Source organism: Equus quagga, chromosome 5, assembly GCF_021613505.1.
Source record: "Equus quagga isolate Etosha38 chromosome 5, UCLA_HA_Equagga_1.0, whole genome shotgun sequence".
Classification (NCBI taxonomy): Eukaryota; Metazoa; Chordata; class Mammalia; order Perissodactyla; family Equidae; genus Equus; species Equus quagga.
Genome location: NC_060271.1, coordinates 24,430,072 through 24,501,245, shown reverse-complemented (window position 1 = coordinate 24,501,245; position 71,174 = coordinate 24,430,072). Strand labels below are relative to the sequence as shown.

The following is a 71,174-nucleotide window of genomic DNA, read 5'->3' as shown; positions in this document are numbered from 1 at the left end:
TCTTAAAGAATGTGTCTGCCTAAGGGGTGGTCTGCTGCTCCGATCACGGCAGTCTCAAAGGAAATGCTTCCACCAACCAACACTGGACGCTACAAGGGGATGCCTTACTACAGGAACCAAGTCAGTCAATCCCTTCAGGAGAGCCTGTCTCCTGCTGAGCAGGCAAGAACATGGTTCTGAGGCAGAGGACTTGAGAGCAGCGCAGTGATCAGAAGCAAGTGTGGCACTGAATTGCAGGTGCTCACAGCATCTTCACTAAGGGCTCCAGCACCATAACCCCCAGGGTCTCCCCAGGGAACTTTCTCTTGGCCTGCTGTCAGCTGATCCCTGATATCAAGGGTTATAGAATAACTCTTTTTGGGTATACTGTATGTCAGGTTTTCAAGAGGGCCACAAAGACAAAAAAGCCATCATGTCCCTATGGCATGATACGATGCTATGGGCCTTCTCTGCCCTGGGTATCGTGAGTTCACATGTGCAAAATACTCTTGCATAGGTCTCCAGTTCCCCTCAGGCTTCAGTTTCCCAGTATGAAAAACGAGGCCCTTCCTGTCTCTTATCTGTTCACCTCTTTATAGCAGGTTCATGAGCTACATGATGGAAGGAATCATGGGGCTCTTGTGTGACAGTGGAGGTAACCCTGATTTGATTCAGATGTCTGGGCTGAAGCCTCAGTCCTGTCACTTATTAGCTGTGAGAGTGTGTTTTCCAGTCTCTCATTCAAAATGACCCATTCTTGATTCTGAGAGGTAGTGAAGAAGAAGAGTCAGAAGGCCTCTGAGCTTACAACTAGACTGGGTTCTGTGGTGGTTTCAGTAACACCTATCAGTGCTCCGAGCCCCAGGCACTATGCCTGACGTGTCTCCATGCACTGTCCATCACAGCTTAGAATGAGCAATGTCATGTTTTAGATGGTGAAACAGAAGCTCAGGTTAAGTGACTTGCCCTAGATCACATGTCTTTTGTCTCCAAGGCCAGGAATCTGCTCAGATCACACAGCTGAGGACCATGAGTCAGAAGATCTGGGGAAGGGTGTGGTGTCTACATTTTTTAGTAGTTCCTCAGGTGATTTTGACACGGAGCTAATGTCAAGAACTCTCCCATCCATCCACCCTGCAACTGAGGGGAAGCAGAGCCTGCTGATGACAACTGTTCCGGGCCTGAGTGGGAAGCCCCAGCTCCCTTCTGCAGCCTGCCACCTTAGACAGGAGCAGAGATGCACTCGGATGGGACACTGGGCTTGGTGGAGAGAGTCCTAAGACCCTGGGATCACTGGGCTTGCTTCCCTGTGGCCACTAGGCCTGCTCACCTCACCGGAGGCGTCCACTTTGGAAAGTGCCATCTGCACTTCTTCTTCAGTCATGTCCAAGTCGAAGTCCTTCTCCCAGTCCTCGCTGATGTCCGTGCTTGAGCCTGGAACCATGATCCACAGTGTGAAAGGCACGAAGGGGTACGTAAAGAGGTTGTAGCTGGGGAGGATGACACTTTTTTTTTTGGTGAGGCAGATTGGCCCTGAGCTAACATCTGTTGCCAGTCTTCCTCTATTTTGTATGTGGGACACCGCCACAGCATAGCTTGATGAGAGGTATGTAGGTCCGTGCCTGGGATCCAAACCTGCGAACCCCAGACTGCCAAGGCATGAACTTAACCACTGTGCCACTGGGCCGGCCCTGAGATAACACTCTTTAAAAGGGCCTGACAAATACACATCAAAAGTCTTTACATTATGCTTTCACTCTGGCTCAACAATCCCACTTTTAAGAATCCATTCTAAGGAAAAGTCCTGGCTTCAGTGAAAAATTCAGCCAAAAGGATGTTCACTATAGTGCTGCTATAGTGATGAAAACTTAAAAAACCACCTGAAAGTCCACTGATAGGGAATTACAAAAATAACTAACTGGTGTAGTCAGATGATGGAACATTATGTGGCTTTTAAAGGTTAGGCTGTAGAACATCTACGTATGTGACAAAATAGTCTTAAACTATTAAATGAAAAAAAGCAAGTTACTGAATAGTGGAGGAGCCCTTCGGCCCAGAGGCTCCCTGGGAGCCACAGACATCTTCTAGAAGGAATAAACAATGGACCTCTTCCTCCTCACTCATCCCATTCTACCTACAGTGATCTTGCTACTCCTGAAACACACCAGGCACATCCCCACCTTAGGGCCTTTGCACGGGCTGTCCCCTGTACCTGGAACTCTCTTCCTCAGATATCCACAGGCCACCTTCCTCACTTCCTTCACGCCTTTGCTCAAATCTCACCACCTAAATGTGGCCTACCCTGACCATCCTATTTTAAATTGCAGCCCCTCCCCCTCACTCTGCTCTAGCTATTCTTTTTTCCATTGTAGTTATCGCTTTCTAGCATATTACATAATCAGGTTTAATATACTTACTGTCTAATAATAGAGGAGCTAGAATGTGAGCTCCCCAGGGGCAGGGATTTTTGTTCAGTTTTCTTATGTATTCCAAGTGACTAGAACACGCAGTTTGTACTCAGTAAATATTCATGGCCCCTTTCTCTAAACCAGGATGGCAAACTATGGCCTGTGGACCAAATCCGGCCTACTGCCTGTTTTTGGAAATAAAATTTTGGAACACAGCCATGGCCATTTTTCTGCAGATTGTCTGTGGCTGCTTTCATGCTACAACAGCAGAGCTGAGTAGTTGGGACAGAGACTGTATGCTCCAAAAAGCCTAAAATATCTGTGATCTGGCCCTCTAGAGAAAATGTTCACCAGTCCCTGCTCAAGGTGATTCTAAGGCCTGCTAAAGTTTGACAACCCCCTCTCTAGGGCAAAATGTACATGTGAAAGTTATTACTAAGAAGAAAACTACAAAAATAGTTCCTTTTAAAAAAAGTTTACGCAGTATGATTCCATTTTAAAAATATGCTCACAGATGCATGCACACACAAAGGAAAGATGAGCAAAATACTAACAATAGTTATCTCTAGGTGATGAGGTCACAGGGTAATTTTTCTTGGTGTTTTTTTCCTAAAATGAACACATATTACTTTGTAATCATTTTTTTTTTTTTTTTCTCAGGAAGAGATGCCCTGAGCTAACATCTGTGCCAATCTTCCTCCACTTTATACGTGGGTGGCCATCACAGCATGGCTGACAAGTGGTGTAGGTCCATGTCCGGGATCCAAACCTGCGAACCTGGGCCACTGAAGCAGAGCGCACAAACTTGACCACTACACCATGGGGCCGGTCCTGTAATCCTGTTTCAAAGCACTTTTAAAAAGAGTAGGCCCCTGATCCCCAGTGGCATGACCTGTAACCACCTCCTTGTTTCTTCTTCTCCAGCTTGCTCCTCACCAGGGCCCAGGCTCTAAGATCTACCCCCAAGCTCCGGCCCTATGTTCCTTATAGGGGGTCTTGCACTATTCTCTCTTCCTAGCCACCTAGCTGGCCACAAGCAGTGTGGTAAGAGCATGTCTCTGGAGCCAAGCCAACCTGGGTAGAACCGCTACTCTTTTATCTATTGTGTAGTCTTGGGCAGGTTACTCTGGGCTTCAGTCTATGGGAGGAGCTTATTAGAATGCAGGTTCCTGCTTCCCCAATCCCCTCATTCAGATTCAGCAGGTCTAGGTGGTGGCCCAGAACTCTGCATTATAAACAGTACCTGGGTGATTCTGTGTAGCTGGCCTGCAGTTTGAGAGACACACAATGTTAAGATTAGAGGTATCAATGTCAAGTGCCTGTAATATATATACATAGTGGACATTTAATAAATGGAGCAGTTAAAGGCCTCATCTCAGAGTTAAGCATTTTGCACATTCTCCCACAGCTAGTCAGGGGCAGACCTGAAACCAAGACCCAGTTCTTCTCACTCCACATCTAAATCTCCCTGTGCCTTCAGGACACTTGGGTGGCATGCACCTGGCCATCAGTGCAGGCTTCCTGTGGGTTAGAAGCCAGACTCCTGGCTGATTCCTCACTTCAGAGCTGTGGCCATGGCCATGACAGCTTCCCCTAACCTCAGGTTGCCCTCTAGGGATTTGAAGCTCACGTCTTTAGGCTTAAACACTAGAACAGACCCTTTCGGGGTAGAAAACAGAGTATCAGCTAACATTTTTGGAGCATTTCACATCCACCCTCTGGGGTGGGTATTAAAAGTCCCAATTTACTGATGAGGAAATAAAGGTTTCAAGTGGCAGAGATGTGAATCTGGGCTTTCTCCGCTGTCTGCCTCCTCCCACCATCTTGTCACACAACGAGTGTATTAAGATCTCCATTATACTGTGCACGTGGCAGAGAACTGACCTACACAACAATTTAAGACTTCATGATGGAGTTTTACTGTTTTTCTTTCTAAAGAAAGGAGGGTTTTTAGGTGATTACTAACCTCACACTGTTGTCACTCACAGCTCATTTTCTGTTTAATTGGATCTCTCCTTCCCCAGAGAAGATATGGAGGCATAAGCCACTCCCAGTCAGTCAGTGGTGAAGTGGGGCCTTAAGCTCAGGGCTCCTTCCAGGCCACAGGCCATAGGCTCATGCCAATCACCCCTCCCCACTCCCTGCTGAGGGAACCAGAGCAAGGTAAGTCCAGTCCCTTAGATCAAATGGACCTAGGGACAAAATGCAGGTGGGAAGCAGCTCTACATTGACACGGACCCTGGGACCTGGGAAACCCTGTGGCTAGGCCACCCCAAGAGACTCTGCTGTACCCAGAGACCAAGCCTCCCTCCTGTCATCCTAGGATGTGGACATAAGAAGAAAAAGGAGTCACTCTATCCCCAAGCCTCCATTCTTCCTTTTAGGATTTATTCCCTCTACTCAGTCCCCACTTTCCCTCCCTAGTCCCAAACCCTGGCTTCCCCCTGCCTAAGTGACTACAGCTACTTCTGGCAGATCTTCTGCATTGAATCCCCAGCCCCTCCTCCTGCATACCAGCCAGTAGCAGAGTGGTTAAGAGCTTATGCTGCATCTCCCCATAATCTCTTCATCCAGTCTCCACCCACCATTCATGTTTTTGGATCATGCTCTTTAGTAGCCCAATTCCAAATGGAACTTATAATTCTATAATTCCCTCCAACAGTTTCACTGTCATTTCCTCCCTTACCCAGCTCAGAGTCCATGAGTCATCATTCTGATCACTTCTTGCATATACTTGGACTCTCTTCTTTTCTTCCACTGATTCCACCTGGCTAAACTTGAACCCTGGTTAAATCCAACTCCCCACCTGCTCTGTGCCTGCGACTGAGCAGCTGAATGTGGCAGGACAAAAGTACAACAGCGCTGACTGGTCTCAAGATCCATGACCACTTCTTCAAACGGGCCCTTAGGCAACCCCACACCACCTGTCGGGTCCATCACATACTCTTCCGCTCTCCTAAGGGACCATTTCATACTTTTCTAAATACTCATTGGGTGAGTCAGTTTCCTACCATAAAAAAATGGGGAAAATCACATAGATTTCATAGGGCTTTGGTAAGGATTGAGTGATATGCATATCAGGTGCTTAGCACAGAGCTATATAGATATAAAGTGCTCAAGAGAATGGTACTTCTTATCATCATCATTTCCCCAAAGCGGGGCTCTACTCAAATCCCTTCCCTGATTGAGGATCTATCATGAAACAATTATGCTCAATTTATAGAGGAGTCAATGGAGGCTTAGAGAAGATCGGTAACTTTACATGGCTTATGAACAAAGTTGAGATTTGAACCCAGAAGTGACCAAACTCCAGAGCCTGAGCCCTTCACCTCCATGCTCTGCTGCTTATGGCACCAAGTCCAACCTTCTGAATCCAGCTGAAGACTTTAAGTTCTTAAGTTCTATTTCTGAGCCAACCTGTCCACCCTTCTTATTCTTCCCTCTCCTGGGAGACAGTACAGAAAAGTGGGCTTTAGTCCTCCCCCCTTGAATGTGCCCCATGCCCTCTGCTATCTGGACTTTGTAGGCCTCCTCAGCCTGAACTATTACTTCCCCACATCTGCCCCAAACTTTCCAGCTCTCCTACACAACGCCTGTCTCCTCCAGCGGTGAAATACCCGCTGATGCCCAGAGATCCCTTCTTTCTCTGAACAACTCTGTACCAGGCCTGTCTCATACTGCTTCATGCTTCATCATAAAGACTGCAGCTTTTGCCCCTCCCTCCTCAGTGTCTCATAAAGAGTAGGTAGGAGCTCAATGGATGACCTCACTGAATCAGAGTCAGAAGGAAAGCACTGTGTTGGAAACTGGAAACCCTGCAGTTTCCATCAGGGAGCAGGGCAGAGGTGGGGTGGGGCCTGATTCCCACCCACTGCAGCAAACCAGTCCCTCACTGTACCAGCAGGCCAGGGCTCACCAGCTGGGCAAGCTTTGTGGCTAACTGGTACCAAGTGTTAGCAAAGACAGGATACATGTGTGTGTGAGGGGTTGAGGGTGACACTTGGCTATCTCTGGAGGGGTATTCTGAATGTGGCAAAAAAGCTGACACCAGAGCTATCATTGTCCTTTAATTCCAGGAGTTAGAGAGGTTTCCCTTTGACATAAAGTCAAAGAATCTCCAGTCTAAAATTTCATTGTACAGATCGGAAACTAAAGCTCTATTACTTAAGCTGGGTCACAGCAAGTTCATGAGTGTTCACTTTATTCTTCTCTAAACTGTACACATTTTGTTTATGTATTTCATAATAATAATTACTGAAGGCTTAGGGAAGCTAAATGACTTTCCTGAGATCACCTAGGGAAGAAGACCCTTCACATCAATCAATATCAGGGATTCCCAACCCAGGATAAGGTTGAATTGTCCAAAAGGATAGAAATTGGCAGTGTGGTAGTTAAGAGCATGGGCTTCGAGTCAGACAGAACGGGGTCTGAATCTAGGCCTGCTACTTCCTGGCTGTGTGAATTTGAGCAAGTTACTTAACATTTCTGAGCCTCACTTTCTTCATCTGTAAAATGAGGACAGTAATACCGACCTCACTGGGTTGTGAGATGTAAGTGAGAAATTAAATGCAATATAGCATACTTAGTTAAGGACCTCATGTAAACCTTATTTTGTTGAATTTAAGACCCCAACAATTGTAAGATGCATCCTTATTTCAGAGAATATGTGCATCTTAGAATTGATGAAATATAGTAATAAATACTCAATATACAGCAACTGTTAGCATCACCACCAGTATCACAAATGAAGGCTACCGGCTCCTAGGATCCCCACAAGGGACAAGCAGAGAAGTGCGCCTTGTGAGGTGGCAACGCTCACCTGCCCTACCCCCACACACTCCCCGGCTTTGGCCTCGACTTACCTTTCTTTCCATTGTTGGAGGGTGTAGACTTCCCACTGTCCGAGTTCAGCTCAAAAACCCGTAAGTCTGTGAGTACCTCCTCCCTCAGAGTCTCTACTCTGGCTGGAGGGCGGGGCTCTGGGCCGGTGGGGCGGCTAGCAGGGGTGTGGGGTTTGGACTGAGCTAGGGGTGGGGGTCCAGTCTCGCCCACATCCACGGCCAGGCCCTGTTCCTCCAAAGATGCCTCTAGCAGCTTTTGGGACAGGTCCTTGGGCAGCACTGGTGCCTCAGGTGCAGTGGCAGGTTTGGCAATCTGTGTCACGAGGGAGATGCTCTCACTGCTCTCCGATGGAGTCACTTCTGTTGGAGGCTCAGCTGGGGTCACCAGATTATTTTCACAAGGACTCCAGGGGCCAGGTCCTCCTTCAAGGGATGTGGAAGTTTTGGCCACAGGGACCTTTGCCTCTTTTGGAGATGTGGGTGAAATGCCCACAAGCTCCTCTGTAAAGACAGAAAGGCAGGGAAAGAGGGCAGTGTACCTGGTCAGCCCCAAGACAACCCTGGAGCTCTCTGAAGACAAACCTCAGGTTCCTGCCCAAGTTTAGTCTGATCCAGACTAAAGGGTGCCAGTTGCCCCACCCCCACCCCATCATGGTTCTTCTGCAGATACTCCCTGTTGGTTAAAGTCTCTCCTACCTGTGGGGCCTAGCACACGTCTGGTGGGCATTAGGCTTGTAGCAACACAGCTCAAGACGGTTCAGGTCAGGCTCTGCTACATTCTAGGTGTATGATCTTGGGCAAGGTACTTAACTTTTCTTTAACTCACCTGCTTCAATTTGTAATGAGGGATAATGGAGTTGTGGTAAGGACTATACATGTAAAGCTTTTCGTACAGGTTGGGCATATAATACAAGGATTTAATAACTGTGTTAATATTCTATCATGCAGGCTCCAACACACAGTCCTAAGCTGAGGCAGAACAGCTGAGGATCCCGGTAGGGGATGCTCAGCTCCCTCCCTACGCCAGTGGTTCTCAAACCTGGCTAAGCATTAACATTATGAGGGTAGCTTGTTAAAAATACAAGTTCGGCCACATCCCCAAAGTCTTATTGGGAAGTAGGGGAAGGGAATCTGGCATTTCAATAAGCGTCCTGGGTGAGTGTGAAGTAGCTGGTCCATGGGCTGGTAGGGAAATCTGCTGCAACTGACACATGTGATTTCTGTACCTAAACCTGGGATTCCACCAGCCTTGGGAAACATCTCATTGTTAGCTCAGCCCATCCTCAGCATGCACAAACACTGTCCTCATTCCCTACTCTTCCCTGGGGTGCCTAGTCTCGCCAGGCTCAGAGAGAGTGGCCCAGATAGTTCCCCCACAAGCAGGACCTGTTACTTGCCCATCACCTCTCAATACCTCTTACCTTCCTCCTCCTCCCAGCCAGGCTCTTCAGAGATGCTCTGTTCTGCCCGCTGCTTCAGGGCATCCCTCCGGGCCTGCTCCTAAGTGTAGGGGAGCAGAGGCCAGGAGCAGTCAAGGCACCCTCTTCCAAGACCCTTGTCCTGACCCCAGAACTCGTAGTACTCTGTGCCCCTTCTTCCCTCAACAAAATCCAGCCTTCCTTACTTCCCCCAGGGCTGAGTGGAGTACCTCCGTGGGCTAGGCCAGCATACCTGCTCTAGTTGATGGACTTTATAGAAATATCGATGCCAGAATTCTGAATGGGAAACAGCTGCAGGGACCTGGAGGGAGGGGACAGCGGAGATGAGACTTTGGGAGTGGTTGTACGGGGTCTGCGTCCCCAGCCTTATCAGCCTGCTCCCAGCTGCTCTGGATTTCAGATGTGGTAAGTGGCCAAGCAGTGATTTTCGGAGCACTTCCATCCCCCTAAACCCACCTTCCTGGCCCAGCTTGGCCAAGGAAGGAGAAAAGAACTCCCATCAGGCTTTGCTGGCCCTTCTATTTCTGCCATGACTGCCAGAAGCCTGGGGAATCAGCATCCCCCCAAGTGGATTCTTGGCTCAGGACCTGGCTGGTCTGGCTCTACAGGGTCCCTCACTGCTCTCTAGGACCAGCTGACTACTAAGTGACTCTGGACATGTCCCTCCCACTTCCCGACACCTCAAGGCAGGAGCTGGCTGAGGTCCTGCCAGCTGAGCCCTCACCATCTTGGTGTAGAGGGCCCGGATGGAGGGGCTGCCTACAAGGAGCTCTGAGATCTCCCCCTTCTTCTCCTCCAAGCAGAACTGGGAAAGCCAGGCATCAAACAGTTCCGGGGGCCCTGCAGAGGGACAGACATCAATGGTCAGTTCCCTGGGTCCAGGGAAAGAACTGGGCCTACAGAAAACACACCTAATCCTGGACATGGACAATAAGGAAAGCTTAAGGTTTTTTTCAAAACCATTTGGCCTAAGGTGGGAGGTCAGGCAGGGTGAAGGGGTGGGTTGGCCTCACTGATACCAGGGAACAGCATGTAAGTGATCTCCAGAAGGCGCTGCAGTCTCCATTCTTTCTTGTGCCTGCCTGCTTTTCAGCCCACTGCACCTGGCTTCTGAATGCCCTCCTCTCTGAAACAGCTGTTCACAGGCCATCAGTGACACCATGTTGCCAGATCTGATGGCTACTTCTCTGTCCTCTGTCATGTAACCATTCTCCAGTTTCTGACCCTTGGGAGCCACTGCCGAGCTCTGAAGCCATCTTCTCTCCTGGCTTCTCACTCTTTTGTGATTTTCCTCCCACTTCCCTAGTTGTTCCATCTGAGTCTTCAATGGGGTCCTCTTTTTGCTTTCCTTTACTTCTCTCTTCTCATTCTCTGTTTTCTCCCAGGATAACTTCCACTAAACCACGAGTCTCAACCTCTCCGTCCCACTGACGATTCCTCAGTCTGTCTTTGCAGTTCAGGCTCCCTTTCTGGGCTCTAGATCCAGAGGTCCAGGTGTCCCCTGGACATGTCCACCTGCACAGGTGCTGGAAACCCAATGTGTGCCCATTTTCTTCTCTCCCCAACCTGTCCCACCCAGTTATCCACTGGAAACCTGGGGGCCATCCTAGACTCCTCCTTTATCCAATCACTCTGGATTCCACTTCCTCAGTTTCTCTTCCATGCACACCTTTCTCGTCATTCCACCCGCCACTTCCTAGGTGTTGGCCTTACCTCTGACACGCAGATTCCTATCAAGCCTCCTAACTGGTCTTCTTGTCTTCTGTCTCTCCCTCTCTATTTCACCCTTCACAACAATACCAGAGGCTCTTTCAATAGTTCTCTATGGGAAGGCTTTTTAAGCTAGGGTCCAAAGATGGGCTGCAAAGGGTCAAAGAATTCCCATACTGCACATAAAACTTTTTGGAGAAAGGGCTCGTCATTTTTAAAGGCCTTTGTGACTAAAAAAACTGTTAACCACTACTTTGAGCCTTTTAGGACACAATTCAAACTGCTTAATCTGGCTCCCACCAGCAGCTCTCACTGCCTTCAGCCCCCACACGCACCTTTCAATCCAGCCTTCTCAAGTGCCAGGTGTTCCCTGTCCCCTCTGGACCTTCAAATGCCCTGTTGCCATGCTTGAACACCATTCCCCTACTTCTAAAAGTAGAACGAGTTTACTTCTAATTCATCTTTAAAACCTCAATTCAAGTGTCCCAGCCTAGGTTTCCCAGGCTGGGGGCTCTCTCTCTGGGTTCCCACTGCTCCCATCTTTCTGTGGAAGCAGTCGCTCCATCTCTACTAGCTTTGCTTTATTCACTGTTTCCTGTTTCTCTCTCCTAATAGCAGGTTCTTGGAGGTTTGGACCAGGTTGAGGGTTTGACTAATTTCTGATCTCCAGTTCCCAGACCAGGGCTTGATGCATGGCAGACACATAGCAAAGAGGTGCTGAAGGGAAGGGAGGCAGGGCAACAGGGCTGAGAGGGAGCCCGAGCTGAGGCTGACGGGTGGGGATGGAGCAAAGCCTCTGCAGACGGGGATGAAGACACTCTGGGTTCAGGGAGCAAAAGGGACCATCAAGCTATCCCACCAGATGTAAGGTACACACTAGCCCCACTTTGGTCCCTCTACACGGGGTACCTGGCCACTGCTGCCAGAGACAAACAGGGTGCACAGCCCAGACCCCCTTGGTCTCCCTGCCCTATAGTCCACCCCCTCACTGCTACCCCCTCACCATCTGGTTCATTGCAGTAGGTTGCTGGGTCTGACTGCAGGCTGTAGAGGCGAGCCTATAAGAAATAGAGAAGGGAACAGAAATTCTGGGGTGCTGGGCATAGAAAGCACCCCCTGTCTGCCAGAGTACCCAATCAACCACAACCGAGCTTCTTTCCTGTTGGCTACCACAGCCACAGAGCACTTGCCAATTAACACTGTGGCTAGGGAGTAGAGCACTGGGCTAGGAGTCCAAAACTGCAGCTCCCAGAAAAATGGTCTTTCACCCAGTATTCCATCTCTGGGAACTGTGTAAGCAGGCTAAAAAATTAAATGTATAAAATGCTTTTGAATTATGTGAAATGTGAAACATGTTAGTGTAAGGATATTAGTAAAGCCCAAATTTATGGTCAAATTTTGAAATAATGTAACTCCCCCAAATTAAAACCATTCATCAAGAATTTCTTAATTTCAGGACCCACAACTAAAAATATACAACTATGTACCAGGGGGCTTTGGGGGGAAAAAGGAAAAATAAAATCTTTAAAAAAAAAAAAATTTCTTAATTTCATACTCAATCTGCCAAGTGAACTGTAAGCTGTGTTCCCATTAGGGCCACAGGAGGCAAACTTCAGCCGGTAAACAGAAAGGCCCACCTTTCCGCCTCAGCATTACGTGAAGTAGCGGCGGGTGTCTGCATCAGGACTTCAGCAAGTGGTTGTGGTGACTGACTATTATAATTTAAAATTCTATAATTTAAAAATGTTCACAATTCCACTCAAATGTTCATTAAATGGTAGTGCTAACACTAGTGCTGAAAAACAGGCTTGAAAAATCAGTACACTTGGAATGGAAATTCAGTATGGTAAAATGCTACGAAGAAGGCCCAACTGTGAATTTAGGAGAAAACACTCCATGAAATACGAGAAGTAACGATGGGAAAATAAAACGCGGTAGAAATATACTACCATTGTTGTTGATTTCAGTGCTTTGAAGACATTCTCCCTCCACACATTTATTTTTATTGGAAATTAGTCTTAAATAACCCAAATGTGGAGAAGATCATGCCGGTAAGATGCTCCCTGCAGCATTCCCTATTATGGTTAAAAGCTGAAAGGAAGCCAAATGTGCGACCCTAGGGAAATGACTGAATAAATTATGCTGTATTCACTTGTAAGAATCTAAAGACATTAAAAAGCGTGATGCCTAGGAAAGATGGTAATAGTTTATGGCTAAATTTTTTTTAAAGCAGGTACAAACTCCCATGTATAAAGTGCCTTTTTTGTTAAAAAGAAAAAACCCAAACTCTCTCTACCAATGTTTGCAAACAAAAAGAAATGGAAGGTTATACACCAAGAAATCAGTGGTTCTCTTTGAGTGATGGGATTATGAGCCTAGAAATACTTATCTTCCTGCTTATTGGTATTCTCCAATTGAGTTATGTACCTATATTTACTTTTTAGCCTGAACATGTCTTGCTTTTGTGAGTACAGGTTAGAAGCTAGAGCCCAGTGCTGTTAAGCATGTAGTGAATTGCTGGTGCATACCTTGGTGCCATCATAGGGCTCAGCTGTGCCAGAAGGCGTGCCCATCAGGGTGATGACATCACAGTCGATGGTTTTGTCCGGTGAGGGAGCAAAGGCATCGGAGATCACCCCTAGGAAGTCAGACAACCCCTTCTTCATTTTCTCTGTTGCTCCTGAGGAGCCTTCAGTCTGCAGAGAGAAGCCAGCAGAGGAAGCAAGCAGCCCAGAAGCGGGCTGCAATCTAGGGGTGTGGGGGATGGATGGGTGAAGTATCATCAGAGGCAAAAATGTACTGTGCTTGTGGGGACCGGAGAAGTGCTCACGACCTCTCACCCCATCTCTCGGGCCAGAGAAGGCGAGGGAGGCAGCCAGGGTCCCCATCCCCAAGATGGGGTGCAGAACAGGGCCAAAGCAGGCCTGTGTGTCAGAGCAGAGCTCCCTAACTCGCTGTTGCATCAAAATTTCAAGGCCAGTCAGGTTGATCGAAAATTGACAGGAGAGGATCCATGTCATAGACATTCAGTGAGGAAGAGGACCCATGGGTAGAATGATGGGAAAGGTACTAGCTTTGGAGTCAAACTTGGATTTGAATGCCAACTCTTCTACTTGTTGGTTATGAGACCTAAACCTTGAGTCTCAGTCTCCTTATCTGTAAAATGTGGATAAATCTACTTCCTTCAGAGGGCTGCTGTGAAGATTAAAAGAGATAAGGCATGTACAATGCCTGGGATGTAGCAAACATTTAATAAACAGCAGTCTTATATTATTATAATTTCATCATCATCGCTCAGGAAGTAGAGTATTTTGTACGAAACAGTGGAGAAATATGGGCAGGATGAGAAAAGCTGGCCCTGCCTAGAGGCAAACCTGGGACCAGCTGAGGGCCAATGCATGGACCCCCTAGAAGGGGCAAGTGGGACATCAAGCTTGAGCCACACTGGTCAGAATGCCCTCAAGCAAGCTGGGATGGGATGCTGAGAGACAGGGCTAGGTTCTAAAAGCCTCATGGAAAACTGTAATATTTACTCCTGATTAGGCTGCCCAGGCATTTTAAACCTAGAACCTGTCATATCGCCTGGCACATGCTGGCACAGGTATATAATCATATTTGTTGAATGAAAAAAAGGAACAAACAAATGAAAGAGACAAGTGGTGTCTGTGCTACTGGCTGGACTTAAGCAGTTCAGCAGGATTGCTATTTGTCATTCATACTCATCAGTAGCTGTCGTTAGCAGGCAGACAGCATTTAATATGAAGATTCAACCAAAGAAGCTTGGCTAAAAAAACTCCAAAACATGTCTTTTATATCATGACCTCTAATCACAAGGCAATTGATTTAGCTGGTGATCAAATGAAGAAACTGCAATCTGTTCCCATTCTAAAGCAGAAGCTGTAATACACAATCAGTAAACTGCACTTCATCGGAAACTGGAGACCTCCAGGGCTATCTCTGACCACACACAATTTTCACTCTCCACACTGACTTTAGAATCGAACTCCTCTCTCACGAGCAGATTCCATTATCCAGCTCTGATTAATAAAAACAGGGCCATAACAATCTAAGTTGACACAACCTTTCTGGAGGGTAGTTTTGCAATAGATATTAAAAGGCCTAAAACTGCACTCACCCTATCATCCCTCTCAATATTTTATTATTAAAAAAAAAAATTAAGGGCGAAGATTTAGTAATCAGAATGTTCACTGTAGTTCTGTTTACAATACTGGAAAAAACCAAAATAGGAAACTAGGAACTGGTTAAATCCACATAACAGAATACCATGCTATTTATGATGCTGGAGAACGAGGTTGGCAATGATTAAGTCAAAAAGTAGGTTACAAAGTAGGTATTCAGTTGATTCCAGTTTTGAAAAAGAAAGTGTACATATGGGATATACTCTCCAAACATTAACAGTAGTTATCTGTGGGAGATGGAATTACGGGTGTCTCTAGGTCTGTCTTTCTTTCTTTTACTTATCTGTACTTTCTAAACTGTCTACATTGAATGACTTTGCTAATAGGAAAACATCTGCTAAAACAATATAGAAGTGGGAAAGCTCATTATTACTAAATATATGTAGTTTGTTTGCTTGACAAACACAATTCTTTCAAAACGGGAGCCTATGGGGAAAACAATCACCTAACTGAAGAATGGTTGGGAGCACCCCCCACGGTTCCAGGGCAGGTCAGGTTGCAAGGGACAGTCACTTGGAGGGTGTGGGAGTACTCACAGCTAGCTTCTCCTTGACCACACTGGCCGTAGCTGCAATGGTGCAGGCTGTGTCATGCTGCACCACCTGGGTAAACTCTGTCAGGTCCCGCTTCATGAACTCCAAGGCTTCGGAGGACTACGGGAAGACAGAGGGATGACAGCGCCAGCTGGCTCCACCACCCTTTGTTCCCGTTCCCTGTGCTTCTTCAGTACCAGACAGACACATGGAAAACTCAAGTGACAGAAGCCTCGGCTCAGAAGACAGTGCTTACTTGTCTCCATTCTACAACCTGGGGTTACCTGACAGCAGAGAGCACAGAACTTCCTGCCGCAGAAGCACAGGGACTGAGTCTCAGCCCAGACACTTAGGGACAAGCTATGTGGCCATGAGTAGCTCTGGTGAAGGCCCTGGCTTTCTTCTACACAATGAGGGAGGTGGACTAGCTCAGCGGTTCTCAAGAGCAGACCAGGGAAGAGGGCACATACAGTCTGAAAATAAAGCAGGCTTTGATATACTGCTTTGATATGCTTTAAGTCATGATACTGGTTTCAAACTTCAAATAACATGAAAAAAAATGTGTGATTTTTTATCTAAAGAAAGCACTTCTATTTTTACTTTTTTTGCTTCAAGGAAATTCCGTTGAAATATGAGGCAGTATATGAAATTATTTGTCTCAAGGTTTTAATGAACATGTTACATCAGTAACAGCAATAGTTTAGAATGCTTTTATGAGTAATTCTTCAGAATTGAATACCAATAAAAAGGTATGTGATTTTGACATTCCACAAAGGGGGTGTTAAGACAAATACTGGACCGGATTCTCTGAGGGCTTCCTGGTTCCATCATTCCAGGGTTCTATTCATCCACAGAGCTCCTCTGGACAGAACCGATATTTGCTTCTTTTGGACCAATCTCTTCTCACTCTGCACTCAGACCAAGATTGAGAGAGCAGGCCCTCAGCTCTTGTCTAAGTCTGGCCCTATCTTCACCCACTCTAGGACACCTTCCTGGACTATCTCTCTGTTCACCCCTGCAAGCCCTCTCATTTTACAAAGGGATAATCACCTGCATTTTTTTAAAACATGTTTTTGGGTTTTCTGGTGGTTTTCTTCTTTGGGGAAGGGCCTGCCTAGTTTTTATCAGCCTGGGAAGTCTCTGAATGGGACAGTCTCATCAATCAGCCAGAGGCTTCTCTCGGGGTGGGACTCATGCCTCCATTTCAGACTCAGGACTCCTTAACTGGGCTGGAGGGGTCATTTATTAATTTGCTTTCTCCATCCACACTGCCATCACCTTAGTTCAGGCCAAGCTACTCTTTCCTCTGGACTCCTCCAAGGTTGCATCAGATACCTCTACTACGTTCTCCTCTTGACACCAGTGGAAGCTTTGTAAGTCAGGGCAGACCATGTTAGCCCTGCTTTACACTCTTCTGTGGTTATACAGTATCCTATGAGCAAGCATAAAATCTCTACCAGGCACTTACAGGGCCTATGTAATCTCACGTCTGGGAGTGTCTCATCCCCTAACACTGCACCCCTCGCTGAGCTCCAGCTGGCCTTTCTCAAGTTCCTCAAATGCTCTAGCATCTTCCCAACCGAAGGTTGTCTTTATACATCATTTCTTCTCCTTGACATACAGTTCAAACTCTTCCAAACAAACAAGCGAGCAAACACAATGAATGAACCCTTTCATCTCGTTAACTCCTGTTCTGCCTTCGGATCTACACTTAACTGTCACTTCCCTGGAGAAGCTTCCCTGATGTCACCAACAGGCTCCCTTGCTTCATGTTCTCAGGGCACCTGCGCGTTCTCCCTTAACATTTACCATACTTCGGACTCACGATTACCCGTTCTATGTCTATCCTCCTGGACGATCTGTGAGTTCCATGAACACAGAGCCCATGTGTTTGTTCACTGATGCTTTCCCAGTGTCTGACAGAGCACCTGGCATAAAGTAGGTGCTCAGAAAATGTTTGTTAAATTTACATGTACCAGGGCAATTTTAATTACATACCATTTGCATGATTATTTGATGAATGGTTGTCTCCCTCACTAGACTGTGAGCTCTGGGGGGACAAATATGAACAGCCATGGTGCTTGCCCTCAAGAAAGTCACAGTCTACTGGGGAAAATGCTCACATAATAGCGCTGATGTTCAAGGGCAGAGTGGGGACCGGTGTATTATGGGGAGGACGGAAAGACTTGGTGAGGGGGGGCCTGGACTGCATTCTAAAGAATGAGCAGGAGTCAGCTAAGGAAGCTGGGCATGATGAGGCATGGGGTTTACAGAGGCCTACAAGCATTTCAGTCCTATGGAATATAAAAGGTGAGGCACAAGTGCTGGAGGATAAAGCTGGAGAGGTTGCAGAGGGTGGCTCCACAACCATGAGGAGCCACCAAAGGCCTGAAGAAGGTGGGGCATGATGAAATTTGCATTTCTGATAGGTCACTCCAGTGACTGCCAGGGAGGATGGAGTGACAAGAATGACAAGATTACAAGTGGGAGGAAGACTGGTCCAGAGGCTCTTGCAATAGCACAGGAAAGAAAACAAAATGTGAATAAGGGCAGTGCTGATAAGGATGAAAGGAAGGCGCTGGTTCAAGAAAGATTAGGCAAAAAAGGTGGATGTGAGTAGATGTGAGTCAGAGGGCAAGAAAAGAGTCAAGGAAGAGCCACTGGCTACTAAAACAGGTGACTGGGCAGATGCAGTGCTGCCAGCTGAGAGAAAATGCTGAAGTGGGTTGAGAGAAAAGATGACAAGAACCTTGGTCACGTTGAATCTGTGGTAACTGTGGGATATCCGGGACAGTTGTCCAGCAGGAGCTATTCTCAAAGACTAAAGCTCAGAGAAAAGGATTAAGTCATCCTAACATAAAAGTGGAGAAGGTCCTCCAGGAAGTTTGCAAAGTGAACAGAGTGGTGGGCTGAAGGCAAGGCCCCTCAAATGTCACCCTTAAGGGGCAGAAAGAGGAAGAGGAACTCATGAAACAGTCAGGGAAGGAGAAGTACATGGAGAACTGAGAGAGACTCATGTCACAGAAACCAAGGGAGTAGAGTTTCAAGAAAGAGGGAGTGATCACTAGTGTCAAATGCAGCCGAAAGGTCCAGGAAGATAAGGGCTGAGAACCACCCACTGGATCTGGCAAGTGGTAGGTGAAGCTGACTGTGCATAGAGATAAGTTTAGATGTGGTGGCTTCAGGGATGGGGAAGAAGAGAGATCATGCTGTTGACTTCAAATTTTAAAAAGCAGGAGGTGAATTTGTCTCCTGGAAGTAAAACAGGAAGTGGCCGAACAGGGGACTGGAGGGAAAAGTTAGGGTTGGGGAGTTTCTGAAGGCAAGGGGAAGAGAAGCAAATTAGAGACAAAAAGCTTGTTGGGGGATGCTCAGGCCCAGACAAGGCTGGGGAGGCTGTAGTGGGGCCAAAGAGCAATGTGACTTTCTCCACCAGTGTCTGTGAACAAACACAAACACACACACACACACACACACACACACAGACACACTATAGGAGGGGGTAAGGAGCACAGGAAGGCAGACTCTAGCACCGTCTCAGAGCTGTAGTTTCTGGGGCACTGTATGCTAAGGGTGCAGGGGAATCGAAGGTGCTGGGAACTGACTGGCCCAAACGGAGCCAGGATGGGAAGGGAAGGAGGCAAGGCCAGGGAAGCACTGAAAGACCAAGAAAAAAATGGAAAGAAAAGTGGACTGGTGGTGCTTATAAGGTTTCTCCATCATCTTCAGCACTTAATAAAAATAGCTAATGCTTATATACTACTTACTGTGTGCTAGGTATTGTTCTTGGTGCTTTACATATGTTATCATTTAATCCTCACAACGATACCATCAGGCAGGTGTTATTAGTATTCCCATTTTACAGACGAGGAACTGAGGCCTAGAGAGGTTATATAACAAGCCTGGATTCAGGTAAGAGTAAGAAGCTAAGAGAGGGAAATTAAGCCTTCTCTTTCTGAATGGGGAATTGTCAAAAGCAGAAACAACACCTGTACCCCTGCTTCACAATGGGAGTTCCCCCAAGAACAAAGACGGAAGGCTAACCAACTATCTATTTTTCATGAGTTATGGTAAATCCAACCTTGAGGGAAACACACAGCAGGCCCTCACACAACGCTTGCTGAATGAATGTCAGACTCTCCTTCTAGGAGATTGTTCAACAGGCAGCAAGCTACTGTGGAGTCTTTTCTATTAAACCTCAGTGTGAGATTCTCTCTCTTAGTCCTCATCAACCACATAAACAGCTCGGGACAGTCTCAGATTTGCTGGGCTGGAGCTGAGGCTGTTCAGGAGCATGCAGGTGGGAGGAGGAATAAAAACGCTCCCAGAATAGAGGACTGATTTAACTGAGGTCAGAAGCCTGGTGGCGTCCGCCCTGAAGCAGAACTCACCCCAGTTGCTTGAGGTAAACAGTAATTGACTTTTTTCCAGAATTCCGCTGGGCTGGTTTTCACAAACTAGCATGGAATGAAAGAGAGACAGACAATGGCATTGTGCACTGGAAGAGCCAAGCCTCACTCATCCCACAGGGACTGCTGTCTCCCTCCTAGACTGTGAGCTTTGTGAGTCCCAGGATGGCATCTGTCTGGCTAATTTCTGTATCCTCAGGACCTGGCAGAGAGCGCTGGCTGTGACACACACTCTAATATTTGAATGACTATAGGAGTAAGTTTCTATTGCTAGAATTCTTTTTCTTCAAGGCCTAGGTCAAATGTTCTCTCTTCTATGAAGCTGTGCTCTTTCCTACGGATTCCTAAGAAAGGGTCGCTCCGGCCTTTAAAACAATCTTTATTTCACTGTGGCTAGTGTCACACCGGTCTGAGTCGGGGTCTGTCCTCCTGTAGACGGATAGGGGCGGCCTCATCCCTGAGGCCCGGCGCCCACACAGGTCGGGCGGGGCAGCACACACCAGGCTGCAGTGAGGCGGCGCGGGGCCCTGCGGAGGAAGGGCGCCGGCCCGGCTTACCTTCTCCTTGACTGCCTGGTAGCTCTGCTGCAGCCAGCTCCGCCACCATCCCACGTCCTCCCTGTGGAAGACAGACACATCTGGCGGCTCTGCGGTGTGACTCCTGCCCGCGCAACGATCGGGTCTCAGTTTCCCCCTCTGATGTGGCCCGCGGGGCCGAGGTTTCCCAGACCGCTTCCCCACCCGCTCACACTGCGGCCCCACCCCGCCTTTTCAGCTCCGTCCACGCCCGCGCTGGCCCCCTGTGTCCCACGGGGACCCTGGCCCAACACCCCAACCCTTGGAGAATTCAGGCCTCAACGCCCGAGAGCTAGATGACGGGCTCACCCTTCCGCCATCTTGCCTGCATGACATCACCACTATTTACTGAACTTTGACTTCCGACACGGCACCTCCCCCTCAAGCACCGCCCCGGAGCGCTCGGCCCAATCCTGGCGCCGACACCGCCCTCAGCCCAATCCCCGCCCCGCTCCATCATTAGGCCCCGCCTCCCAGAGCTCGGTCCGGTCTTCCAGAGTTTGCCCTTAAGCTCCGCCCCTGAACGCTCTGTCCAATCCCTACTCACTTCTGTCCTCAGGCCCACCCCCAAGCGTTATCCCCACCCCCTCCAACCTCGAATCTTTATAGGTATCACCTGACATCCGATACGGTGGCCGCTGTGGGCCACGGTCGGCCCCCTGGTTGGGGCGGTGGCGAACAGGGAGCAGAGGGGAGGAGGGCAGGGAGCCGGGCCGGAGCTCGAACGTCTGGATCCCGGAGCGCAGGGATAGGACCGCCCCCCTTTGTGAAACCAGCGGCGTAGCCGCTGCTTGGGGTCCCCTTTGGCTAATTCAACAAGCGCAGACTGCGGGGCTCTGGGCCAGAGTTTGGAGGTGTATGGAGAAAAATTCAGAGATGTCTTCGACGCAGCCTTTGGAAGGGCTCTCAGGATACTGGGAAGACAGACACATTCAATTCCCTCAACTCTTGGCCGCCCAACTCAGAACAACGCGAGCTGGAAGCGGTCGGGAGAAATCCGGAGACAGCCTGGAGGAGGGAGACTGAATTGTGAGAGAGAGGGGGACTTTCCGGAAGAGGAGGCTTCCACTGGTTTTACTGCCTCAAATGCTACCCCCATACGTTGCACTGGATCCCATCGCCTCTTGTCTGTTTAAGAGCGTAGCTTTAGCGGTTCTCTCCGCCCCCCCCCCCCCCCCAATTCTGTCTTTCCTCTTTACAGGATTATTCCTGTCATCATACATGCTGTTATTTCTCCCATCTTAAAAAGCATGCAAACAAAAACCAACCCTCTCTTGATCCTACACCATTTCTCTACTCCCCTTTACAGCAAAACTCCTGAAAGAGTTGCCTGTACTCACTGTCTCAACTCCCCACTCCTCCCATTCTCTCTGGAACTCACTTCAGTCAAGGTTTTGTCTCTCCACAATCCTTTGAAATAACTTTTGTTAAGGTGCCAAGAACAATGGCCAGTTTTCAGTCCTTATCTTGCTTGAACCATCAGCGTCTGATTTGACTCCGTCACTTTCCTCCCCCTCCACTTTCCTCGCTTGACTTCTAGGACACCATGTGCTGTGACTTTTCTTCTGCCTGGCATTTCCTTCTTAGTGTTCTTTGCTGTTTTCTCATCAACCTTTTGTTGCTGGAATGTCCCAGGGCTCAGTCTTGACCTCTTTTTCGATGTCTATAATCATTCCACTGATGATCTCATCAAGTCTCATGATTTTAAATGCCATCTATACACTGACTACTCTCAAATTTTCTATTCAACCCACACAACTTCTCTGAACACCAGGGTCATCATCTCTATTTGGATGTATAATAGGCATATTAAGTTTAACATGTCCCCGAACTCCTGATGTATCTACCTCAACTTCCCACAACCTTCCTCATAGCTGCAAATGGCAACCTCATCTTTCCAGTTGCTCAAGCCAAAATCCAGGAGACATCCTTGATTCCTCATTTGCTTTCACTCTCCAGAGCAAATCCAGTTGGTTGTACCTTTAAAACAAAACCAGAATACCAGAATCCAGTCTCTTCTCACCACCTCCACTGCTACTATGTAGTTCCAACCCACCGTCATCTCTCACTTGGATAAGTGCAAGAGCCTCTTAACTGGTATCTCTGTGTCTGCTCTTGCCTTCCTATAGTCTAGTCTTCATTCATCCTGAAAGTAATCTTTTAAAAAACATAAGATGGTGGGAATGTAAAATGGTGCAGCTGATGTGGAAAACAGTATGGCGGTTCCTCAAAAAAATTAAACAGAGTCACCATATGATCCAGCAATTCCACCTCTAGGTATATACCCAAAAGAATTGAAAGCAGGAACTTAAACAGATATTTATACATCCATGTTCATAGCTGCGTTATTCACAATAGCCAAGAGGTGGAAGCAGCCCAAGTGTCCATTGACAGACAAATGGATAAGCACAATGTATATACATATAATGAAATATTATTCAGTCTTAAAAAAGAAGAAAACTCTAACACATGCTGCAACATGGGATGAACCTTGAAGACATTATGCTAAGTGAAATAAGCCAGTCACAAAAGGACATACAGTAAATGATTCCACTTATATGAGGTAGCTGGAGTGGTCAAATTCATAGAAACAGAAAGCAGAATGGTGGTTACCAGAGGCTATGGGGAGGAGGGAATAAGGAGTTATTTTTTAATGGATATAGAATTTGAGTTTGGGAAGATGATAAAGTTCTGGAGATGGATGATGGTGATGGTTGTACAGCAATGTGAATGTACTTAATGCCATTGAACTATACACTTATACACTCAAAAATAGTTAAAATAGTAAGTTTTATCTTATGTATATATTACCATAATAAAAAATCTATGTAAGTCAGATCATGACCCTCCTCTGCTCAAAATTCTCCAATGTCTTCTTATTTCACTCAGAGGAAAAGCCAATTAAGTCCTCACAGTCTCCTTTAAGGTCCTACATGGTTGACCTGATCTCCAACTACTGGCTCCCTTAGTCCCCCTCCCCCAACTGTGTTGGCCACTTTGATGTTCCCTCAAAATTCCCAGCAATCTCCTGTCTCAAGGCCTTTGAACTTGCTGTTCCCACTGCTTAGAATGTTCTTGTCCCAGATATCCCCGTGCTTCAACCCTTCATCTCCCTCAAATCTTTACTCAGATATCATCTTATTCACCCTGACCACGTTATTTAAAATTGCAACTTGCGCCCCCAGCATTCCCATTGCTTGCCCCTGCTTAATATTTTTCTCCACACCACTTATCACCATCTGACATAGTACGCATTTTGCTTTTTTTTTTTTTAATATCTTCCTCCCTTTGACTAGAGATGTGACTTCCGTGAAGATAAGGATTTTAGTTTGTCTTGTTTACCTATCTACCACTAACACCTAGAACAGAGCCTGGAACATCATAGACACTCAATGTTTGTTGAGTAAATGAAATAAAAATGTAAGGAGAGCAAGGACAAAGACCGGACTAACTTAATGCAATCTGGAGTGGCTAAATTGAAAAGGGAAAAGCGAAGATGTTGGTGAGGCTGTAAACGTCGTTAACATCTAGATTCCTGAGAGCCTTGGATACAGGGCTAATCCATGGACAGAGGAGAGTCACCAAAGGTTTTTTTTTTTTTTTTTTTTTGAGGAAGATTAGCCCTGAGCTAACATCTGCTGTCAATCTTCTTTTTGCTGGGGAAGATTGGCCCTGAGCTAATATCCATGCCCATCTTCCTCTACTTTATATGTAGGATGCCTACCACAGCATGACTTGATAAGCGGTACGTAGGTCCGTGCCTGGGATCCAAACTGGTGAACCCAGGGCCGCTGAAGCAGGGTGCGCGAACTTAACTGCTGCACTGCTGGGCCGGCACCCAAAGATTTTTGAATAAGGAAATGACTTATGCTGTGAAGATGATGTGACCAAGTGACCGTGCGCTACTGTGAATAGGTCTAATGGTGCCATTCATTAAACAGGTGAGCATTTTACACAGTGTACCTTGTATGATCTTCCCAGTAGCCTTATGAAGTAGGAACTATTTTTAATCTCCATTTTATAGTTGAAGAAGCTGAGATTCAGAGAGACAGAGTGCCTTTCCCATGGTCACACAGCTGGGAAATGGCAGAACTCTAATTTGAACCCAAAGCTGTCTAATAAAATCAAGTTTTTGCACATCTCATTTGACTTAACTCCATCCAGCCTTGTGTCCTGCTTCTCCACCCAGACCATAAGCTGCAGACAGGCAAGGACTGCATCCCGTCCTTGACTATATCCGCCTTATGTCATTCTAGCACTCCCACGGCTTGCTCCTGAGGTCTTCGGTGCGTGTGGACTGAGTGGGACCCTCTGCTTGGATCTCTTCGGTCTTCCCCATCTATTCATGCCCACACCTTGACTCTTGGCTCCCTTCACTGGTATGACCACTGGCATCAAGCAGATGTGGATTCAAATCCCAGCTCAGCTGCTTCCAAACAATGTGGCCTTGGTCAAGTTAACTTCCCCTGGCTTTAGTGTCTTTGTTATTAAAATGGGGATACTACTGGTTGTCGTGAGGATTGAGTAACATAAATAAGTGTTTACCTAGCACATCATATGGCATAAAGTCTTTGATGTGGTAGTTATCATTGTCTTAGCCTCCTTACCCCTGCCCTCAGAGCCTAACACAATTTTCAGCACTGGCAGAGGGTTCATAAGCCTCTGTTGAGTTAAACGGCATGTTGAAAGAACACTGGATTGGGAATCAGCAGAGGTGACTTTAATCCTGGGTTCTAGGCATTGGTTACTTTTTCTCTTTGGAACTATTTCTTCACTGTCCTCAGGATCTCTAAGGTCTCATTTAGCTCTTAGGTGAAGTATGTATGCATAAATTCACCCCATCCCTGACCCTCAGACCCTCCTTTGATCCACATCTGCTGTCCTGCGCTGTTGGACCCCTCTTGGCTGGTGATTCTTGTCCCAGGATCCTCCTGGCTTTGGCTCCCAGGGTGCCCTGACACCCACGTGCCACCAGGTGGGGCTGTGGACTCATTGAGACTAAGCTGGCTCCCGGGTCTCCGGGCAGAGCTGACAGGAGAGGTCCTAGGATGCCCTTCTGGCTCCTCTGGAGAGGTTGGGCTTCCTCAGTGGAAGGCAGCCAGGCCTGGGAGATCCTGGGAGGTGAGGTTTCCAAAGCCTGCCCTAGTTCTGCTGTGGAGATTCCAGCACAGAGTTGGCAGCAGGACCAGCTACATAATGTGTGGAACCCAGTGCAGGACGAAAATGCCTGAGTTGCTGGTAGAGGCAGCACAGGGCATGCCTAAAAGCCAGCAAAGTGGTTCTAGGTCAGCCTTCTAGAGCTGACTGTTAAAACTTCAGGGGTTTATGAGCTGGCTATTGAACACAGCCATTATAAAAAATTTAAATGATGTAAACTTACAATTAAATTATATAAAAACAAAGATACTAAATATCCCAAACTCATCACATATAATTATTTTTATACATATCACTACCATCTATGCTTTTGTAGTGACTTACACTTATTGTATCTGTTTGGTGGACATGCTGTGTGATGGTGTGCTACTTACTGTATATCTCTTCCCAACTCTGCACTCAGTGATGTCACATTGGTAGTTTAAAATCGATGAAGGTGGGGGCGTCTACATCATCAAAATCTACCAACACTACAAATCATGTTCTCTCTACTCAAACCAGTTGTTAAACTTTTACCAGTACACCCCTGGTCCTGGTCGCACTCTTAATGTGCCACGCCATGTGATCTTAGCAAAAAAGCCCTGTTCCTTCCAGCCTCCCATAGGTTTTGCATCACCCTTATAATTTGCAAAAGAGGAGCATCCTTTGTGTGCTGGGCACTGTTGTCTCATGTAACTCACTACCATCCAGGAGGTAGATTATTGTGATCCAAAGAGAAAGGATACGGCTGCAGAAAAGCCGATGACTGGCTTCCCAGGGTGGCTCTCACCAAGGTTCCCAGAAAGTGGTGCAGCGGACTGGCTCAGGGAAGCAAGCCACAATAGCTTTCTGTGCCTCTCTCTGCATTGGGAAAATGATAATGACAATAATGTCTTTCTAGCCACCTCCAGCATTGTTCTTGGAACTTGTGCATCATAAGCCTGCTCCTTGGCTGTATCTGAGAGTGGGTAGAGGAAAGATCTAGCCCCCTCTGCTTCTGTAGAAGGACACAGCAGTGGGAGGTGAGAACTGGCATTTCCTTCTTACTGTGACAACAGACATGAGGGTTTTTCCCAAAAGAGAGACTGGGGTTGGATGCTTTAGGAGTTCAGGAAATGCCAGCCCCGAAATATCCTGCTTTGGTATATTGATTATTTTGAGCTGAAGGCATTTGAAAAGTAGCAAATTCAGGAAGATGCTTTCTCTGAATTCCCCTTATCTGCTTGACGACAGATCCTCCAAAAGGAACTCAGCTGTCCTAAATCCCCTCCCCTGGAGTTTCATCAACCAAGGAAGATTGACTTTTATCACAAGTGAGACTAGAAGTTGACACCACCCTCAGACAAATTTTATCACAAACTATCATACCTCCCATCTATTCTTCTAAGGGCCCATTCATCTTTCCTAAAAATCATTTACTCTCTCCCCTAAGTGGTCCACATCTCCCTTCCTCTTCCTCTATTGAGATGGCATGTAAGCTTTCAAATCCCACCACTTTTTTGAGTATTTACTTTTTTCCCCTGTGATGTCCCCATGCACATAATATTAAAAATGAATAAATTTGTCTACCTTTCTCCTGTTAGTCTGCATGTTGTCAGTTTATTTCATAGACCCAGGTAGTGAATCTAGGAGGGTAGAGGGAAAGTCTCTCCTCCTCTACAGTGTGGATGGCCCAAACATTGTGTCCTATGTATGCCACTTGCTGCCAAACACATACGCCCTGTTTCCCAAACTTAGACTTGCTTCCCACTTAGCAGAAAGCAGCTGTCGCTCCTATAATTACAAACACCCTTACTCCCCAAGGAAGGCACCACAATGCCTTGATGTTCCTCCTCTAGCTTTCTTGCAATCCCCTCTCAAAAATCTGCATCTATGACTAAACGGCGAAGTTAATGTCCCTATACAACCACCAAGAGACGATCATAGGGGAAAGGGAGAAGAAAAAAAAGGGGAAGTATTTAAAATACGTAAATATATACATCGAGGAAGCAAGTTCAAGTAGAGGCTACAATCCTCAACTCTGTAACCCATTCTAAGGCTGATCTTGTATTTATGACTTTCCTTCCTGACTGTCTATTCCAGGTTCCTTCTGCTTTCAGTCAGCAACAGATGGTCAGTTTCTTTGCCCATGAAAGAGAGGAACCCTTCATTGCCGAGCAATCTGTGCTCTGGGAGATCCTCTTGTATAGAATTGTGGTAGTCTTGCAGTAACTTTGATCACAGGATTTGTGGTAGGAATAGGACCCTTAGGGAATACAGTTGAGTCTATTACTGAGCTTCCTTGCCCCCCACGGTGTGGTAACAACTTATTTCCTCTTGCCAGCCAGCAATACCCCAACAATACCTGGATTTCTTTTTTGCTTGTCTGTTCAGTGGCATGAGGTGTTCAAAATGGTTGAATGGCTGTTTTAACTTTCTGAAAGATGACATGAAAGGAGCCATATTAAAACAGAGCCGGAGCAGCCGTTTCAGAGGAATTGTCTTGCATGTCTTGTTTTCTTTATCTTCCAAACTGGACCAAACCACTAACATGCCAAAGAAGTCAGTAAGGCCAAGAATATCCGGTTTGTAGGACTGATGAGACTAGACTTTGCTGGTGACCAATCACTAACTAGTCAATGAAGTACAAGTCAGGCCTTTTGCCTGATGACCAAATCTCGAGCCAATCTATGAAATACAAGCATAGCCTTACCCTATGAAGGACCCGTGAACACTTCTTTAACACAGCTTGCCTCATCCTCCATTCTCCTCATAAAAACCCTAAGCCCGTCTCCTGTAATTGGGACACAATGTGGGTTTCTACCTGAATCTGTGCTCCCGGAATCGCAATTCTTTGATCCCAAAATAAACGCTCCACTGCCTCTCATTTTGGCTCTTTATGTTTAGGTTAGCAACTTCCAGTTTGGTGGAAAAACTGTGTCACTTGGTGGAGGCATTCCTCCCTTGGACAGTAAAAGCTTTTCACTTACCTCCTCTTCCTGCAGTCATGGGGCCAAGAAGGAAATAATTTTTGAGTGAGTCAAAAGTTTCATTATGAGAGGAGCCGCTCCTACAGCCAGCCCCTTGGTCCCTGAGCTATATATCTAGCTAAAGGAGAAACAGCACACTGATTCAGAGCATTACCGCATCCTGTAGATGGCTCTCTATCTCACAAAGTGTTGTCTGACAGCTGGGACCTTACCTGGGCCTTCAATAGACTTTCCACCGTTCTAGAAGGCTGGCTGATGGAGCGCTCAGTAAGATGGGTGAATCCTGCAGGTGTCAGCTCAGTGTCTCACTTCTTTTCTTGTGCAATGACTTCCATGTCAGAAACAATACCGAGACTGTGAATTAAGACTACAGATGGAGGTTCTGGCAGAGATGTGTGAGGCAGGGGAAGCACAGCCAAATCCAGAGTAAATGCCCCTTCTAGGGAGACAAATTCCTGCCTCCTCCATGAGGGACTCGGTCTTATGTAATCAATCTGCCACCACGTGGTTGGCTGGTCCCCTCAAGGTACGACACTGAAGGAAGGGTCCAGGGCTGGTTGCTGCTGCAGGCTAACTGGGCATGAATAGTGGTGGTTGCCAGGTTGGCCTTGGCGAGGGCATGTCCTGTGCCTGAGCCCATGCATAGTCTCCACTTCCACTTGTTTCATCATAGGTCTTTGTCCATGAATCCCTTGAACAAGAGCAGGACTGGCTGGGGGAGAGGGGGAACGCCATCTAGTTAACATCTACAGAACATCCTATTTGTTGATTTTTCTTTTTTGAGAAGATTAGCCCTGAGCCAACTGCTGCCAATCCTCCTCTTTTTGCTGAGGAAGACTGGCCCTGAGCTAACATCTGTGCCCATCTCCCTCTACTTTATATGTGGGACGCCTGCCACAGCATGGCTTGCCAAGCGGTGCCATGTCCACACCCGGAATCCGAACCAGCGAACCCTGGGCTGCCAAAGCAGAACGTGCGCACTTAACCACTGCACCACCAGGCCGGCCCCCTATTTGCTGATTATTAAAAGCTTCCCCTACAGAGGGGTCCCATGGTCATCATTTATATGGCATACCTGCTGTCTCACTATCTAGAACCATTGTAAGAAATCTATCTTTCCTAAACCTCTTTGTCATGAACTTCCAATCTTTGTGATTCTGAGCTGCCCGCTGCCTGTGTAGTGGTGTAGATCCTGACCTCAGGCCATCTCTTCTTCTAGGCAAAGTGGACAATGAGACATACAGCTTACAGTTCTGCCTCCTGAGGGATTTCCTTCTTCACTATCCTTTGGGGCCATATCACCATTTCCATGAAACCATTTCTTATTCTTTCATAATCTGCCATCTGAAAACCAGGCTCTAATATTTTTTCCTTCGCGGTGGAGCCTTGTCACAATCACTCACATAGCTGTGAACATTCTGACAGTCTGGGCTATTCCAGCAGATCAAGCCTCGTTCCTCTGACCCAGAATTTTCATTCCTAAACCTCTCATCCTTTTTCCTTCAGTAGCCACTGCCTATGATTCAGTGTCGATCCTAATTTCAGGCCATCTCTCCTTTGAGACAAAGTGGAAACTCACATGCCCTATTCAAAGTTCTGCCACCAGGGTGATTTCCTTCCTCTGCTCTCCTTCAGGGTCATCTTGCGTGGGGTGCTCAAGCCACAACAATCCATTTATGGCTGGTACCAGCGCATCATATGGAATGAGGCATTAAGAAATTCCGCATTTTTTCCTTCTCAATCACCTGAGTTGAAGTCACTGTAACTGTGTGGCAAGAACTGGGAGTGAGTGAGAACAACCTGCTCATTGTCCCTTCAGGGCTGTTTGGGCCAGGTTCTATGTGGACCTTTTCCCCTTGAAAACTGCTGGGCGTAGGGGTCTGAAAACATCCAGTTCACAATGAGCTGCTCGGGCTACAAGGTCACCTGGTGCCCTGCAGTCAGGTGTGCAGTCTACTAGAAGCAGTGAAAATCCAGGAGCTAGTTCTCAAAAGAAAAATATTCACTTATCAATGAAGCATGACTTTGCTGCCAAACGCTTAAGGCCTGTCTGCAGTGATCCCTCGACTAGTGTTTTCAATAGGGTCTATGTAGCATCCTAATTTGCCTAAGGCACTTTGAGCCACAGATCTGTTCAGTCATTAGGGCCAAAAGGATGAGCTACTTGCACTGCAGCCTGGACCGGTTGGAGGGGGCTCTCCTGCCTCTCTTGCTGCGTGCCTTCCTCAAAGCTAGGAACTGGAAAATAGGTAGGAGTGGTGCGCCAATTATGTCATATGTTGCCTCCAAAATCCAAAGAGACCCGCCACACATTGTGCTTCCTTCTCAGAGGCCAGAAGCCCAAAGTGCAGCAACCTGTCCCTTGCTTTGGAGGGAATGTCCTGATGTGTCTCAGACCATGTGACTCCCAGAATTTTAATAAAGTGTCAGGGTGCTATATTTTCACCAGATTTATCTCCTACCCTTTGGCACCATTCTATTAGCACAGAGCCTCCAGCGTGACACCCTATGCAATGAAGTGACAGATCCTTGGATTGACTCTTGACCTCTATTCCATCTCCATCTGTTTGAGGAGTAGTAAAGCTAAAAACAACATTTCCTGTGGCTGGCCCCATGGCTGAGTGGTTGAGCTAGTGCGCTCCATTTTGGCGGCCCAGGGTTTCACCGGTTCAGATCCTGGGCGTGGACATGGCACTGCTCATCAGGCCATGGTGCAGCGGCGTCCCACATGCCACAACTAGAGGGACCCACAACTAAAATACACAACTATATACTTGGAGGATCTGGGGGGAAAAAAACAGAATCCCCCCCCATTTCCTGGACTCCCTTGCAGCTAAGGTTCTGGATGTGAATTAAGTTCCTTCAAGTAGATGCACCCACGTGAGATTTGGAAAAACAGAAGTTAAGGCAGAAGTCAACTTTCTGCAGCCATGGCTGCTGGCAAGCAAGATCTGCTTGAAATACTTGGGGTAGTTTCTCTTTCCTGCACTGAACTGACTGCCACAGATCGGGGCAGGGTCAAGATTCCTGCAGACTAAGTTAGGGCACAGAGAAGAAGGGTTGGCTTTTCTTTGAGGCAGGATTATGAAGCTAATTGTTTCTTATATTCTCTGTCATAATAGAGACAAATGCATTTGCCTAATCACGTTTTGGGAGTTGTACTAATATACTCCCCCCACAAAAGCCACAGTGGGAACAGAATTTGCAGTTGAGGGAGTCACCGTTTGATTAAGTCAATAATATTCCTCTGCCTCCCTCAAGACCATCTGTCTTTTCTACTGTCCAAACAAAGACATGGATATGGATGTAAAAGAAGTCACCACCTCTGCATATTTTAAGTCTTTAATGGTGGCATTAATCTTTGCAAAGCTCTCAGGGGTTTTTATTTTAAGTTACATTCTGGTAGGAATAAGGTACTTCCTTAACTTCTACTTTGTTTTTCTTGTAATAAAAACTTTAAGCGTAAGGTCTTGGAGCCAAGGTAGGATTCTGCCAGTAGTTTAAGATATTTATTCCAATTATACAAATGAGGACAAAACAAGCAGGTGGATTTGGGGGCTAGACCCTTGATGGACATTGGTCAAAACTCCATTTATCTCCTGACTCCTTATGCCTCATAATTGTCTCTTGGTACTTAGCCTCTCGACTGTCCCTCTGTCATCTCCCCTATACTGTCAGGGCTAGAAGCCCGCAAACTACATTTCCCAGACTCCATTGATAGTTGGGTCCCAGTTATGTTCTGCCAATGGGAGCACTTGATTATATTTGAAGGTGGGAAGAAGGGAGAAGCCTTTCTGCTTCAGGAGGTACCTTAGATTTGGCAGCAGTGGGTCCTCCAGCATAGTCAGTAGCGAATGTGGGGTTGTAGGCTTCAGCCCAAGTGTGGTAGAAGTTTCCTGAGCTCTGGATAATACTAGCTTTTCCCCTTTGCTCCTCAGCATTTCCACTATCTTTGTGACCAAGTCCCTGCATTAAACTCCTCTCTGCTTGAAATATACAGGATGGGCTCTAATTTCCTGACTGGACAGTGATGCGTCCGTTTCCATAAGCCCACTCTCTAGTGCAGTACAGAAGCATTCTGGGTGTCCAGAAATTAGTGTGGCCAGTATCTGATTGTTCCCAAAGGGTTGTGTTTTTCCAAGCCCAAGTTCTTCGGAGAAAGGCAAGAGAAAGACTCACAATATGGTCTTGTAGTGTTATTGTTGCATCTTTCCTTAAAGGTCCTTAACTTTCTTTTTATTCAGTGGTCTGTGAACCTGTGAATTGGTTCAGATATGGGTATTGGATGAAAGATCAAAATTATCTATTTTGTCAAGATAGGCCTTTGTTCACTGGGTATGGAGGTTTTTCTTTGTTTTTTCTGTTATTGTTACAAAAATTAAGTGGGAACTTAATAGGCTGTCCATGATCATTTAGTTGATCCCAAAGATCTCTGTGGATCAGACCACTCTGATTTCATGCCAACTCTGCTGATCATTAGTAACACCTCCCCACTTTGTATTTGTTGGGTAACTGCCACCACCTGGGATCTACCACCCTTGAATCTTCCCATCCTCCTTGAGATGAGAGTCCATTCAATTGTAGATCCATCTGCCACCAATCCTGGCTGAGAGAGGATGGCCAACAAAGTATTTTTTAATAATTTTGGCACTTCCTCCATAAATCACCATTTAGCTTTGCTAAAGGAGGTAAATTCTGGGCCTTTCCAAGGAATATAATTATATGGTTGGTTGGTCAGCAAGATGCATATATAGATTCAATAAATCATTCTGCCTCCTGAGATCTTTGAGTTTATTTTTCTAGTTTATGCCAAGAAATTTCCACTCTTGTACAAATTAATGATGGGTCAATATTGTCCCCAGCTGTACATGAACTCACACTTCAAATTGCTTGAATAACAGCTGCCAACTGTCAGAGGGAGCACATTGGATGCAGACTCTCCAGTGAGTACGCTCAGATTAATAAATTCATTTTGAGCTGAAATTATATTCAGGCTTTCCTTAGTTAAGTACCCTTCAAATCCACCTCCATAGATATTCGCCTGCTTTTTCATTAAATAAAATAGGAAATTCCTGCAATTTTTTCTTTGGGCAGACCTCATTTTCCCTATTTTTTGTCTACTTTTCATCCTCCAGGACGAGTTAGGTTTGGACATTGATTCTGGCCAAGGGGCAAGAAGGGACTTTTTAGTTTTCTCCAGCAATGAGGGTTCAATCTTCTCAGTTAAGGGAAGATCAAATTCTTCGGGTAAGGGAGGAGGGAACACTTCCTTGGAACTCAGTAGACAATCCAGTCTCATAACTTGGATTAAATTTATTAGAAGAACCTCTTTTTTTTTTTTTTTTAGGAAGATTAGCTCTGAGCTAACATCTGCTGCCAATCCTCCTCTTTTTGCTGAGGAAGACTGGCCCTGACCTAACATCCATGCCCATCTTCCTCCGCTTTATATGTGGGATACCTACCACAGCATGGCTTCTCAGCAGTGCCATGTCCTCACCCAGGACCCAAACCACCCAGCTGGCCCCAAGAAAAACCTCTCTTAATTGATCTACACCTAAGTGACGTGCTGGATTAACTGATATCTCCATGACCACTTTTTTTCTCCACACCTCTTTAAAAAATTGAGGTAAAATTCACATAATATTCAATCAACCATTTAAAAGTGTATAATTCAGTGGCATTTAGTGTATTCACAATGTTATACAATCACCACCTCCTTCTAGTTTTAACACTTCCATCACCCTAGGAAACACCTCATCTTCATTAGTTACTCCTTATTTCCCCTCCCTCATCCCGTGGTAACTACTAATCTGCTTTCTGTCTCTATGGGTTTGCCTATTCTGGATATATAATATAAAAGGAATCATACAAAATGTGACCTTTTGGGGCAGCCCAGCGGTGCAGTGGTTAAGTGCTCACGTTCTGCTTCTCAGTGGCCCGGGTTTTGCCAGTTCGGATCCCAGGTGCGGACATGGCACCACTTGGCATGCCATGCTGTAGCAGGCATCCCACGTACAAAGTAGAGGAAGATGGGCACAGATGTTAGCTCAGGGCCAGTCTTCCTCAGCAAAAAGAGGAGGATTGGCAGCAGTTAGCTCAGGGCTAATCTTCCTCAAAAAAAAATAAAAAAAGAAATCCTTTGTCTCCTCTGCTGGAAGCAGCCCCAGACACAGGCTGATGGGAAAATGCTGACCAAGAAGGCCACCGCCCCCCTTCCCTACCTAAAACCCCAAATGAAAACCCTTACTTTTAGCTTTTCAAGGAATTTGGGATTTCAGCCTTAGCTGCCTTTTCTTCTTGCTCAGCACCTGTGCAATAATAAAATGCCTACTTTCTTCCACTAAGCCCAGTGTCAGATACTGATATCAGGTGAGCGAACTCACTTCAGGTTCGATATCAGTATATGTACTTAAAAATAACTTCAAAACCTTTTGGCATCTTGAAACTTTAGAGTTTCGTTAAATTAAAAATAACTTCAAAACCTTTCAGTAACTTGAAACTTAAGAGTTTTGTTAAGTTAAATTAAATGGTGGGAAATTCACTGAATATCTAGATCATTTACAGATAAGATAAAATAGTAAAATGTTAATTACTGAACAGACATTTATCTACTTTTGGCTTCTTAGTAGAAAAAAACTAAAAGATAAATTTGGGTCTGTTAATAAACATGTTTTGTGATTTATTGAAAGAATGCACTATGAAGAAACATGTTTCTAGAAATTACAAAATGTATTCATAAATTTGCCAATCTAAAGAATATGGGTATAATACACAGTTCACAATTGTTTTACTTCTTAGTTTTCACTAGAAATTAAGATTTCTAAGGGTTAAGAATTCTAATTAATATATGTAATTAAAACTGCTAAAAATAATAAGGAAAAAATCTCTGTAGGCAAGGAAAATAACGTATATTTTTGGTAAGAAAAATTATGAGGAATGGAAATATACACTTCTGTTGAGGGAAAGAAAAATAATTTTGTCCCAAAATAAAGCTAGTTATTTCTGAATGAGAAAGAGAACAAGGGACAAACTAAAATGGAAATAGAAGGTTATAAAAGGTTTATAGAAAAGGAACCCCGAGAAAAGAAGTTTTATGCATAGTCAAGCTGGCTAAGACTGGAATGAATTTAATTAAGTAAATGCATTTTAATATCAAAAGTAAGCTGGTGCAAAATTAGCATTCAGTTTTCTCTCTGTTATAAGGACAAGGTTTTCTTGGGCCTTTAGTCTGCTTTGATAAAGAGATTATGAAAGATTTTTATTTATTTTTAAGTAATATGCCTAAAAGGCAGGGATTTTATCAAAACAATTTCCTGTGTTGTTTTTATCAGGTTTTTAATCACAAGAACTAAGGTTTTTCTTACAGCCATTTAACTTTCTGTGTTTGCCTGAAAGTCTTTAATTGTCATTATGGTTAAATGGATAACTGAGTATTATTTCACAGTGACTTGTGATCCTATTTCACCAAGAGTTTTAAAACCTCCTTTTGGTATTTTTTGACAAACTTCCCCAAATCAGATTCTAAGTGACGTCTTTCTGACCTCTAGCTAACTCTGGGATTTTTTGGAGGATCCCTGAAACATCTCAAAAGATTTGTTCTCTTTCTTATAAAAAGATGGGTATTAAACTAATTAGGTTTGTTTTATATGTTAAATTATATGGGAAGCACTGTCAAATAAAAAATAACATTGTCTTTTTTATGTTGTACCTGTATATGTTTTAAGAGTTCCAGAAATTTTGTGAAATTCTTAGAAGTCTAATATGTCCTGATATAAAATGTTATCTGTCATCAAAATTGAGGGTCACACTGAAAGGACTGAATCTGAATATCAGGGAAATACCTTAGCTGATAGTCATGTAAAGGCAGCAACAACAGAATCTATAAAAATTGGCACGTGTGGATAAAGTCCATTCTGTTTCTGCAAAAAAAAAAAAAAAAAAAGACCTCTATTGCAAGACTTTTGCCATCCTGATATCCTTGTAACGTGGCAACAGTCTGCTGAATCAGAGAAATTAAGATGAGTAGACAATGGCTGTAAATTAATTGAATAGTCAGTGATATGGGAAATCCAAAATGGCCACTTGGCTCTTCCTGGCTCCCTGGCAAACCCCATTTTTTGTTTTTTTGCATTCCTTCACTCACCATAGTGCTAAGAAAAGCTATTTCTGTCCCTAGATGCCTCAGACCTCCTCCCTCTGTGTCCTTTGAGCACCTGCTGCTAAATTTCATTCAATTGACACTTAATATGGGTGATCAATATGTTCTTGTTATTAGATGTCTGCTTTCCAGATCGGTTAAAGACCTCGCTTGTCACCAAGCTGATGCCCTCACAGTGACAAAGAAACTATTAGGGTATACCTTCCACAGTCTGCAGTGATGGAGGCACCCACTTTACTGGGCAGATCATATGAGCCTTAACGAAAACTTTGCAAACTTCTTAGAATTATCACTGTCGCTTTTATCCTTAATCATCAAGCAAAGTAGAGAAAACCAATTGAAAAACTAGATTCACACAGAGCAAGTGTTGATTACATGGAACTGTGTGAACTGAGGAGGATTCTCTAATTTTTCCAGATTTAAAGAAATCTTTTCTCTTTGGTAAGATAACTTTGTGATCAAAGATGAAACATTTACTTTTTCTCTCTACTTGATCCTTCCAAAATTCAGAAACTCTCATTTATATACATAATCAAGCTAACAAATTACTTTTACTGTGACTATCCTTGGTAAAAAAAAAAAAAAAAAAAAAAAGCGAGGGGGCAATTATAGAGAGAAGATTTATGTTTGCACCTTTGTGGGTATTAGATTCTAGTCTTGTTAATTGTCTTTGAGGTTTTGTTATATACCTATAGGCTGGACTCCCCTGCCTAAGGTATTTCCTTTGGTCTTGCCGACTGTTCACAGTACCCCCTTTGGAAAACATAAGCTCACTCCATATGAGATAATCACCAGCAGACCAAAGTCTATTGGTACACAACCTTCTGCTGATCCCTTGTTGTCTTATGCTAGTATGACTAGCTACTGTAAGTCTCTAATGTCCTATGCTCAAGCCTATCATCAACAGGTTAAAGAAGCTTTCCCAGATTCCAATTTAAAGAATCCTTTTGCTCACAGTCTAGTGATTGGGTATTCTAGAAACATCATCAGAGGAAGACAGCCCTTGAGCCCCATTGGAAAGGACCTTCCCAGGTGCTCCTGATCACTGACACTGCTACAGAACTAGAAGGAGTTGCATACTATATGCCCCTTCTGGGAACACCTTAGTGTGGTTGCAACAGAGAACCATGGGCTTGTGAATGTCTAGACAGCTGGCATATGGCGGGACAATGCCTCTTAGGATAATATTCCATTTCAAGTTCTTGTTAAAGAAGAAACCCAACTGCAATCTCATAGGTCTGGGCGAGACTTGGCAACCCCCTGTTTATATCTCATCTGCTCTCCATTGATTACCATTACCATTGCCAAAGGATTTGTCCCTTGGATTGGTGTAGTCTATAATGACAAAAAATTGATAAAACATTTAACTCTAACTATAGCTAAACTGGCAAATTCTACTGCTGGAGACTTTGCTCAACAACCATGATCCCTGGATTCCCTAGCGAGGGTTGTATTAGATGATTGAATGGCACTTGATTATCTCCTTGCAGAACAGGGTGGCATTTGTACCATAGCCAACACCTCCTGCTGTATCTGGATCAATTCTTCTGGTGAAGGTGAGTTAGAACTTGGAAAAGTTAGAAAAATAGCACAGAGCCTCTCTGGTCCAATGTCTTTTAATGACACCCTCTGGTTCCCCATGGATGTTTTCAGCTGGTTTCCTTCAAGTATAGGTACTTGGATGAGGTAAGGACTTCAAATATTTTTTAAGATTATTATTAGAATTTTGCTATGAGCACTTTTATTTAAACCTCTTATGCTACTACTCACTCAGATCTGCTCCAGAACTTCCACAAAGACCAAGATTATGGTCACTCGAGATACTGAAATGGTAGATAAGGCTTACTCACCTGAGCCTTCAGGTAACCGGATGGAATTCCTGGGTGAGGAAACTGCCTGAGTCATTTCCTGAATGCCTCTTTGTTGCTCAAATGTGGCCTAACCCTTATGACACTGACTCCTTGGAATAACTATCAGAAAAAAAGAAAAAAATTTCCCCCCCCTACATGGGACAGGACTTACTGGGTCAGGTCCATCCCAGCGATGTGGGACTAAACAAATCTATGGTTGATTAGCGATGCTTTCAGAGAAAGATCTTGATCGAAAGGGTAAAATGTGAAATGTGAAACAAAACAGAGTCAATGATGTCCAAGGGCTTTAAAATGGAGCTGGGGAGCCGTTAAACAAATGGATCTTATGCACATCCTCATTAGGCAGACTGTGAGCTTTTGAACTGAGTAACCCTGCAAGAAACCTGTGGCTTATGCCAGTGACAGACTTTTGCCCCCTCCAGCTAGCCTTAGCAATCCATTATGTTTAGCCAAGATTAGCTTTCTGCTGCCAATCCCAATGAACATTCTTTGTCTTTCGAGCCTCCCTCCTTTGCCTTTAAGAGCCCCTCCCTCTTACTCCCTAGCGAGATATTATTTGAGTTGCTCCCCAAATCTGTGTACCCTGAATTGCAACTCTTTGGTCCCAAAATAAATGCCTCTCTGCCTCTCATTTTGGCTCTTTATTTTTAGGTTAACACCTTGCACAGCTGAGGAAGCCACCTGCTTCTGTATCCCAAATTTGACAGGCTATCTGTGATGGCAGCAAAGTGGTTACCTTGGAAGGAGATAAGACTATGGCTCCAAGACTTTAAAGTACCTTTCACCTGCCAGCCCTCCAGAGTGAGCTCATATGTTGTTTCTTTGGCGGTGGCCATTAAGAGAGGGGTTGTGGGCAGAGCTCAGAGGTCAGCAACACAGAGCCAACAATTCTAGAGAAGAGTTTGGGCTAGAGCTGTTTATATATGAAGCAAATTTACTGGAAGCCAATTTGAGGGCCTTTATCGCCAAACAACATGCTGGGCCTGGCTGGTGCAAGCCCGTGTAACTCTTTAACCTTTAAGGCCATTTCCGGGTCCCGGGAATCTACACCACCAGGAAGTATGCTGTGCTCGTCTATCAGTCAGGATCCATTCAGGAGACAGAAAATGTATCAATCATTTTAAGACGGTTTAATACAAATAATTGTTAACCAGGTGTTAGAAAACTGAAAATGTGTCAACAAGTAAGAGGCATAAACTGCAAGAGAAGCAAAAAGTTTATCCGGAGTCTTAAGAATTGGAATTCAGGAGACACAGATTTGAGTAGAAACTCAACTGTGTTCCGATTGCAGGAGAGGAGCTCAGGGTTTTTATAGGAAAAAGGGAGGAAGATAGGTAAGTTGTATTAAGAAAGAGTTCATTGGTGCTAGATGCGGGAAGGCTAGGTTTGTACTTCATAGATTGGCTTGAGAGTTGGTCATCAGGCAAAAGACTTGAGTTGTACTTCATTGATTGGTTAGTGATTCAGTCATCAGCAAAGTCCAGTTTTATCAGTCCTTACAAACAGGATATTCTTATGCTTACTGACTTCTTGAAATGCTAGTGGTTTGGTCCAGTTTGGAAACTAAAGAAAACAATTCCTCTGAAATGGCTGCTCTGGCTCTATTTTTAATACGGCTCCACTCATGTCATCTTTCAAAAAGGCAAAAAGAGAAACTGAAGTGTCACCAAGAGAATAACTGCAAGAAGTAGCTACCACCTGTACTGCTGGGGGTCACAGAGAAGAGGGTGGAATTATTTCAACTTAGAAACTGGTTGGGTTTCAGATTTAGCAAAGGAAAACACTGGACACTCATGAAATTTGAATTCCAGATAAACTATGAATAATTTTTTAGTATTTCTTATGCAATATTTGGGACATATTTATACTCAAAAAATTCATTGTTTATATGAAATTCAAATTTAACTGATGTCTTGTGTTTTTCTTGCTATATCTAGCAACTCTAGCTGGAACTCAGACCTCTGAGGAGAGGAGGCAACAACTGGTGTCTCAGCGCGGGGCACAATGAAACAGATTCTGTGAATGTTAGAAAAGTACAAACTGAAATCAGTAGCTTCTGTTGGAACAAACTGCAGCTGCCAGGGTGAAAAACCATTGCTGCGGTGATGTCGGCAGGAAGAGGAGCTAGACAGGAAGAAGGATATCCCTGTTCCCTCTTCCAGCTTGCCATCTCCCTCTGATGTCCCATATTGACAGTTGGCAATGAGAAAAATCTCAGCTCCGGTATCATAAAGCAGAGCATAGAGGGTGGGTTTGAAGCTGAGAGACAATAGATTAATAACCAGAACAGCTGGGCAGCTGCCAAGAAGGACATTTTCTTCAATGCCCACCTCCAAAGTGGACACAAAGAACAATGGACTAGAAAGATCCTTGCAGAGAAGAGGTCCAGGGGCTGGCTGACAGCCTGATCAAGAATTTACAGTACTGCCTGGGCAAGGAATCCTCAGTATTCCTGCCCCAGAGGTTTTGATAATTGCCATGGACAATGACTTCTAGGGGTTCACAATCTTTCCTCTTTGAATGGCAGTTTTTCTGTTTCTTCTTTACCGTTGTATATCAGGAGAGTTGAATGATAGGCAGACAAAGCTTTCTCATCTGGACTTGAGAGAGAAGATTGCACGTCACATGGAGACTTGAGCGAGATGCAGTATCTGGATTGTCTCTCGGCGAGGAGGTGAGGGTGTTTTATGTTTGAGAGGGAGTGTGGATGAGGGGTAGCCAAAGAGGTGGACTATGCAGAGATGGAGTAATTACCATCGTACACAGGTTGTTCCAGAGAAGAGGAAATGTGCGAACATTCTCCAATGCATTTTATGAAGTTGACATAACCATGAAGCCAAACCTGAGATGGATAGGACAAGAATAAGAATAAAGATCCATCTCAACCATGAATATGGATGCAAAAAGCCCTCGAAAATATTAGCAAATCAAGTCCATCAATTTAGGAAAAAGAGAAGAAATCATGGCCGAGTTAAGTTGATCCCAGGAATGCAAGATTCATTTGTCTGTTAAAAAATCAATTAATATAGCTTACTGTATTTGCAAATTGTGAGAAAAATAATACATTCATCTCCTTTAAGGTAGAGAACATGTTTGCAAAATTCAATATCCATTCACGATAAAAAAAAAAAAAAACTGAAGGGGTGATAATATGAGGAACTGAATTGTTGAATCAGGGCACCAGTAGTGTGGCTGCTCAGTGAAAGCTTGAGTATCACAAATTTTTGGTAATTGCCAAGGCTGTCTGAATGCTGATTGGAGAGGTTTTATTGGTGGCCTCTTCTTGACATCAGAACATGCTCTGTGACTTGCCAGGGTAGCTCCAGATATGGTACATTTGCAATTGTTCCAGCCCCTCCTGCTCTGGGGAGAAACATAGATGGTCTTAGTGAGAGAGTGTAGCCTTTTTTCATCTTCTCAAAACAGAAATCAAATATAGTTAACGTACAATCTAATATATAATCTAAGTAGCTGAGTATGTCCAGATGGGCTCCATGGTCTTGCACATGCAGCCATGGTTGTCACTCTTTATTCTGTCTGGAGGAATATATATTGTCCTGTGGTTACTCTGTTCAGTGATTTCGTTGTACCCAGACTTTGGAGGTCTATTGGTCCCTGTGCATCTCTATCCACAATCCACATGGCACCAAGTTAGGAAAATGAACATCTTGCAAATGTATCATCCATAGAGAAGACAATCTAACTATAAAGGACCTGGGGGAGAAAGTTCCTGGATATCATCATAAAATGCCACCTTTACATTCCTTCCTAGAAATCTCTTTTTCACAGCCTATGGATCAGGCCACCTAAGACAGGAAAAATGTTGTTTTTAGCCAGCTGATAATTCCTAACCAGACATCTCCTGAGGGATACTCACAGGTCAGAAAAGGAGGCATCATACATTTCTCTCCTAGTGTGTTTCCACGAAGCATTGACATGCATTAAAAGGAAATCTGCTTCTCACTCTACTTGGTGTCCATCTAGGTGAAGTATGAAACCCTTGGCCCTGTGCATATACTAGTGGGAGGAGTATTGTGGTTCACTGAGGAATAAGTCTACAGTGTCCTATCCTGGGCCAGGCACTTGCACTATTAGTTACTTGGAGCCAGCCAGCATCATGACACTGTCCCTCCACCCAGCTGGAGCAAGTGCTTCTACAGGGCACCATCAGGCCAGAATACATCCTGATGTTAGGCGCAGGGATTTGCTTTTTCCTTTCTTATAGAGCAAAAGACACCCTGTGGGTATTCACAATTTGTCTCTAACCACTAGAGGTTTTCATGAATGTACCCTTTGTAGCATTCAAGAAAGAGGTCAACTTCTTGGCAGAAGCAGTCTCCCAACATCAGACGGTGCTCAATATCTTGTTAGCTACCAAAGAGGGGGCTCCACACTGATACTTAAATCAATTGCTCTGGTGTGGTAGAAACTAGTAACAATCAGCAGCTCAAAATATCCTAATACCTTTTAAATCAAAATGATTAAGGAATAGGGAAGCGAAAGAAATGGTGCCAGCAGCATCAGTTTCTAATATTCCTTTGGGAAGATAGGGTCAATTGTCCTCTAGGAAATAATCATTTGGGAGTTTTTAAGTCTATATTTTTGCTTTAGAACTCCTAGGTTTTAGCTTCAGGATCACGGTGCTATACCATTCATGGTGCTGGGTGTGCTGGATATTGTTGATTGTCACTCAGCATCCTTTTCCGCCTCCTTTTAGTTTCCATTCCTGTGCTGCAAAAACTAGAAAGCTAAAACACCCATTTGGAAGACGAAAGTGAGGTGGGGGCATCTTCCTGCTCATTGTTGCCAATGGTAAGCACGGCAGTGGAGGTGTGAGGAGTTTCTGCGCCAGGGTTCCAAGGTACCAGTCACCAGCCACAAGAGGCTGTTTTGGAGGGAGCAATGGTGGTGGTGACTTCCTGATCCCTGGATTACAGCCACAGTGGTGGCACAGGATTGCTGAACTCCACAGCTACGGTGGTCGCCTCCTGACTTCTCTCTTTTCTGATTGCAGCAAAGATCACAGCTACCCAGGTGGGAGAGTTTGGAGTCATTCCTACAGGGTCAACTTCTCTAGGCTTCACGGTAATTTGTATCACCTAATTCCTTGTATGAATCTTTTCCAAAAAAAAAAAAAAACAACCAAAAAACTAGCCAGGGCGGTTTCTGCTTCCTACAAGTGAACCCTGAATGATATACCAAGGTTGAGGGCATTTAATACCAAAGGTTTCCTTGGTCTGCATGGAGATAATGAGCCCCACAACAGACTAGATCAAATCTAGAGATCATAAGAATACCCCCTATGCCCAGTTGCTAGGGATGTCCCCTACTCAGGCCACCCTAAAAAGCCCATTTATTTTAGCAGTCTGCAATGTTACCAAGTTATCTAGCACAGGGCACATGTGCCACAGCCATGAAATTCGATATCTTAAATTTGGATGCTAGATGCAGAAAATGTGGAATTAATCCATGGAATTAATCTCCTTACTCCTGATGACTTCTCCACCGCCATGAGGATCAAGCGTCCCTGGGACCTGAGCTGGACATTGAGAACTGGGTGGCAGTTTACTGAGAGTAAAGATATGAATGCTGTTTTCTCTCTCTGGGTATCTGGCTTTGAAAGAGATGAGTAAACTGCTTTCCTTTGGTGGACCGTACAGTGGTGTTTGGCTCACATGTTACCTCCTAAATTACCTTTATCTAAATTATCTAAGTTATCTTTAGAGTAAACTGCAGTTTAGTCTTTGACAAGCTCTAAAATATATTCTTTTTTTTTAAGATTTTATTTTTTTCTTTTTTCTCCCCAAAGCCCCCGGGTACATAGTTGTATATTCTTCGTTGAGGGTCCTTCTAGTTGTGGCTTGTGGGACGCTGCCTCAGCGTGGTTTGATGAGCAGTGTCATGTCCGCGCCCAGGATCCGAACCAACGAAACACTGGGCTGCCTGCAGCGGAGCGCGCAAACTTAACCACTCGGCCAAGGGGCCAGCCCCTAAAATATATTCTAAACCAACCTTCTCCAACTCTATCACCTCGAGGTGACCCTAACCCCAGCTATCAGCATCTTCCACTGGGACCACTACTGTTCTATCTCTCCCCTGCTTAAGATCCTTCAAAGGCATCTCACCACTTAAAAAAAAAATCCAACCCTCTTCACTTGACCTACAAATTCCTTTGTGATGTGGCCTCTGCCTCTCTATCCATTCACATTTCCTGTCACCTAGACTGGGCTACATAATTTGTGGGGCCCAGTACAAAATGAAAATGTAGAAGGCTCTTTGTTCAAAAATAATTAAGAATTGCAAGAGGGTTACAGCAGAACATTAAACTAAGCATGGGGCCCTTCTGAGTGCAGGGTTCTGCGCAGCTGTGCAGGTTGCATGCCCATCAAGCTGGTCTGCCTGTTATCCACCCCCTCACCCCAGTGGTCGTTCTCCTGTTTCTTCCACACATACCAATCTGTTTTAGAGCCTTTGTACCAGCTCTTCCTCTGCCCGGAATGCTCTTCTATTTAATCTTAGCATGGCTCATTCCTCCTCATTAGGGTCTCACTTGAAAGGTCACCCACTGAGAGGGGTCATCCCTGACCCTCAAGCTAACATAACCACTAAATCACTTTGTTTCTTCACCACCTTGTTTTAATTCTTTGCCAGACATTTCATGTATTTTCTTTTTTTTTAGTTGTTTATTTATTTATTGGCCATCTTCCCCTGTTATGGATTGAAGTGTGCCCCCCTCCCCGAATTCCGATGTTGAAGTCCTAACCCTCAGTACCTCAGAATGTGACCTTATTTAGAAACAGAATTGTTGCTGGTGTAATTCATTAAGATGAGGTCCTACTGGAGAAGAATGAACCCCTAATCCAATATGACTGGTATCCTTATAAAAAGGGGAAATCTGGATACAGAGAAGTGTACAGGGAGAATGCTACGTGAACGGGGAGATGGCTATCTACAAGCCAAGGAGAGGCCTGGAGTGCTCAGAAGGAACCAACCCCGCCAACACCTTGATTTTGGACTTCCAGCCTTCAGAATTGTGAGACAGTAAATTTCTGTTGTTTCAGCCAGTTTGTGGCACTTTGTTACAGCAGCTCAAGCAAACTGATGCACCCCTCATTAGAACTAAGCTCCCTGAGAGGTAACCCGGTTTGGCTTGTGCACAGCGTCCCAGAACGTGCCTATATGGACTGTTACTCAGCACCTTGTAGCGCTATTTAATTGTTTCACTTGTGTTTATAAACCTGAAAACCTCTCAAGGAAAGAGAGTATTGCGAGTCAAAACCTGTTGAGTAGATTAAACCCTTTCACTGGTTTCTGGATTTTTTGCGGAGAGTTCTGGCAAGTAAAATGTGTGCGGACTGATAAGTCATAGCTCTTATTGCATTAAGACGCACGACGCGCTTTTAGTCATGCGGACAAAGAGACTAATACTTCGCAGGTCCCTCAAGTGGGGCTCAGAAGACCGAACCAAGCTCCAGCTTTTACAAGCGCTGATTCTTGTCCCTTTTGGCATCTTGGTACTTGTAGTTTTGTTCAGTATAACGTTGTCGGAAAAACGAACGCTGAGACTACAACTCCCATCACCCCGCGAGCGCTGGAGCCTTCAGAGCGCATCCTCGGGAGGGGGGGCGAGCACCATTGACTAACCTGCTGGCCGAAGGGCCCGCCTTCCTGAGCCCAGAAACCCCCATGATTGGTCAGCTGTCCCGCCTCTCATCGGAGGGGGCGACAGGTGAATGAAAGGGGGGCGTGTCGGTGCGTGTAGCTCGGCGGCGGCGCGGCTGGAACCCGCTGGAAGGTGAGAGCTGAGAAGCGGGTTCACGCTGACGCTTTCATTGGTTTGGGGCGGATTCAGGGCATCCAGGGAGGTCGGCCCAGGGGGCAGCGGGCAGGGATGCCCCCTTTCTGTCGACCTCCCTCGGACTCTGGGGACCCCCGCCGAGAGAACCAGTGCTGGATGACCGACCCCCTCCCTGCCGTCCAGCGTGGGGAGGGGTAGCGCGGCGGCAGATGCCCCCCACTTCCCTGGCGTTGGGTTGGTCCCCTGCCCCCGCGTGGTCCAGCCAGGTGGTCCCCGCACCAGCTCATTCTGATGGTGCCGGGTGCGAGGGCTCGGCCAGGCTGGGGCAATGCCCGCCGCAGCAATGGTCACTTTGTCCACGGGAGGCCGTGGGAGGGGCAAGGCCTCGGTTCCCCACCCTCGGGAGCCAAAGACCATCTCCAGTAACTGGTTCCTGTGATCTTCTCAGCGTCGTCTGGCTCTGGACGGGGGAGGATCCCCTTGTCTTGCGAACAATTTAGCAGGTGAAGCAAAGATGCAAATGACCCTGAAATTCTTTCTGTGGAGATGGAAATTCTCCCTTGTCGTTCACCTCCACTCCATGCGCTGGGGAACGGAGTGACATCCCCAACCCTTCTCACTGTGTCCTGGAGGGTTTGGGGAGTCTGGTTGGCATAGTGGTTAAGGAAGTCAACTTTGTGATCAAACATCTCAGTTGCAATCCTAGCTTGGACGTGTTATCTGTAAATTTGAACCTCAATTTCCTTCTCTGAAAAAGAGGATGTAATGATCGTATCGACTGCACTGGGTTATTGTGGGGTTAAATTTAATTAACACTTGAAAGTACTTGGGACAGTGCTTCCTGAGGAGTAGTGCTCAGTAGATGCTGACAATTGAGTAGATTTTCATTATTCTCAGGTTGGTGAGACTGGAGGAGTCTTGTCAGAAAGAGTGGGTAGAATTCAAGGCTGCTTTTGGCGCCTGTATGAAGACAGCCTTGTGATCTGGCTAAGATTCCCTCGGGGGAATGTGAGAGTTTATTGCAAGTGGTAGTGTTGGCATCTGCCCTCTCCTGGAGGACATACACTATACTTGGTTTATTTTTCTATTCCTGGCATCTTCCTTGTGTCAGGCATTGTATGTAGCCAGTAACTGTTGAATTGAATTGGAACTGTGGGAAGGCTGGCAGGGTCCCTGCCAGAGTGTGGGTAAAGGCTGCAGAGCCCAGAGGCAAGCAGACTTGATGTGAATGAATATTTCCATGTTATGTATCAAATGCAGGATTGGGGAAAGGTGTGAAGAAAGTATGTGGATAGCCTTTTTGCAAAGTTAGGGAGTATTTTTACATGACCCAGTAGAATCTGGAGTATTTGCAGAAAGAAAGCCAAAGGAAATCGGTTTGGGGTGCTATTGCTGGAAAGGAGCATTTTCCAGTGAAAAATGCGAGTGCCCTAGGACGAGACCCTGTAGATAAGACTGTTCTGCAAGTTAAGAAGTGTTGTGCTGGGCTGGCCTGGTCGTGTAGTGGTTAAGTTCGAGTGCTCTGCTTCTGCGGCCCTGGGTTTACTGGTTCGGATCCTGGGTGCAGACCTATCACTGCTTGTCAAACCATGCTGAGGTGGCGTCCCACATAGAATAACTAGAAGAACCTACAACTAAGATATACAACTGTGCACTGGGGCTTTGGGAAGAGAAAAAAAGAGGAAGATTGGCAACAGTTATTAGCTCAGGGCCAATCTTCCTCACCAAAAAAAGCATACCGTTAAAGAAAAGAAAAAAGAAAGAAGTGTTGTGCCTACTTAGACATTTGTTTCCCTAGTTTGCTAACTCATTACTCCTCTGCCTCTCCTCCTTTTTATTTTTTGTTAAAAAGGAAAAAAAAAAGCCATACATGCACATAGTAAAATATCATAACAGCACAGAAAGGTTGGAAATGAAAAGTGAAGGTCCCTCCACACACCTCTTACTCCTAGTTCCTTTCTTCAAGGATATCTGCTGTTAACTCTTGCTTGTTAACCTTCTAGAAAAAAATTCACACGTACACCAGCAGAAACATATACACAGATGGGATCATACTGTATATTTGGTCTTGCATCTTGCCTTTTTTCTCTTAATATATCTTGGTGACCTTTTCATATGAACACACAGAGCTCTAGCTCATTAAAAACGTAGTTGCATAGTGTTCCACTTGTGAATGTACCTCATTGATTTAACTTGTCCCCTATTGTGGACATTCAGATTGTTTCTACTTTTGTGCTAGTACAAAAATCTCATGCAATGGACATCTCTGAATTTACAATTTGATGTATTTTTGCAAATACATCCAAAAGGGTAAATTTTTAGCAATGATATTTCTGGGGCAAAAGATGTGTATCTTTTAAGTTTTGATAAATATTGCCAAATTCCCCTCTAAAATGGTGTTCCAAACTACATTCCCATCAGCAGTGTGATAAATAAATGAAAAGCAGTAGGATATATTGGAGTATATGAGGAAGCCATGTGATTTAAAACTAATTTGACCTGACCTTGTTTTTCCAAAAGGGCCTGACGTGGCCTGTTGAGCATGCATTGTACATCTGCTTTAAATGTTTACAGTGCCTCAAAGGCAAGAATGATGCCCTTAAAGATAAGGATGTATCTTCCCCCTTATCGGCATTCCCTTAAGGATAAGCAAGCAAACCGACAATCTTAAAAATGAGGACAACTAGGAAAAGGTATTAGATTATTTAAAAAATAGACCTAGGAATTTTTTCGAAATATCAGCCTGAGGCCATTTAGCTAAAGGTATTAAATGGTCCTAGTATTCAAAATGGCCTAAGGACATCACTAAATCATAGCCCAGGGCTATAACTGATGGGCCTAAGTCATCAAGAAGATTCTTATCTTTTTGTGCTCCTTTCTAATTCAAGGAAGTTATGTCATAATTTTGGAAAATTTTTCATCCAAAGTAGGTAAAAACATTTTGGTTCTGCAAGGAAGAGAGCTGTCAGATATCCAAAAAGTTCTACTATTCCCAAATAAATCAACCCTGAAAGTTTTCCCAGGACTAAGCTTTCACCGCCATTCTCCCCTCTTCCAGCTGCTCCAATCAAGCCTCCCCAGCAGTTGCTACTACTGCCTTTGGCAATCAAAATATTAAGGGAAAATCAAGATACAGGAAAATGCTACATTTAAATGTCACATTCTATCCTTCCTCAGAACGAAAGAAAAACTATCAGACTGGTAAAATCACATTTTTCAACGTGATAATATCTACTTGTCAACATAAATAATCCATAATCAATCTATAAATCAAAATTGGGGTGAGTTTATTATGAGGCAGGTTCACTCTCCACTTCTCTCCCTAATTGGTTCTCACCCGTCTAAACTTAATGCATCACTTGTTAGAAATACTGTACGTATTAAATAGGTGTAACCTGCCGTTCAGTAAGGTTGTTGTGGGTCTTTTATGGGTAAAATTCATGCAGTTAGTACACAGGCCTTGGGGAATCTATTTTGCCCATGGAAGGACGCTTTTGGGGGCGGGGGATGCCTGTTTTCTGCGGGGGTGGGGTATTGTTGGTGCTCCATTTGTAGAAAGGAAGCGTGCTAAAGAGTAGTTAGCCGTGGTTGGCAGCTCTAACTAGGTGTTTCGTGATTCCAATAGAGGGAAATGATGTACTTGGTTGTAGAAACTTCTCTGAGCTCAATGGGTCAGTATGTAAAAGGGGTAGTTGATGGATGGCTGTGTGGGTGGTATGACAGGAAAAGATGGAGGAGAGAGCCCGGGAAGAAGGTCAGTGCCTGTCTTCCTCACTAACAGAAGGATTTTAAACTTGATTTATACTTGTTTTACTTAGCAGTTAAGAAAGTATTCCTTTGTACTTAGCAAACCTACTTTATCCAAAGCACTCTGCCAGGTGCTGTGGGGGATATCAAATGAAATAAGGCATGGCTGATTCCTTCAAAGGAGTGACTGACAGACAAGGGCCGGCACATAAAAATACAGAGGAGTAAACCAGAGGTGGTGGCATCAATCAGTTAGGAGTCTCTCAACTGCAAGAGATAGAAAACCCAACTCAGACCAGCTAAAGCAGGAAGGGACTTAAGTGGCGTCTGGCACAGCATGAGTTGGGGCTCAGATGCTATCCCCGGGGCTCTGTCTGTTGCTCCTGCCTGAGCTGGGCTGTCATCCTTGTTAGGCTGGTTCCCCTGGAGGTGTGGCAGCGGCATTCCTCACATCCCACAGGCCCACAGAGCAAAGACTGCTCTTTTTTGGAACCCCCAGCAAACGTTTCATGACTTTTCATTGGCTCTGACCAAGCCACATGGCCATCTCTGAGCCAATCACTGTGATCACAGGGTGGCCTGTGTTACATCTTACACACCTGGAACCTGGGGATGGTACCAGCATGATGCAAAGCACGTGGGCCAAGAATGGGGGATGGGTGGTTCCACCAAGACGAAAAGTGTGCTAAACCCCATAAGAATGGTGAATGTGTCCTGGCTAGCCCAAGAATCCACCAAATTTTTCCACAAAGTGATGATAAGAGGTGTGAGCTGAGATTGCACTTGCCAGTCTCTAACTTCTGTATCAGGAGCCCGGAGACTAAACAGTAATTCTTAGATTTGGGTATTATCTATATTTTGAGCCTTCAAGAAAGTAGAGTGTAGTGCATAAGAGCACGGACTCTGGAGGTTCATAGACCTGGTGTTGAGTCTTGGCTCTGGTACAGCTGGGTCCTCTCCTATCTTCTCTGAGTCTCAATTTCCTTATCAGACAAATGGGGACAATATTGATGTTTTATCCTAGGGTTTTTATAAAAATTCATTGAAAGAATCCATATAAACCACTACATACAGGAGTGCAGTTAGCTCTAGTTATTTTTGTTGTTTTTCATAAATTAACCCAGTTGGACAACCTCTAATTTTTGTAGCTCCAAAACAGCCCATATCATAAAGACACCATTGACCCATGTGTTTGGAAGAATTTTTTTTTTAATTAAAAATGAGCATCTTATTTGTAAAGTTGGGATTTGTGAATTAACTTGAAAAAAATCTTGGCAGAGTTACAGGCTACCGCAGAACAGCAGCACCTGGTGGAGAAATGGAGATGCAATCCTATTATGCCAAGCTCTTGGGGGAGTTGAATGAACAGCGAAAGAGGGACTTTTTCTGTGACTGTAGCATCATCGTGGAAGGGCGGATCTTCAAGGCCCACAGGAACATCTTGTTTGCCAACAGCGGCTACTTCAGAGCCCTGCTCATTCACTATATCCAGGACAGCGGGCGGCACAGCACTGCCTCCTTGGACATTGTCACCTCCGACGCCTTCTCCACCATCTTAGATTTTCTCTATTCTGGGAAGTTGGATTTGTGTGGGGAGAATGTGATTGAAGTTATGTCGGCTGCCAGCTACCTGCAGATGAACGATGTGGTGAACTTCTGCAAGACCTACATCAGGTCGTCCCTTGATATCTGCCGAAAGATGGAGAAGGAGGCAGCGGTGGCTGCAGCGGTGGCGGCAGCGGCTGCAGCGGCAGCGGCTGCAGCTGCGGCAGCAGCTCACCAGGTTGACAGTGGAAGCCCCAGTTCAGGCAGAGAAGGGACCTCCTGTGATACCAAGAGCTTGGTCTCCTCTCTAGTGGAGAGTGTGGACTGTCCAAGAGAGTCCCCTTGTGGTGACTGCAGAGGTTGTCACCCCCTAGAACTGGTGGCGAAAGACAGCCAGGGCAGTAGCTCAGCTGACAGTGACCTCTCTACTTTGCCCAAACAGATAGAGCCCAAGGTGGAGTTTGATGCTGATGAAGTAGAGGTGGAGGTTGGTGAAAGGCTGCAGCAATATGCTGCCCCACTGGGCCTGGCCCACATGGAGGAGGGTTTATCCAGTGGCCAGGCCGTCGACTTGGCTTACAGTAACTACCATGTGAAGCAATTCCTGGAGGCACTTTTGTGCAACAGTGCTGTCCAGAGCAAAGATGATGTGGACCATCGCTTTTCTCGGAGTTTGGAGGGAAGACCAGATGGTGCAGGAGGAGCCATGAGTTCCATGATGGATGTCCAGACTGATTGGTATGGAGAGGACTCAGGTGAGCTCCATTAGCACTCATCATCTCTGCTGGTCATTTAGCACACACATCTGTGCCTTATAGTCTCCCACCATCATGAGCATGATCATTGTCATTGTCCCTACCATCATCATTACCACCATCATCCTCACGATCAACATATTACCACCACCACCAATAGGTGTTAATTGAGCACCTGCTGTGTCCAGGGCATTGTCTCTTTGCATATCTTAGTATTTTTACCTTTACAGCTAGAGTATAATGGTGTTGAGGGCAGTTTGAAGACATAAAAATAATCTACTGTCTTCCACTAACAGCAGTGGAACTTTGGTTAAATCATTACATCTCTTTGAACCTGTTTTGTTCAGGAGATAATCATCCCTGAGTTGCCTTTCTCACAGGGTTGAGGACCAAATGGAAGGTTTTCAGAATTTTTTCTCATGTATGATAACATGGTCTAGACAGGTAGGAAATTTATACTTCTTTGTGTCAACCATGGTGTCTAGCACATAGTAGACACTCAGTTAACATGTTGTGGTTGACGGTGCTATCTACTTGAGAATATTTGAGAGTTGGCATTTGGCTTCATATGAGTAAATTTCTTATATCCTTTGGTAGGCTTTTCTGTTCTAGGAGAACTTGGTTGTTTCCCTGAACGATTCTGAGAGATGAGTTAACATGGTTAACTCTCTTAACAGGTGAAGTAATTGTGTTATAAAGTGTCTTATAGGAGACAGAAATAAACATGGCTAATAAACGTACCGTGTAGCTTCCAGAACCTCAAGCCAAGAAATAAATGAATCACATTTCTAATTCACCCTTCAGTTTTGAATAGTGAAAGTTTTTACATCAGAGGAGATCAGCTGCTGTTATTTGTTACTAAATGGCTGTCTTGAGACTTTTTAATTTCATTTTTTTTTTAAGCAAGAATGTTCTGTATGTCTGATTAAATCTGGACTTGAAAAACTGGAAAATGCTGTTTCTGGTCCTCAGAGACACTGGCTTAACCAGCGATTAGAAGGTAGTGGCTGTTTCAGTGAACACACTATGGGAATTTGTTGAAATCTCATTTCCGTGTATGTAATAGCACTTTCAGACTGTGACTGCCCTTTCACGTCCATTAGGTGTTGTCATGCCCCATGAATTTGTCAGAGGAAGTGTGGAGAAACTGAAACCCAGATGGGTTTAGTGAAGTCCCTAAGATTGCAGAGCTGGTAAGTGGTGCAGTTAACCCTGGAAACCTGGGCTTATTTCATTCATTAAACAAACTGTAAAGGCAGCCCATGTGGATAGAGGATTTCGGTGCAATGATTTTACCTTTCAGCCCCTCTGCCTGTCAGTACAAGTATCAGGAAATAGTAATTCAGCTCTATGCCATCTTCATTCACGTCCGGTCTGTCAGTGTGTAAAGTCAGGTTTCCGACCATAGGTGGCTGTGGCAAGGCAGCCACCATGGCCCCTGGCCATGTCTGTTGTCTGCCAGGTTTTGATTCCATTCACATGGCTTCAGGGTAAATTTATTCCAAGTGCCACGGCACAGATTAGGACTGATTTGTTTGGTCATTCACTTATTTGCTCAACTATTAAGCAGCTTCCTTGTGAAGATACAAAGATAAGTCAGACATGAATCCGGCCTTCAAACTGATGGTGTCTTAGAGGAGACAGGATGTGTGTAATTGGCAGCACATGGTGGAAAGGTATCAGGGCTGGGAGACAGACGGAGATGTGAGTTTCAGAGTAGCCCCAAAGCAGGAGAACCGGCTTCTAAACCCTGGGAGATAGGAGGGGACTTTATGAAACTGGCTTCTGAGGGTAAGAAAAGGAGACATTGATAGAAATTGATAGGAGTCAGATCATGGGAAATCTTAAATGCTAACAGGTAAGCTTTCATCTGTAGGCATGGGGATATTTTGCATAGTTTCTGAGCTTAGGAGTAGACAGGATCTGTGCTTCAGGGAGATGAACTTGGCCTCAGCGCAAGATGGTGCGGAGATGGGAGACCAGGGCAGGGAGACCATCCGAGGCTGCTGCAAGAGTTCGCTGTCCGTGTTGCTCATCGCTGACATTAGCAGACGCTGTCAAAGCAGAGGGTGCTCCTGTCATTGCTCCCCGAGACCTCCCAACCCCAGCTCCAGCACCTCCCGTTGCTTCTTGGAGAGTTCATCCACATTGGCTGCCTCCACTGCCTTGCTTCCTACTCTCTTCTCAGCCCGCAGCGGTCTGCCTTCTGCCCCCTACGCACCACTGAAACCACAGTCATGAGGTCGGCTATGCATTTCTAGAGCTATTCCAATGAGTGGTTTTCCAGTGTTATCTCACTTGACTTTTCTTAGTAGTTGACTCTGACCTTTCTCTCTTTTTTGAAATTCTTTCTTCCCCTGGCTTCTGACATCACGAGTATCCACAGCTCTTCCCTCTGCCCATTCCTTTTCAGCCTCATCATGGGGTTATTTAATGTCAGTGTGTCCAGCATTCCATCCTTGGCTTGCTCCTTCAACATCTTATCATTCCTGTTTGTTCATTTATTTAACAGATATTTATTGAGCACTTACTACATACCAGACATGGTTAATCACAGTGAACAAAAGACAGTCCTTGTCTTCGTAGAGCTGACATTCTAGTGTAGGGAGACAGACAATAGAGAAATAAGTAAATATATAGTATGAAGAAGAACTAAAAGCAGGGAAAGCTTGATAGAGAGTGAAGGGGATGGTATTGTATTTACTGTTGACCAGGAAGGCCTTCCTTAAACCTCAAGGGAGTAAGAGAGCAAACTGTGCTGGTATCAGGGAGAAGAACATTCCAGGCAGAGGGAAGAGCAAGGCGCAAAGGCCCGGGTATAGGATCACACTTGGCGAGTGAGCTAAAGGAACAGCAAGGATTCTGGGGTGGCTGGCGTGCAGTGAGCAAGGCAGAGAGTGTTACAGGATGAGGTCAGAGAGTTTGGGTGAGGTCCTTGAAGGCCATGAGAAGACCGTTTGATATCACTCTGAGAAGGGAAGCCACTACAGGGTCTCAGCAGAGAGTGACTTGAAATGACATATATTACAAGGATCCCTCTGGGTACTGTGTGCAGTAACTTCCTAAGTGGTCCTCTTGCTTCCGCCCTTGTAGGAGGAATCACTTCGGAGTTACTGCAATAACCCAGGGGAGAGATGCGCTCCCCGAATCAGCGTGGCAGCAGCAGAGAGGTGAGAAGTGGTTGGATCCGGACTATAGTGCCTCTCAAAGGTAGAGCCGACCAGACCTGCTCATGGCTTACATGAATGGTATAAGAAAGTGAGGAGCTAAGGATGACCCTAAGGTTTTTAGCTTAAGCAATTGATTTAAACATGTTATGTTTGTGATGCCTATTGGATATCCAAGTGGAGATGTTTGGTAAGCCATTGCATCTGTAAGTTTGGAGTTCTGGGGAGAAGTCAGAGCTGAGATATAAATTTGGGAGTCATTAGTGGGTCCGTGGAATTCAAAACCTCTATATTCCAGGAACTTATAGATCTAGAAGGAGAAGATAAGAGATCTAAGGACTGAGCCCTGGGGAACTCCAACATTTAGAGGTCAGGAAAATAGAGAGAAGCCAGCAAAGGAGACTGAGAAAGGACAGCCAGTGAGGTAGGAGGAGAATCAAGAAAGAGCGATGGGTGCCAAGAGGAAAAAGTGTTTGAAGAAAAAGGAGAAATCAACAATGTCCAATACTGCATAAAGGCACTTTGAGAACTGATCACTGGGTTTAATATTGGAGAGGTCATTGATGAGCTTAAGAGCAGTATCACTAAGTGGTGGGGCAAGAGCCTGGATGGGGAAGGCTTGAAAGAGAACTGCAGAAGTAGATGTGAAGATAGTGGGTCCAGATGCTTCTTTCAAAGAATTTTGCTGTGAAGAGAACAGAGAGATGCATTGGTGGCTGAAGGTGGATTTTAGGTCAAGGTTTTTATTAAGGCAGAGGATCTAAAAGCAAGGTTATTTACTGATGGGAATGGGCCGGGAGAGAGGAGGATAATTGCTGACGGAAGAGAGAGGGGCAATTGATAGAGCAAGGGGAAATGGGACGCTGTGTACAAGTGGAGAGGACAGTCTCACCTTGGGAAGGACGAAGGACAATTCATTCATAGTAATAGAAGTGAAAGCAGATCATATGTGTTCGCACAGGACGTTGGGGGATGGCTGGGAGAAGGTAGACGTTCTCTTCTGGTTGTTTCTCCTTCTCAAAGACATAAGAAGCAAGACAGCGGCTGAAAGTGAGGAGGGGGTTGGAGGTTTGAGCAGAAGGAAGACGTGAAACAGTCATGGAGAAGAGTGGGAGCCTGAATGACAGGGGAACAGTTAGGATGCCTGGGCAGAACCAAGGGCACTTTTGATATCAGTGGTCAGCTGTGATGGTTGGATGGATGTAAAGTGAGACCGGAACACGCAGTTGTGTATTTTTCTCCAGTGATGTTAACTTACCTTCTTTCAGGTTTGGAATAGGCAGAGTTGTGTTTAACCAGAGTTTAGTTTTAACCAGGTGAATGCAGATAGAGGGAGAGAGAGGACCGAGGCAGTTGAGGGTCTATGCAAAGGAGTGATTTCATTGATGGACCATAGGCAGTAAACTGGGGAAGGCGGTGGGGAGGGCAGTAAAGTGGTGATATAGTCCATGGCTTGGAGGTCCTAGCAGAGAAGGGACATTTGGGATGAGCTGGAAAGATATGAGATGTTGATTGGTAAATGGATGCTTGAAATGTGGGTTATGGAGTGAATACAGTTATTGGCAGTATCTAGGTATGGGGCCGTGATTCTCATCCCTGACTGTACATTAGAATGGGAAGGGTGCTTTAAAAACATGATGCTTGGGGCCGGCCCCGTGGCCGAGTGGTTAAGTTCGTGCGCTCTGCTTTGGCAGCCCAGGGTTTCGCCAGTTCGAATCCTGGGCGCGGACATGGCACTGTTCCTCAAGCCATGCTGGGGCAGTGGCCCACACACCACAACTGGAAGGACCCACAACTAAAAATACACAACTATGTACGGGGGGCCTTTGGGGAGAAAAAGGAAAAATAAAATCTTAAAAAAAAATGATGCTTGTGTGTGTGGTGATGGATTATAATTAGTCTTTGGGTGGTGAACATGATGTAATCTATACAGAAATTGAAATATAATGATGTACAGCTGAAATTTGTATAATGTTGTAGAGCAACGTTACCGCAATAGAAAAAATTATGATGCTTGGGACGGGGATTGGACATTAGTATTTTTTCCTCATTCCTCCTGTACTTGCCTTTCCTCCTGTGTTCCCTGCCTCAGTTTATTCCACCATCATCCATCAAGTCAGCTAACCCAGAATCTGTGTCACTTAAAATCTTATCTTTCCCTTCTCTCCCTTCCCCCACGTGGTCATAGAGTCCTGTTAATTTTTTTTTCCTTTTTCTCCCAAAGCTCTCCAGTACGTTGCTGTGTATTTTTTTTTTTTTTAGTTGTGGGTACTTCTAGTTGTGGCATGTGGGATGCCGCTTCAGCATGGCTTGATGAGCGGTCCATGTCCACGCCCAGGATTCGAACTGGCGAAACCCTGGGCTGCTGAAGCAGAGCACGTGAACTTAACCACTCGGCCATGGGGCCGGCCCCAAATCCTGTTAATTTAACTTCTCTCAAATGTATCTCCTCTCCTCCACCTGCACGGCCACTGCTTTAGTTCATGTCATCTCTCACCCCTCCCACCTGGACTTCCTGCCTTTAATCTCGCCTCTCTCTTAAATCCTTCCCTTGTCTTGTCCCCAGAGGGATCTTTCAAAAGTCAGATCTGACCATGTACTTCCCCTGCTTGACATCCTGGCTGCTTATGGAATAAAGTCCTTATTGCTTAACATGTCAGCGCACAGAGGCAGGGATGTTTGTCTTTTCACTGCTGTATCCCCAGGGCCTAGAACATAGCCTGACACATTGTAGGTGCTCAGTATAAATTTGTTCAATAAATGAATGAAAGTGGCCTTTACAGTTTGGCTCCTGCCCCTTCCTAGTCCTCATTCCCCTCCAGCCCACTTTATATTCCATAGTCTCATTTACTTCTATGCCTAAGCATGTGTTGTTCCTCTGTCTGAGATATCTTTCTCTGTCTTGGACTTCTGGTGAACTCCTACTCATCCTTCAAAACCTTGCTCAAAGATCACCTCTTCTATGAAATCTTCTCTGAACTCCTAGAGAGAATTCATTACTTTCTTGTCTATATTTCTTCATCACTTTGAACTTTGCATGTGTTACATTGTATCAGATGAATTTGTTTATGTGTCTTTCTCTCTTCCTAGACTTAACTTCTTGAGGGAGGAAACAGGTGTCTTGGTAAAGATGGACCTTGACAGTCCCTGGTGCATTAGGCACTCAAGTGAACTGCTGTGTTGTGGGGAATCACATCATGAGAGAGGAAGCAAAGTGTTGCAATAACTCATACATTTCTGATGGAGAAATACTTAACAGTTGGTTTTTCCAAGGACTAACAGTGGACCCATTTTATTCCGTTTTTATAGGTAGTTGGGAAGAAGATTTAGTACAGTGCCAGGCTGATGGGGATGAATGACCGTGACATTCCACAATGCCAGAGGAGCGAGTAGGGACCTGGCGTCTCGGTACCAGTGTGATCAGTGAGAAATAATCCAACACGTGTGCAGGGATGAGCTGTGAGCTGCTGCTTTTATTCTAGGAAACAGGTTTTGGAGTCACTATAGATTAGGCAGAGTGTTAGGCATTGTCAGGATGGGAGCTGGAAACCAAAGACGACCATCCCCACCTTTACACAGAATGATGGGTTCTCACCTGGAGTTCAGCTCGCCAGACTTTTTTGGCAGCCCCTCAGGAAAGACGAAGCCCATTTAGGTGTCCAGAGAAGGTCCCAGAGAAAAGGAGGTGAGAGAGACCGCAAGTGTGGTCTCCAGTGTTGAGAGAGACCACAAGATCCTGGCCTGCTTAATCAGTAAAGAAACACCGAGGAGATGATGATGGTGACAAAATGGCTGACATCTACGAGAGCTCACTGTGTGCCAGGTGCTGTATTTTATGTATTACTTCCTTTCATTCTTACCCCAATCCTGTAAGGTGGGAACTATTATCATCCCTATTTTACAGATGAGTAAAGTAAAGCACAGAGAAGTTAAGTGAGATGTCCAGGGTCACACAGTTGGTAAATGGTAGAGCCAGGACTTGAACCCAGGTTTCTGTGCCTGGAAAGTATGATCACTAGTGGCTTTATAGATGATATGATATGAACAGAGTCTGTAAAATCCTGAAGGGCATGAATAGAAAGAGCAAATCTTGGAATACTGCAATAAGGGTAACTCAGAAAATTTGAAGGAAAGGAATAGTTTTTGTAAATGTGGATGACAATCGTTTTGTCACCTTAGTGGTTGTATGAGCAAGGTAAAAAAAAAAAGGAGTTGGAAAAAAATTTAAGTGAATTCCTAGATATTTGATGATTTCTGATATATAGAGTTAATATGAATTCCAAACAGTTTAGGGTCTGCGTGATAGCCAACCTCTTCTACACACGCCTGGAAGCTCATCTTAGAAACTACTGTCACAGAAAGCATGAATCCTGGTCCACCGGTCGGCTGCGTCCTAACAGAGGTTTTCAAATTTTGGAGGATCTGTATTCACTTCCTTTGACAGGAGGTCTGTATTCATCAGCTCAGGCTGCCATAACAGAATATCACAGACTCGGTAGCTTAAACAATAGAAATTTATTTTCTCACAGTGTTGGAGCCTCAGAGTCCGAGATCAGGTGCCAGCAGGGTTGGTTTCTCGTGAGAGCTCTCTTCCTGGCTTGCACATGCCTGCCTTCTTGCTGGTCCTTGCGTGGTCTTTCCTCTGTGCACCAGCAGAGAGAGAGAGAGAGATCTCTGGTATCTCTTCATCTTATAAGGAAGGCTACCAGGCCTGTCAGATTAGGGCTCTACCATTACGACCTCATTTACCCTAATGACCTCCTAAAAGGCCCTATTTCCAAATACAGTCCCATTAGAGGTTAGGGCTTCAATGTCTGAATTTGGGGGGGAAGCAATTCAGGCCATAGCAGGGTCTCAATCAGTAGCGTCTTAAAATGAAATCAAGTAGAACAGATGCTATCAGAGTGAGCCCTGTTTTGGGAGGCTTTTCCAGTTGTCCACATGAAGGCACGTGTGTTCTGAGGTGGTTGTGTAAGCTGTGTTCCTAACTGTGAGTCACAGAGAATCTTAAAGCCAGTGCCTTATGGCATTCCTTGCAACTTTATATCAGAAGCCTGCTTTACCCTCTGGCTGATTGGGAGCCCGACACAGTTGAAATTTGCAGACAATCTCTTGCGGTTAGCTGGCGGTTGATACCCTCCCTCTCCATCTGGATGGTGGAATTCCCCAGCTCCGGATCCCATCCGTCGGAGGGTGGCTGGTATTGTTGCTGTTTACGGTATGACTGAATCAATCCATTTGGCTCCCCAGGTGATGTGCTGGTGGTCCCCATTAAGCTCCACAAGTGTCCTTTCTGCCCTTACACTGCCAAACAGAAGGGCATCCTCAAGCGGCACATCCGCTCACACACGGGTGAGCGGCCCTACCCCTGTGAGACCTGTGGCAAGAGGTTCACTCGACAGGAGCATCTGCGGAGCCATGCACTGAGCGTAAGTGTCCAGGCTGGCAATTTTCTCGTGGTGGGTGGTGGGAGGGGGTGGTTCATAATATTTGTCTCATGTGAGGATAAAGCCAGCCTGTCTTTCACTTCTCTGTCCAGTCGGGTATTTTCAGAGAATTTTAAACATATGTTTCTATTACTAAATTAAAGCTGGGTTGGTGGCACTTAGAGAAAGTGAGAATTTATATGGTAACAGACTAGTTTTCTTAGGAGAAGAGTCAAGAAAGTTTAGATCCTAGTTAGGGATGGTTGTCATATGACAGAGAACACTGGAGGTTGGACATGGGATTGGGGGTCTGTTCCCATCGGTGTGATGCCAAATGTAAGCTGTATGCTTAGTTTCCCACCCAGCATCCCAGCACCCGGGAGTGGAGGAGGGCTAGACTGCCATTTATAGTGCTACCTGTGGGCAGCAAAGAGGGCCCCAGCCCAAGGGGACCTCCCCTCCCACTGGCTGCCCCCTAGGATTCTGTCTCCCATGTGAGTGAGTGATACCCACAAACTTAAAAAGCATTTAGGCCGTTTAGAAAGGCATTGCATTTAAGATCATCTTTGAGCAAGTCAATCAGTCTTTGGGAAATCCAACATAAACATGTGATTGGACCACAAAGGATGCTACCAAGAATGTGAAAAGACAACCCACAGAATGGGAGAAAATATTTGTGATTCATTTATCTGCTAAGGATCTAGTAACCAGAATATATAAAGAACTCTTACAGTTCAACAATAAAAAGACAACTCAACTAAACAATGAATATGAATAGACATTTCTCCAAAGAAGATATACAAATGGCCAATAACCACCTGAAAAGATGCTCAACATCATTAGTCATTATGAAAATGCAAATCAAAGACACAGTGAGATGCCACTTCACACACACTAGGGTTGTTATAATCAAAAAACAAATAATAACTGGGGCTGGCCTGGTGGCATAGTGGTTAAGTTCCCACGTTCTGCCTCGGTGGCCCAGGGTTTGCAGGTTTGGATCCCGGGCACAGACCTACACACTTCTTATCAAGCCAAGCTGTGGCAGCGTCCCATATACAAAGTAGAGGAAGATTGGTATGGATGTTAGCTCAGGGCCAATCTTCCTCACAAATAATAATAATAATAATAACAAAGTGTTGGTGAGGGTGTGGAGAAATTGGAACCCTCATACATTCCTGGTGGGAATGTAAAATAATGCAGTCCCTGTGGAAAACAGTTTGGCAGTTCCTCAAAAATTTAAGCATAAAGCTACCATAGGACCCAGCAATTCCACATCTAGGTATATACCCAAGAGAACTGAAAACATACATTCACACAAAAACTTGCTCATGAATGTTCATAGCAGCATTATTCATAATAGCCAAAAAGTGGAAAGAACCCAAATGTCCATCAACTGATGAAAGAATAAACAAAATGTGGTATATACATATAATGGACTGTTATTCAGCCATAAAACAGAATGAAGTTCTGATACAAGCTGCACCGTGGATAAACCTTGAAAGCGTTATGCTAAGTGAAAGAAGCCAGTCACAAAAGGCCACATTTTGTATGATTCCATTTATATGAAATGTACAAAATGGGCAGACCCATGGAGATAGAGAGTGGATTAGTGGGTACCAGGGGCTGGGAGGATGTGGGAATGGGAGAAGGATGACTATTAATGGGTATAGGGTTTCTTTATGGGGTGATGAGAATGTTCTGAAATTAGACGGTTGCACAACCTTGTGAATATACTAAAAACCACTGAATTGTATACTTTAAAAGGGTGAATTTTATGATATGTGAATTATGATTTTGAAAGAATCCAGATTTAAGATAAAGCACGACGTTACCGACTGCCTCTGCTCTCGGTGCTCGCCCCAGCACACTGAGAACGGCCTCATCCTAAGCCCTTAAGTTTTTGTCTATCTTTTTTTTCCTTTTAGTTTCAAATTATATTTTCAGTCTGTCTTGGCAGCAGTAGGTCCCTGGGTACCTCTAAGATGTTTCATTGGTTGGAATCCTCATTCCCTCTGTCTTTCCACATTATACATAGTCCAGTCTACGGCAGCCCAAAGAGGTGGTATTCAAAGGCCCTGTCAGGTTGCAAAGGTCAGATAGACACTCAGCTTGGCTCAAGTGTTGGGAGTTCAGTGTAGGAAGCCCAGGAAACCTCATGGAAAGCAGGGACACTGGTCAGGATGTAATGGCAGCTCCAGCAACCTGGGTATTGTGTTGCTGGCCCTTCTGCACCAGTTTCTCTGTGTCTCTGCCTCTTGTGGGTATCCTGCATCCAGAGCTCTCTAAAAGAGAGGCTCTGATTGGCTCACAGATCCCCTGTTGGCTGCAGTTCCTGAAGAGTGCACACATTAGAAGGAGAGGTCTTTATACAGAGGGGACCCCTGGAGCTGCTGAAAAGAGATCAGGCTTTCTTCCCTGGTATGCAGAGTTCTCATAAATAAGGAATGCATTTATCAACAGAAAAGCCAAGGGTGAAGCATCTGCTGGCACATTTGGGGAATACATTATCTAGCAAATCTGCCTTCCTAGTAACTGACCAATCCAAGGTACATAAGCCATGCCTAAAATTCTAATCAGTTCACTGAGTGCCTTTTATATGCCAGGGACTAGGGATATAGTAACAAATGTGACAGAGGAGAGAGAATGTGAGTAAGGAAGTCCCTGCCCTCTTGGAGCTTACAGTCTAGTGAATTTTACCAATGATTTGTTAGAAATACAGCAAAGGATAGAGTATAGGCGAGAATACATAGCTGGGGGACCTACCTGGTCTGGGGCATCAGAGAAGACTTCCTTCAAAGGCATTAGTGAGGGAACGAGTTGGCGATGGGGAGGAAGGCACGTTCCACATGTGTCCAATGGCCCTGGGGTGGAAAGGACCTTGGTGAGGCTGAGACTTGGTGAGAGAGAGCAAGGGGGAGAGTGGCGAGACGTGATGAGGCTGGAGGGTCAGCCAGGGGCCAGATCATGTGGGGCCTTGAAGACCGTGGCTCAACCCCCTTTCTGTGACATTTACTGTGTCTTCTTGGGACTTTAGGTCCACAGATCCAACCGTCCAATCGTCTGCAAGGGCTGCAGAAGAACCTTCACGAGTCACCTGTCACAGGGGCTGCGGCGCTTTGGGCTGTGCGACAGCTGTACCTGCATTACAGACACACATGATGACGAGGACGATTTGATACCCATCAACCTTAGCCTGGTGGAGGCTTCGTCCGAAAGCCAAGAAAGGAGCGACACAGACAATGACTGGCCCATCTATGTGGAGTCTGGTGAGGAAAACGATGCTGCTGGAGATGAATCTGACGACAGACCACAAATTCGGCCGTATTTCTCAGATCGAGAGACACTTACGTAGCAGTCAATGGATGGGGAAGAGGTTTTAAAATTTGCTTTTACTCATTCTGTGGTTGAAAGCCACCGTTTGTCCAGTTTTGTGGAACCCTGAGAAGAACATTCTTTCACTGTTAGTATCTTGCTTTTTTGTTAGACGACATGGCAGAGGTTGGATTTTGACTCAGAGGACTAATGACTTGTTAGTGTGGTGCCCTTGTTTCTGAGAGCTTTCTGAGTGAATCAAGCCAGCCCTGAGGCTTCCTGTTTTTTCCTGCTGTGCATCCAAACTCTGGTTTGGAAAAAGATAAGAAAATCTTCATACTTTTTTTCACATTGTCTGAATCCTCTGCATTCCTTTGTCATCATCCTCTTTCTCTCAAAAGGTGGGCAGGAATATATTACGTTTTGAGATCCATCTTGCCTCTGCCAAGCCTCTCCTGATGAATTCCGTATTTTAATTTTCTGGTGAAGTTTTAAAGAGAAAGCTTCATTGATATAAAGCAGGCAGGGCTGTCTGGCTACATGGTTGTAAAAGCTAATTTCTAAATCTGAGACTGCAATTTTAAAGGCTGGAGGTATTATGTGCAGACAAGCATGGAAATGAGCTGAAAGACTCCTCATGGCCTTCTGACTTGCCCTGTTGAGTTAAATGTCAAGTTAGCCCTGGGAAGGGAGCCTGTGATCCCAGGTCTGGGTGGTTTCCCTGTCTGGTTTGATATTTGACAATTCTACACACATGGATAACCTGTTTTATGATCATAAAACAAGTCATCTGGGCTAAACTCAAAATGGTCCCCTGCTTTTTCCAGCCATTTCCAAGAGCCACTGCTGTGTAACCTGGAAATGTAGCCACTGCTGATGTTCTTTAACTGCATTTATAAATAGAACTTTAATTGGAGAGAGAGAGTAAGCGTATATAAACAAGTTATATTTCTAAATTGTTTACCTTTTAAAAGATCCTCTGGAGGGAAAGAGAAGGTTAGTAGAACAGGTTTTTAAAACCAGTCTGCTTTTTACCCGCTTTGTAGCTATACAATTATTCTAACAAAAGAGGTTATACTTCTTTAAGGGGCTAGGGCAGGAAATATTAGAGATTAAGGCTATTTAAGGCACTTTCATAATTCTGTCTTGTGTTAAAGTATCCAAAGTGGCTTTTAAAAGAAATCCCTCTTCCTTTTAGCATAGTTTTATTTCAAAAGGTGGTAAAATAGTTTTCTTTCTGCCTCTTGAACAAAAAAGATAATCAAAAACATTATAAATTGGCTTGTGAACGTTGACCATTGAAGAGTTCAGAAGGTGTATAAACCATACTTCTCAAGAGGAGTTAGAACTCCAGAACAGTGCTCCTCAAACTGTGGCCGGTGGACAGCTGCTGGTTACAAACTGAAAATTATTGAGGACCAGAAACACTTTTCTTACCTGAAGTGAAAATATTAGCTATTGTTTTAAAAGAGGGATCTTGGCGAAAGAGAAACCTAAATGTATGCATAGAAGATATACTTTGCCAGGAAGTTATGTTTGACATTTTTGCTCTGTTTTCATTCACTTCTGATGTTTAATGTGACTTTTCTACCTCACAGTTCAACTTCTCTGCCTGCTTTTCCAGCAGAGCAATGACCCTCTTCCATGACCTATTCTGATCACTGGGTGCAAAGTAGAAATTTACATTAGAGATTTCTCTGGAAGACGGTGATTCTCACCTGGGGTGATTTTGTCCCCCAGGGAACACTTGGCAATGTCTGGAGACATTCTCAGTTGTTATAACTCAGGGCAAAGTGCTGCCGGCACTAGTGGGTAGAAGAAAGGGATGTTGCTAAACTTGCTGAATGCATAGGACGGCCACTTACAACATAGTATGATGTAGTCCAAAATCCCTGCTGTCACTTAATTTTGTGTTATATTTTAGGCTGCTTTTTACCTTCATACTGTTTAATAGGCCCTTATATTCCCACAAGTTTTGGAAAATAGTGGGGAGCTGAGGCCATACTGTTCACAACTTGCCCAAGATCTGATCAGGTTTGTGATGTGGAAACTTCAAATTCTGACTCTGATTCATACCCCTAGAACCATTTACTAGGCTCTGATCACTTTATTAAAGATTAAAGCAGCAGGATCCAGGGAGGAAAATGGAACATGAAGCCTAATATTTAAATGATTGTCTTTTTTCCATAATGTCTCAGATTGTTGCATTCCTGGTTGGCTGTTTGGAGTTTGTGTGCTGGCATTGGTAATAACTGGATCACTGAATTCTCTCATTTTTAAAGGAGATACTTCCTTTGTCTGGACTATCAGATCATCAACTGTCCTCTGTTTTAAATTTATGTTCACATTTGGTGGTCAGTATTTATAATCACAGTGTTTTGAGGTTTAATTCATGGAGTTGGTGATATTTTTATAAGTAGATTCACAGTTGGGCCCAACACAGACCATTAGTGACTTAGTTTATAGTCTGGCATCTTTCTGGCACATTCAGTCCAAGTTCACAATGGGATGCTTCTGTCTTATATTAGATATATTGCATGGATGGGAACAGGATTCTTACTTGTAATGGAATTAAAAAATGGAATCCTTGGGAAAATGTTTCTTTTGAGGGTAGGGAACAGGCTTTCATAGCAAGGGTTGGGAAGGAATGTAAATAAGGCCCGTATCTGTAATAAATTAAGAAATGACATAGAGCATCATGACTTCTGGTCATTTGGCAGAAAGATGCCATTCTGATGTAAATACTCTGGTGGTCGCTAGACTTTGAATATCCCTTAAGAAAGCTACTGACCTAGTGGTCTGAAAAATGTTGTGAAATTGAGTATTCTGGAGGTTCAGACATACTGTGATGGGTTTCGTGTTCTTGTTGTTAATTGATGTCGTGATAAAGCCCACGGAGAGAAAGGCTACACAGAGGGCTGCATGTGCTCCTTCTGAGGGCAGTGGGGAAGGCTGCAGTGGCCTTCGGTCAAGTGAATTCAGACTGTTTCATTTGGACGTCTAGGCTTTTCTTGTGGGTCCCTTGTGCATTGACAATAAAATTCTCTCTGTGAAGTCTAGTGCAATGGAGTAGATGGGCAAAGGGTTGGGGTGGGTGGAAAGTTCCTATTAACTCTGTTTTAAGCATTACCACTATACTTCCTGTCGTTGGTGGTCTCTTGTAGCTTGCCTTGTGCTTTCACGTGGTCACACTATCTTCTAATCCCAAAAAGGAGGCACTTTATTCACTTGCTTATGATGGGCAATGTTTTCGTTGGATTTTGTTCAATATTTCCACCAAATATGACTATATTCCTCAAACCTCTCATTATAGCACTGGGAATTTGGATTCTTTTCTTCAAATAATGCTTCTGTAGAGATAAGTGAGAGCTTTTTGTTTGGCGGGAGTAGTTTGGTTGTTTTCTAACGTGCTAGTTTTAAAAGGTGACACTGACTCACTCCATTGTGATCAGATGACACGGAACCTTCATAACTTAGGGAGGACGTTTAGCATCTGTTCTGACCCTCCAGGTGGATAATTTTACTACTGCCAGTTCTTCATTGACAACTGTGGTTTGGGAGAGCGATTTTTATAGTCATCATTTGATTTTTGCACCTTTGTCAGTAAGCATATTAAAAATCAGTGGGGGTTGGGGTGGGGATTATGTGCTTGAATGAAGAAGGTTTCGTGGTAACAAGCCTGGGGATTTTAAGGGAGGGCATCGATTTGAGATACATGTCTTGGTGATGTGCAAAGGATGTGGATTATCTGTCATGCAGACAGTGAAGGGTATGATCAGGATTTTTTTGGAAGCAGAAAAACATGCCAGACCGTTTCACATCTTTCTACTATCCATAGTCCCCGTGGAGTGTCTACTACCACCAGAAAAAAACAAGCAGATAGCACAACCATGTTCTCCAGAGGTCTACTGAGGCTCAACTGACTGTTTAGAAACATTCAAACTTATAAACTGCCACACATGGCGTCAGATTCACTTAGAAGGATATAGGATGGGAAGCAGAGGTTGCCTGCAGGACAGAACCAAATGTTGCTCTTCTGTCAGTCTCTGCAGCTGTCCATGTGTCATAGCTCAGGCACAAGGAGATAGACCCTCATCAGGCACATATGGAAGCTCTCCTGACTTAAAAGCCTCTTGTCCCACGGGAGCAAGCATCTCTTAGAACAACTCCATAGACATAGTTTGCAGGGTCCCCGTAAGAGACATGTCTCTTCCAAGAGTCACTGTACTCAGGGAAGCCAGAACTGTGGCTTCCTATCAGGTATTTATAATTCTCCCAGTCCGGATGGAGTTTACCAATTAGGGGTCATTTCTACCATATGTAATGTTGCCTAGCAACATAGTTGATGTACTACTTTTTATAAGGTTGCCAGGGAACAGAGCTAGAAAGATAACCAAAGGTCAAATTCTCACACAGAGGGGGGAAAGGTTCTGTTAATCCTTTACCAAACAGTATGCGAAGCACTTGCACAGTAGATGCCCCACCTAGTTCCTATAAAATATAGCCAGAGGAATTTCCTATTGAAATATAGCCAAAACTAACTCATTCCTCCTCTCTTGAAAAGTTGTCATTCTTTGTGCTTAGCTGCTTGTGATTAATACACTGTTTGCGAATTTTGCAGAGGTCCATGTAAGAGTTGGATAAATAGTCGAAATGGTCCCATCAAAATGTCATGTATCCTTTGGTGCCACTCATAGTAGGCTGGTATAGTATGACATACTGTAGGGACATTATTATTTTTTTAATTGTTTTTAAATGTTTCCTTTTTCTCCCCAAAGTCCCCTGGTAAATAGTTGCATATTTTCAGTTGTGGGTCCTTCTAGTTGTGGCATGTGGGATGCCACCTCAGTATGGCCTGATGAGCAGTGCCATGTCCACGTCAGGACCCGAACTGGCGAAACCCTGGGCCACCAAAGCAGAGTGTGCGAACTTAACCACTTGGCCACGGGGCCAGCCCCTGTAGGGACATTACTGAATGGAAATTTCTTTGATGGGAACCTGTGTCCACCTGGCAACCAGCAGACACTAGGCTCTTGGTAACAGTCCCTCTTATTGCTATGTCATGTGGTGCTACTCTTGCCTGCTTCTGTTCCCCTTGGCAGATCAATAAGTGACAATAGCTGGTTATTTATTCAACAGTTATCCAACAATTACTTGCTGTGTGTTAGGCTCTAGGGGTACAGCAGTGAACACGCACAATCCCTGCCCTCAAGGCACTTGCAGTATGTCGTCAGGGACAGTAGCAAATAAGCTGATACAACACAGTTTTGGTTGTGACAATAGGGGCAAGGACAGGGTGCTCCGAGAGAGCTTGGGCAGAGCCCCAACCCCAGTCTTAGAGCCTCAAGAAGGCTTTCTTGTCTAAACTACTGTTATCGTGGTCCTTCCCATCCAGTAAATTTTAGCTTTGGAATACAATTTATAAGCAACTTAAATAGCTTCTGACATTTCCTATTTTTCCAAATATGGTGGCTTTGGACCTTAACACTGTTTAAATTACCTGTTTTATTCAGGTATGTAAAAATACTATAAACATTTCAGAATATCCTTGTCTTTATAAAATATGCATTAGATGCTATGGTATTTTCTGATTTAAAAAACAACAACAATAATAAATAACTTCCCATTATCTTGATCCAATCTAATAAGACAGAACAAAGGTATTGTTACTATGACAGATGTGAAGAAGCTCCACTGCATCTGGATTGGGTCTTGGCTGGCCATGTAGACTAGTTAATACCCCAGAAATCAGGTAGCTATGGAACAGAACCACTAAATCAAAGGATTTGAGAACTAGAAGGGACTTTCGAGATAGTCTAGTCCAACTCCATTTTACAGAGAGATGAAATGACTGGTTCCTAATTCCCATACAGCTAGTTAGGATCAGAAACAAGATCCTGCTAGGCCAATGCCGATAACAAACAAACATGTTTGGGCAGGCAGCAAAGACCATCCTTAGGTGGCATTTGTTTCCTTGGGTGCCCATCAGACTAAAACCACGGAAGAGGAAAATGCTGTTTTAGCCCCATGTGGCTTTACATGATCATGGCCTGAATTCTTGTAATGCTTGGACAGGGAGGGGGAAAATCACTTGTTCAGTGTGGAGGAGTCAATTTAAATTCTTTGCCTGTAATACCCACACACGTTTGAAATAATATACACTACCATCAACACGCACACACAGCAAATCGAAATCTTTATTGTCCACTTATTATGTATCATGTATTTGATTTTAATATATTCATTTTGTTTGTTAAAAACTTTCAAAATGAAAAAGTATACAACATTATCTTGAAATTACTTTTGCCAACCTCTCTAACTGATTTTTGATATAAATTTGGCATGATTCGGGGAAGCTGACAAGGATAATCTTATTTGAAACAAAAAGCTACATATTTTTAAGTCCACGGTCCATATCATATTATGGTATTGAGTGAAATGTATTTTAGGTATTTCTTGACTCAGTGGAAATAAACTTACTATGAAAAGCTAATTTTATTTAAAGGTCTATGATAATATATAACAGTTATCAGTAAAACAGATTAGCCACTTTACGATCTAAAAATACCTAGAAGCAGTGATCCTGGTTGTTAATGAAATATTTATCGTTTGGGATTAAAATGAATGCAAATCATCTTTAATTTGGTTAAATCAACCTGGGAGTAAACAAGAAATAGTCTCCAGCTAAATTTTTGTTTGATTTACATAAGTGAGACTGAGACACCCTAGTGACAAATTTAGAATTTTGCATAGGAACAGCCTCAGCCAAGATCAAGAAAGAGTCTTTTGTTCACTTATTGCTCATTTTGTCTTCAGCAACAAGTGCAATTGAACTATTTTCTGCACCTTCTGGAATTTAAAATTGACCTAAATTAGAAAACGGCAAATTTTAGAACGGTTAAGATCAAAATGGTTAAAACAGTTGCTTTGGAATGAATGAAATAAATTGAGGATTGATCACATGGATGAGTTAATAATCTTTCATAATTTAAATTCAGTTAACTATTTTTCTCAGTGCAGTTAATTTACAGGAACTTCTAATGAGGAATTTTATGAATCAGATATCGGGTAACAACAACGACGAAAAAAACCCACAAAATAAAGAGAACTATTAAAGAGAGCTCTAAACAGAAACAGCTTCCATCAAATATCTTTTCCCTCCTCTCTGTCCCGTGGTGTCAGGATTAATTATTT

General features: G+C 44.7%; 2 protein-coding genes across 6 annotated transcripts in view; one reads left to right on the top strand and one right to left on the bottom strand.

Annotated features, from left to right (window-relative positions):
- The window catches only part of BSDC1 (BSD domain containing 1), a 22,589-nt gene extending 2,149 nt beyond the window's left edge, over positions 1-20,440 (bottom strand). For 2 of the 5 annotated variants that reach the window (XM_046660821.1, XM_046660822.1), the window contains exons 1-11: positions 20,403-20,440; positions 20,076-20,136; positions 19,501-19,566; positions 15,113-15,229; positions 12,906-13,073; positions 11,381-11,435; positions 9,392-9,507; positions 8,900-8,968; positions 8,650-8,728; positions 7,250-7,729; positions 1,310-1,413 (exon numbers count right to left, since the gene is read on the bottom strand). In XM_046660821.1, the coding sequence (XP_046516777.1) occupies positions 1,310-1,413; positions 7,250-7,729; positions 8,650-8,728; positions 8,900-8,968; positions 9,392-9,507; positions 11,381-11,435; positions 12,906-13,073; positions 15,113-15,229; positions 19,501-19,566; positions 20,076-20,136; positions 20,403-20,413 (1,326 nt within the window). In that variant the 5' untranslated portion in view covers positions 20,414-20,440. The remainder of the gene's footprint in view (positions 1-1,309; positions 1,414-7,249; positions 7,730-8,649; positions 8,729-8,899; positions 8,969-9,391; positions 9,508-11,380; positions 11,436-12,905; positions 13,074-15,112; positions 15,230-19,500; positions 19,567-20,075; positions 20,137-20,402) is intronic. The other 3 variants (XM_046660823.1, XM_046660825.1, XM_046660824.1) reach the window with 2 other exon arrangements.
- A 25,566-nt stretch (positions 20,441-46,006) lies between these two features.
- Positions 46,007-64,893, top strand: ZBTB8B (zinc finger and BTB domain containing 8B). Its single transcript, XM_046662487.1, has 4 exons — positions 46,007-46,022; positions 51,051-52,072; positions 60,490-60,668; positions 63,703-64,893. The coding sequence occupies exons 2-4, from the start codon at positions 51,091-51,093 to the stop codon at positions 64,018-64,020; spliced, it is 1,479 nt and encodes a 492-aa protein (XP_046518443.1). The 5' UTR covers positions 46,007-46,022; positions 51,051-51,090; the 3' UTR covers positions 64,021-64,893.
- Positions 64,894-71,174: the final 6,281 nt, after the last annotated feature.

What these genes read in the sequence shown, in the direction of transcription:
- ZBTB8B (XM_046662487.1), top strand. Translation starts at nt 51,091, where the DNA reads ATGGAGATGCAATCCTATTATGCCAAGCTCTTGGGGGAGTTGAATGAA. An exon ending in TTGGTATGGAGAGGACTCAG is followed by an intron (nt 52,073 to 60,489) that starts GTGAGCTCCATT and finishes TTGGCTCCCCAG; the next exon opens with GTGATGTGCTGGTGGTCCCC. An exon ending in TGCGGAGCCATGCACTGAGC is followed by an intron (nt 60,669 to 63,702) that starts GTAAGTGTCCAG and finishes TTGGGACTTTAG; the next exon opens with GTCCACAGATCCAACCGTCC.